The sequence below is a fragment of the Suricata suricatta genome, chromosome 8 (genome assembly GCF_006229205.1).
Source record: "Suricata suricatta isolate VVHF042 chromosome 8, meerkat_22Aug2017_6uvM2_HiC, whole genome shotgun sequence".
Taxonomy (NCBI): domain Eukaryota; kingdom Metazoa; phylum Chordata; class Mammalia; order Carnivora; family Herpestidae; genus Suricata; species Suricata suricatta.
In genome coordinates, this window is record NC_043707.1 from 124,565,203 (window position 1) to 124,626,161 (window position 60,959).

At 49.9% G+C, this 60,959-nt stretch overlaps 5 protein-coding genes across 6 annotated transcripts; 3 read left to right on the top strand and 2 right to left on the bottom strand.

The window, feature by feature from the left end:
* Nucleotides 1–215: 215 nt before the first annotated feature.
* Nucleotides 216–14,220, top strand: FUCA1 (alpha-L-fucosidase 1). The gene is made up of 8 exons (XM_029948975.1): nt 216–648; nt 2,700–2,834; nt 4,925–5,062; nt 7,287–7,392; nt 9,671–9,871; nt 11,368–11,558; nt 13,174–13,273; nt 13,447–14,220. Exons 1-8 carry the CDS (start codon nt 281–283, stop codon nt 13,585–13,587), a joined length of 1,380 nt encoding a protein of 459 aa, XP_029804835.1. The 5' UTR covers nt 216–280; the 3' UTR covers nt 13,588–14,220.
* A 12,812-nt stretch (nt 14,221–27,032) lies between these two features.
* On the top strand, nt 27,033–42,880 carry HMGCL (3-hydroxy-3-methylglutaryl-CoA lyase). Of its 2 annotated transcripts, none has more exons than XM_029946443.1 (9): nt 27,033–27,137; nt 30,534–30,617; nt 32,867–32,974; nt 33,642–33,737; nt 35,485–35,633; nt 37,725–37,788; nt 39,221–39,409; nt 40,827–40,952; nt 42,193–42,880. In XM_029946443.1, the coding sequence occupies exons 1-9, from the start codon at nt 27,078–27,080 to the stop codon at nt 42,292–42,294; spliced, it is 978 nt and encodes a 325-aa protein (XP_029802303.1). In that variant the 5' UTR covers nt 27,033–27,077; the 3' UTR covers nt 42,295–42,880. The 2 variants fall into 2 exon arrangements, with proteins under 2 accessions (XP_029802303.1, XP_029802304.1); XM_029946444.1 differs by lacking the exon at nt 27,033–27,137 and adding an exon at nt 28,829–29,045.
* Nucleotides 42,881–43,654: 774 nt separating this feature from the next.
* Nucleotides 43,655–48,213, top strand: GALE (UDP-galactose-4-epimerase). Its single transcript, XM_029946442.1, has 11 exons — nt 43,655–43,747; nt 45,381–45,506; nt 45,701–45,816; nt 45,898–46,011; nt 46,274–46,450; nt 46,716–46,829; nt 46,926–46,992; nt 47,091–47,176; nt 47,285–47,362; nt 47,618–47,732; nt 47,869–48,213. The coding sequence occupies exons 2-11, from the start codon at nt 45,386–45,388 to the stop codon at nt 47,925–47,927; spliced, it is 1,047 nt and encodes a 348-aa protein (XP_029802302.1). The 5' UTR covers nt 43,655–43,747; nt 45,381–45,385; the 3' UTR covers nt 47,928–48,213.
* A 52-nt stretch (nt 48,214–48,265) lies between these two features.
* Nucleotides 48,266–52,710, bottom strand: LYPLA2 (lysophospholipase 2). The gene is made up of 10 exons (XM_029946445.1): nt 52,602–52,710; nt 51,051–51,154; nt 50,757–50,788; nt 50,564–50,629; nt 50,046–50,093; nt 49,875–49,945; nt 49,664–49,737; nt 49,485–49,586; nt 49,208–49,381; nt 48,266–49,128 (listed from the first exon to the last, which is right to left on the bottom strand). Exons 2-10 carry the CDS (start codon nt 51,126–51,128, stop codon nt 49,078–49,080), a joined length of 696 nt encoding a protein of 231 aa, XP_029802305.1. The 5' UTR covers nt 51,129–51,154; nt 52,602–52,710; the 3' UTR covers nt 48,266–49,077.
* A 2,100-nt stretch (nt 52,711–54,810) lies between these two features.
* On the bottom strand, nt 54,811–60,959 carry PITHD1 (PITH domain containing 1; the record flags this gene model as incomplete). The annotated part of the gene is made up of 6 exons (XM_029945875.1): nt 54,811–55,741; nt 56,255–56,363; nt 57,053–57,157; nt 59,632–59,709; nt 60,075–60,118; nt 60,801–60,959. Coding segments are annotated over 6 exons (597 nt in total), but the record flags the coding sequence as incomplete, so codon positions are not given.

Sequence of the window (60,959 nt, forward strand, 5' to 3'; positions counted from 1 at the left end):
ACCCTCACGACTTAACCCTGCTGTGACTCTTCAAGTACCCTTGCACCCACTGCGGATCTCGGTCAACGACGCTTTGCGTTATTTTCCATTTGAACGCCAGAGGGCGCTGCAGGAACGGCCGCGCCGAAGGGGAAGACAGTCGCCAAGCCCCCTAGGTTGACACGCCCCCTTTCCCTTCCAAGCCAATCATTAGTTAGAGTGAGCGGAACCGGGAGGCCCGCGCCTGCGCGTTAAGAGGCAGAGAGGTGGCTCGGAGGCAGCTGCGGCGCGGTTCTCCGAGATGAAGTCGGGGGCGGTGGGCGCCGGGCTGGTGGTGCTTCTGCTGCTCCGGGGCGAATGTATGCGCGGGGTCCCGCGTCGGCGCCGCTACACCCCAGATTGGGAGAGTCTGGACTCAAGGCCGCTGCCGGAGTGGTTCGACAAGGCCAAGTTCGGGGTGTTCGTGCACTGGGGCGTGTTCTCGGTGCCGGCCTGGGGCAGCGAGTGGTTCTGGTGGCACTGGAAGGGCGAGGGGCTGCCGCAGTACAAGCAGTTCATGAGCGACCACTACCCGCCCGGCTTCAGCTACGCCGACTTCGGGCCGCAGTTCACCGCGCGCTTCTTCCACCCGGACACCTGGGCCGACCTCTTCCTGGCGGCAGGGGCCAAGTGAGTGTCGCCGCGGGGGCCGGCGGAGCTCGCGTTCCCGGCTCGGGCTGACGTTGGGCGGTGGGCCCTGAGCGGGGGCGAGGCGGCTGGCCCCGGGGTCACACAGCTGCCCGGCTGACTTAAGGTACCCCTGGTACCCCTGGGGCCTGTGATTTGCCTCCTGAAGGATGCAGAACTGAAAGTGGCACGTCTGATCACGAGGAGAAGGCGCGTCTGCCGGGGGGTTCGAAGAAAATAAAGCTTTCAGGGAGATGGTGGGCTGGAAAGCCCTCGTGTTGATGAGACGATTGAGCTGTGTGATACCTAATGTCCTTCCAGGTTAACGAGGCAATCAAGATTCCACAATTTTAATCCAGTGGTCTGGAGTTTTGTCACCTCCCTGCAGCCTCCTTCCGTGGTGACACAAAGGGGGTGTATTTAGTTCCTTCCAGCCTTAATATCTCCCAGGAAGAGGGAGGGGGAGGGAGTGCTGGTGTGCAGTCCGTTTGGACAACGGTACCAGTTCCCAGTCACCTGCTCTTCTCAATGCCCTGCGCACAGAAAGTGCTCAGGAAATGTCTGAACTATTTTGACAACTGTTGGGGCCTGGGTACCCTGATTCAGAGAAGTGGGAGTTGGCATGCTGAAATGGGGAAGGGAGAAGCTGTTAAAGGCTGGGGCCAATCCTGAAGGACTAATCCATGAGGGCAGTATGTGAAGTCAGGTGTGATGTCAGGGGATGGTGCCCTTCAGCTTCTAGAAGAATTAGCTTGGCCAGCAGGGAAGCAGGTTGGAAGAGGGTAAGAATGGGGACTGGGAGGGGTCTTCCACCCTTACCTACCTCCTCTGTCATCTTCTGCGTTTTAGTTTGTCTCGGACAAGTTCTTTTGTACCAAGGGAAAATTACAGCTGACATTTAATAGCGTTTGTGAATAAATGTATGGGAATATAAGGCTTGAATAAATGGAGTGGTGGTCGCTGTCTAAAAAGAGCCTTGCAGATCCGTAACTTACAAATGACAAAAAATTAAAACCTGGGAGACATCCTTTGTCCAGACCCCTTTATTTAGTGGCCCAGGTGATTAGCCCAGACAGAGGAAGGAAACCAATGTCCTACATCCAAATCTCATGACTCTAAGGAGAAGGTACTTTCCACCACATTAGGGGTCTGCATACTGTGGCCAAAGAGATGGGTCCTCTGCCTATTTCTGTAAGTCCCAATGAGAGATGAATGAGTTTTACATTGTAAAAGAGTTTTAAAAAGAAAAAGGGGCGCCTGGGTGGCTCAGTTGGTTGAGCGTCTGACTTCAGCTCAGGTCATGATCTCACAGTTTGTGGGTTTGAGACTGGCATCGGGCTCTGTGCTGACAGCTAGCTCAGAGCCTGGAGCCTGCTTCAGATTCTGTGTCTCCCTCTCTCTCTGCTCCTCCCCTGCTTGCACTGGCTCTCTCTGTCTCTCAAAAATAAATAAAAAATAAAAAAAGAAATAAAATGAAAAGAAGAATATGCTACGGAGAGAAATGGGGCCCCAAAGGCCGAAGTACTGTCTGGCCCTTAAAGTCTTGGAGCTCCGTGCCGCGGCCAGCAATAGATGATCACTTGCAGGCTTCCTCTGTTTTTCTACCATTAAAGCAGATGAAATGTTGAGTGATTTGGTTGTTATTTCAACCCTTCACTTTTCTCCCCTGTTCTTTTAGTCTTTGGTCACCTCTGTGAGTGAGAGGCAATGCAGGCGGCCTTTGCCTGTATTTTTCTATCATCTGCTACTTCCGGAACCAGAGAGCTAAGGTGCCCTTCTTTTCCCTCACCTACTCCTGCCTGCCCTCTGGGCCTCCTCCTTGGGTGGGGACTCAAGACTTGTTTTCCTTATGTTTGCTTTCATGCCTAGAACTCCCCAAGGGGAGTTGTGACTGCAGCAACTCCCTGGGTGTCGCTAATGCCGTCAGTCATGTGAGTACATTACCTGTAATCAAGTTCTCCTGACCATTGTAAAACCCTCAGGCAGCCTGGTTAAGTTCATGCCTGCGGTCCGCCACCTGCTTCCCTTTGCTCACGTAGCTTTGATGTCCACAGATACGTAGTCCTGACAACAAAGCATCACGAAGGCTTCACTAACTGGCCGAGTTCTGTGTCTTGGAACTGGAACTCTCAGGACCTGGGTCCCCATCGCGATTTGGTTGGTGAGCTGGGAAACGCTGTCCGCAAGAGGTAAGTATGTATCTACAGATGATGGCTGTTTCATCTCTTTTAATATATCCTTTCTCTCCACTTTGTGCGTAGTCTAAGTTTGCATTAGGGCTCTGGCCTTTGAACTAACCATGCTTGATGCTCAGTACTTTTCATACTAAACTTTTCGTGAGAGAAGTTCACGGCCCTGTATAGGTGAAGGATACCCAGTGAGAGAAGTTCACGGCCTTGTATAGGTGAAGGACACCCAGTGAGAGAAGTTCACGGCCCTGTATAGGTGAAGGACACCCAGTGAGAGAAGTTCACGGCCCTGTATAGGTGAAGGACACCCAGTGAGAGAAGTTCACGGCCCTGTATAGGTGAAGGATACCCAGTGAGAGAAGTTCACGGCCCTGTATAGGTGAAGGATACCCAGTGAGAGAAGTTCACGGCCTTGTATAGGTGAAGGACACCCGGCTAGACCACAATGCCTCCTTTGCATTCTGTGAAGGATTCTCTCTGGAAGTCCTTGGAACCCAAGGCCTATTTTAGTGGCTGATGAAGGACTGGGTCTGTCATCTCTGTGTCCCCTTAGCTGTCAACATAGACCTTTGCAGGCATTCAGAGAAAGTTTGGATGAACAGTAATCAAGACAGAACTAACTGAAAAGGACAGTTAGAGCAGACAAAAAAGTGAGGTAAGGAGCCGCTTGGTTGATTCTAATTAATGTTCCCTAATATTTGTCAACATAATAAGAAGTAACTTTCCCAAGGGGCGCCTGGGTGGCTCAGTCAGTTAAGTGTCAGACTCTTGATTTCAGCTCAGGTCATGAATTCACAGTTTCTGGAATTGAGCCCCGCATCAGACTCTGTGCTGAGAGCTCGGAGCCTGCTTGGGATTTTCTCTCCCTCTCTCTGCCCCTCCCTTGCTGGTGCTCTCTCTAAATAAATAAATAAATAAATAAATAAACATTAAAAAATAAAAAGTAACTTCCCAAGATCAAAGAGCTAGGAAATGGCAGAGGTGGGCTTTGAACCCCATTATCCTGGTTTTGTACGCTACAGTTCTAGGTATGTTTGCCTATAGAGAGGAAAAGTGGTATTTGTACCCTGCCCAATCCTGCCCATTTGTGATTTGGTAATGATGCCCTGTTTAAGGGGCAGGCAGCTGCCTGTTTGTGTAAATAAAGGTTGATTGGAACACAGTTATGCCCACTCATTTATGTGTTCTGTCTGTGGCTGCTTCAAGCTATAATTTCAGAGTTGAGATAGAGACCATGAGGTCCGCAAAGCCTAAAATGCTGTGTGGGCCGTGAAGGAAGTGTTGACCAACTCTGGTCACCTGGTCGGTATTCAGTCTCCCATTGCTGTGCTTGGCTCAGAGTCCTGCTGTATAACTCTGAGATGTAGATTAGATCTGGATTTTACCATCCTTGATTTTGACCTTCTTTGTAACTAGTTAGGCCCCAAGTCATATGATGAAACACTTAACTCTGATTCTTTCTGCCTTATCTGTGCTGTGGCAGTGTTCTTACTTCTTACTGCAGTGTAGCATTTCTGTGACACTCAGCATTTGTAACGCAAAACAAGTTTTATTGTGTATGTACGAAAATAGGTCACTTTGACCCTTTTTCATTTTTGTTAACCTTTCAATGTTAAGAACTATTAGTAAATTTTAGGTAAATGAAACAGTAAACCTATATTCATTAATTTCAACTACATAGAAAATGTTAGTGATTGTTTCAGAGTGATCAGATTTTGGATATTCTTTGTACCTTTTTCTGTTTTCCAGTGTCTGCACAATATGTATTCTTATGGTGGGCAGAGAAATCAGTCTTTAAAAAAGAACTCTGTGTCATTACTGAGATAATGGACATAGATAAAAGAGGGTTTAAATAACATTTGGTGTTAAGACAGTTATATATAAAAAGTAGTCATGTGTATTATCAAAAACCCGATGTCTTGTTTACACTAATGATAAGACATAATTTAAGGAAAAGGTTTGGGATCCCACTGCCAAGCACACCCTCACGGGTGAGTTTCACCGAGATGTAAAATGCTGCCGCTGATTTTTCTTAAACTAAATTATTTTTCTTTGCTTAGTGGACAAGTGCTGTTCTGTTTCTGTTTCAGGAACATGCGTTATGGACTCTATCACTCACTTTTAGAATGGTTCCACCCACTCTACCTACTTGATAAGAAAAATGGCTGCAAAACGCAGCATTTTGTCCGTGCAAAAACAATGCCGGAACTGTATGACCTTGTTTACAGGTAAAAACAAAATGGGGGGTGGGGTGGGGCTTATGACTTTGCTTTGTATTAAGACAATATATTTTTTTCGTCTTCTGCTTCTCAAACCTCCTGTAAGGTGGTCATAATTGCCTTATATACAAAACTTAGGATGGTGGTTGAGTCAAAACTTCCATCCCCCTTCACATGCTGTTTTCTTTGTCGGACCTTGTGGAGGGACAACAGGCCCAAAGGACCCTGCCTTGGACTTGGCATCGGGCAGATTTGCGTTTGAATCCTGCCTCTTGTTCCAAGCCTTACATGACTACCCTTCTGAGCCTCAGATTCTCACTCTAAAGTAGGGAAATAATGCCTTTTATATAGGGCTCCGAATAATATGTGAGAAGTGTCCTGTCACCTTGCCTGTACCAGAATCAGGGTGGCGTCGTCATTATTAGCATTACAATGACACCACTTTCACATCGGGGTTTGTCCCTAGTCTGCAGCATGTTTTTTTTTTTTTAAGTTTCATTTATTTTTTTTAAGAGAGAGAGAAAGACAGAGTGTGAGCAGGGGAGGGTCAGAGAGAGAGGGAGACACAGAATCCGAAGCAGGCTTCAGGCTCTGAGCTGTCAGCACAGAGCTCGATGCGGGGCTCGAACCCACGAACCCTTGATTACCATCTGAGCCAAAGCTGGATGCTCAACCGACTGAGCCACCCAGGCGCCCGAAGCATGTTTTATTTCTAGTTTGCCCTTCTCACACCCCCTGCTATCTTGCAGGGGATGGTGGGCCTTTAAAACCCTACCAGCCATCTCTGTCCAGACTCTCATTTAGACCAAAACCAAAACAAAACTCCTTGCACCCAGATGACTTCCCTAAGGAAATAGTACAGCCGTAAGAGACCCACAGAGGTTTGGAGTCAGACAGAACTGGACCTGAAGTCCAGCTGTTTTTCTTGCTGACTCCATGGCCTTGAACAAATTCCTTAATCTTTCTAGATCTCAGTGTCTTTAGCTGTGAAATGAGGGTAACAGACACTGCAGGATTGTCGTGAAAACTAACAGGCAGTGCGTACAAAGTGCCACGTACCGTCTTCTCGCACACAGTGATACGCAGACCATCTGCATTCAGGCGGTCTTTCTCCTAAAGTCTGCGTGCCGTCCTGCTTACAGAGCACAGCCTGGGATCAGGCGTCGGGGATACCTGCAGTTGAGCTCCAGCTCCCATTACTTACGAGCTTTGCCACCTAAAACACACTGCCCTGCTGAGCGGCAGGAGCTTGCTCTCCAAATGGGAATAATCATGCTTACCTACCAGTGCGTGTGCGCACGCTCACGCCACATGGAGCTCAGAGTGTCAGCATGTGGCTCAAGTGGACCCAGAAGATCCTTTATAGTTGAAGCTATGGTAGTTGTCCAGAACAATGATTTTGGTGGAATAGTTCAGGATTTTTTTTTTTTAACATTTATTCATTTTTGAGAGACAGAGACCAAGTGAGAGTGGGGGAGGGGCAGAGAGAGAGGGAGACCAGAATCCGAAGCAGGCTTCAGGCTCTGAGCTGTCAGCACAGAGCCCGAGGCGGGGCTTGAACTCACGGACCATGAGATCCTGCCCTGAGCTGAAGTCAGACGCTTAACCAACCGAGCCACCCAGGTGCCCTCAAACTCTAAATACATCTTAAAAGCAGATGCCTTAATCCTATAGTTCTAGAGCACCACTCTTTTGATTGGAAGTAGTTGCCAAAAGGAAACCAAACTGTATATGTACTGATTACAACTTTTTTTTTCAGAAGACATTGTAAAAAGATTAGGAGGAAGTATACCAGAATGTTGTGTATTAAACAGCAGTTATGTGCGGCGCCTGGGTGGCTCAGTCGGTTGAGCCTCCGGCTTCGGCTCAGGTCAGATCTCACGTTTGTGGGTTCGAGCCCCGCGTTGGGCTCTGTGCTGACAGCTAGCTCAGAGCCTGGAGCCTGCTTCCGGTTCTGTGTCTCCCTCTCTCTCTGCCCCTCCCCCTCTCATGCTTGCTCTCTCTCTGTATCAAAATAAATAAAACATTAAAAAACCCCAGCAGTTACGTGAGAGAACCCATAACAGTTATAGTTGTTGTTTTGTCTCTAGTTTTCCCCATTCTCTGCACCAGGGAATTTTATGGTACTTTCAAAATGGGAGACATTTTTTAAATGTTTGTTGCAAAATAGATCCGTAAGACCTTACTGTGAACAGATTCAGATGATAAACTTTCCCAATTGTGTATCTTTCAGGTATGAACCTGACTTGATTTGGTCTGACGGAGAGTGGGAATGTCCTGATACTTACTGGAACTCTACAGAGTTTCTTTCTTGGCTCTACAATGATAGCCCGGTCAAGGCATGTGACTGTATGACTTCTCTTTTATTTGTCTGTTATGAGAAAAGAAAGAGTAAGGAGCCAAGATCTGGAGTTGTAACAGTGACAGCAGCAACAATAATAAAGACTAATAGCAGCACGGAGGTGGTAGGGACCAGGGACTTCATGGCTAGTAAAGGTTTCGCCTCCCCTCCCCGTTCCTTAGAGCATAAGCTTTTCTTTTTCTTCTCTAATTCTTGATTTAAAAAAATTTTTTTAATATTTATTTATTTTTGAGAGAGAGAGCATGAGTGGGAGAGGGGCAGAGAGAGAGAGGGAGACACAGAATGCAAAGCAGGCTCCAGGCTCTGGGCTGTCAGCATAGAGCCCGACACGGGGGTCAAACTCATAGACCACGAGATCATGACCTGAGCTGAAGTCGGATGCTCAACAGACGGAGCCACCTTTAATTCTTGATTTTGACAACAGAGGTTTACATCTTGTTAAATTTAAGTAGTAGAACAGAAGCAGTATGTAGAAATCCCAGAGACTTAGAGAAAGTGAAATAAACTAGTAAGCACCCGAACATTATAAATGAAAAAACAGACCCCCCCCCAAATTAATAGACAGAACATACAAAATTAAATGATGGGAATAAGATACATATTTTTATGACTGCACCTAGTCTATGTTGGCCATGTAGTTTAAGTCTCAGGGAAATTTCATTTCCCTTCTATCCAAATTTTTGAGGGAACTTTGCCTCCCTCTCCCCTCCCCCTTGCCCTCCTCCTCTCCCCGCTGGAGTCTTCACTGGACAAAAACGTAATACTTTTACGTATTCTGGATTTGTTGTGGATTTTAAAGAAAAACTCAAGTATAAGACCAGTTTGTACTGAGCTATCTTGGTAGATTCAGAAACCTCTAAGGATCTTACTGGGTAACTGTTAGTAAATTTAGAAAGTAAAAAGGGAAGAACCTGTGTGACAGATACAGATGAAGAGGGGTTTTCTGGGATTTGCCCAACGTGGAGGGACTTAGTGGTGCGGCTTCGCGGGCTTCCCGCAAGGATGCTGGGGCTGGGCCGGCCCAGATGTGCACCCGCGGGCGGGACGCGGCGCAGCCCGTTCTGCGCACTCTTGTTCCACACTTTCTCGTGCATTAGGAAGGAGGGTTATTTCGGAGCTATGCGTATCCTGGGAAAGTACTTTTAGGAGAAATCCCTGTTCCTTACTGTTCCTTCTGTCCGTAATTCCCACGCGGCTCCCTCCTACGCCTCCCCAGTCTTGCCCCAGAGCTCATCTGTTTTGTGCAGCCCTCCTCGTCACCCTCTCTGAAATGGCAGCACGCCCCTGTCTCCCTGCTGGCTCTTTGCCTTAGCACTTACCTGGCTTCACATTTTTCAGATGTCACTGACCTTGTTTCTTAACTGCTTCTCTCACTAAAGGGTCAGCTTTCTGAGGGGAAGGTTTTGGGTCTCTTCATTGCTATATCCCCAACCCCAAGAACGGTACATAACCAGGTAGGCGCATAATAAATATTAGTTAAGTGTTAACTAAATCTGGCTCCTGACAATTTATATTCTTTCCTAGAACTAAGAAACACTCACTCCCGGATCAGTGTTCCCCCTTTAAGTTAGGCAATTAGATCTGCTATGCTGTGTATTGGCCACATATCTGTGTCCTCAGCTAGTCTCTGCTGGATCTCTAAGGACAGGAACTGTTGTGTTCACCTTGGATACGCCAGCACGAGCATCGTGGGGGTACTAATCATCAACGTGGAGATAATCTGCGTAATGACTTCTCAGAGTTCAGCCAAGATTTGAAGGAAGGACAAGAGTATTTGTTAACGTTCCTTTACCTAGGGAAAGGAAGTCCGGGTCACACAGTGGAAAGCGTCTTGGGCTGGGTTCACGTACGTGCTTCCCAATCCCAGCTTCCTGAAACCCTGCCCAGGGCTGTGACCTTGGCAAGTGTGTCCATTTCTCCCTTGTAGAAGAAGCGGTTTCCCAGACGAGCTTCCAGCGCTCCCGGCTCTGACATTGCATCCGGCCCCAGCAGGGTTTCCCCGCCCGGACAGTGTTCTGCTGTGAGCCGGCCGCCCTGTTTGTTGTGAGACGTTTAACAGCAGCCCAGCTCCACCAACTAGGTAGCAGCGGCACCGCCCCAATTGTGGCATCTGTCTCTAGACTTTGCCAGAAGTCTCCAGAGCAAAACAGCCCCCCACTGAGAACCACTGTTCTAGGCCAAGTCTGTTGCTGCTGTCCGAAAACGTACTTAATTTACCAAACTGCACTATGACCCAGCCCTCTTTCTTCCTTTAGGACGAGGTCGTGGTAAATGACCGATGGGGTCAGAACTGTTCCTGTCACCATGGCGGGTACTACAACTGCCAGGATAAATTCAAGCCCGAGAGCTTGCCGGGTCACAAGTGGGAAATGTGCACCTCCATAGACAAGGTCTCCTGGGGCTACCGTCGCGACATGGCGGTGTTTGACGTTGCAGCCGAGCGCGAGATCATTTCGGTAAGAGCACTTACGAGTTAGGCGTGTGCTCCCTGCTCTCGCAGACCTGCCTCCCGACTAAGCGTGGGGGGAGCGCCCTGGATGGACGTGCGGTCGCCCGAACCCGCTGGGTCACTGAACACACCCAAGGACACCTGTCCTCAGGACATCGTTGTAATTACAGAGGGAAAGTTTACGTACAGAGCTGTTCTTCCCAGCGTTATTTGCAGTTGGACATGTGGGTTCTTTTCATTTCTTGCAGCCATAAAGGGACATTTAAGTAGATTTGGGGATTTTCCTTAACCATTAAAATGTTTATGAATGTAATGTTGGGTCAGTGCCTAGGGGTTGCGAGAAAAAATAAGTTATGAATTATCACAGCTATATAAAATATATTTCCACGCATCAGAAAAAGACCAGAAGGGAGTATCAAGAGCTGGTGGTGTCGTATCTTTGAGGTATGTAACAAATTCTTTTTTTTTTAAATTTTATGAGTGTCGGCATAATTTTTCTGGGCCTCCTTGAAATGCACCTGTTTGAGGTCATAGTAAACACACACACACCCACACACACACACACACACACACACACACCCCCACACACACACCCACACCCCCACACCCACACCCACACACACACACCCCCACACCCACACCCACACACACACACCCACACACAACCACACACACACACCCACACACACACACCCACACCCACACACACACACACACACACCCACCCCACTCCAAAAGCCGTGAAGAATATATTTTTTTACCACATGTTGTCCCAAGAGGCAGCATATACATTTATGTAGCCCATTTCTTTTTTCTTATGTTTATTATTTTTTGAGAGTGAAAGAGAGACAGAGCGTGAGCAGGGGAGGAACAAAGAGAGAGGGAGACACAGAATCCGAAGCAGGCTCCAGGCTGTGAGCTGTCAGCACAGAGCCCACCACAGGGCTTGATCCCATGAACTGTGAGATCATCACCTGAGCCGAAGTCGGACACTTAACCCACTGAGCCACCCAGCCTACATAGTCCATTTCATACAGAGTGTCCCTATTTCTGCAGACCTCTTCCATGTCCCCGAAGTGTCCCCCTCAAAGTCTCTCTTGTCTTATCCCCATACTCTCTCTATGAGGCTCCATGTGATCACTTCACAGCCAAGTGCTTTGTCCTCCCCTTCCCTGCAGAACACTTCGTGCTTCTGGCCCATGACCTTCCCACTGCGTACTGCACCGGGGGAAGTGCAGTCTGACCCGGAAGCGGCCATGGTCACTCCCTGGAATCCAAGTTCACCTGTTTCTTCACTTCTTCGTAGCAGGATTTTTTCACTTTCCTCATATAAGCCGGTCCTGCTCTTATAATGACAAAAAACATATAGCATTTTCAAAAGGGTAAAGGATATTCACCAAAGGAGAAAATGTGCCCTAGGTTCTTTTTCTTGTCCTAATGCCCGTGTGCACCACACTGGGCGTGGCGCTCGTAGCTAGGGTCACACTGTTTTCTGCTCTCCAGGAGCTGGTTCAGACAGTAAGCTTGGGAGGCAACTACCTTCTCAACATCGGACCCACCAAAGACGGACTCATCGTTCCCATCTTCCAAGAAAGGCTTCTTGCTGTTGGGAAGTGGCTGAGCATCCACGGGGAGGCCGTCTATTCCTCTAAGCCCTGGAGGGTGCAGCTGGAAAAGAACACGACGTCTGTGTGGTGAGCGTGTCCTCCGCGGCGTGCGGGAGCAGGACTGCGGCCCGGCCCGAGCCGGCGTCTCCCCGGGTCCGCAGGGTTACAAGCCAGGCTGGAAGCCATCTCGATTGAGGAAACCCCAGAGCCATTCTTTTGCTCTTAAGTTTGTCCCCCAATGTGTGTATGACACCACCAGGATATGTGGTGAGAGGCGCGGTGGGCTTGGTGAAAGAGGGAGCTACAAAGCATCTGTTAATATACTTGAACCTGTTACCCCAGCTCCTAAAAATAGTAACAGCCGGTACCTGCACAGCACCTACAGTGTGGAAGGCTCCAAGCCAAGTTCTTCCCAGTCACGTAACGCCTTCCACAGCCCCACCGAGCGGATGCTGTTGTTATCCCCATGTTACACGGGAGAAGGGGGCGCAGGGCAGTTCTATACTTTGCCTCGGATCACAAAGCGAACTAGTGGAGAGGTTGTGATTCAAACTCGGAATTTCAGATCTAGTTACTTGATCTCAGGCCTGTGTTTTTCAAGTGCGAAGTGGGGTGAAGACACTTAACTTCCTGGAGTTGTCGTGGAGGTTAAGTGCGATGACTCATGCAAAGTGCCCAAGAGCGTGCCCCGCGTGTACAGCCAAAGTGTGCCGTGAAAGGTACCTGCAAATGTTACCCCACAGGGCATAGGTCTTTGGATGGGGGAAAACACATTCACCCTTCCATTTTGAGTGAATTTCTATTTAGTGATTCTCATCCTCTTCTCTAAGCCTGGTGACCTCTCCAAACAAATGCATCTTTTTTTTTAATTTGTTTATTTATTATTGAGACAGAAACAGAGCATGAGTAGGGGAGGGGCAGAGAGAGAGGGAGACACAGAATCCCAAGACAAGGCTCCAGGCTCTGAGCTGTCAGCAGAGAGCCCTACGCGGGGCTCGAACCCACAAACGGAGATCATGACCTGAGCTGAAGTTGGACGCTTAACCGACTGAGCCTCCCAAGCGCCCCTGAACAAATGCATTTTGATTGTACATCTTGCCCTTGTTAAATCCTCTGCTATCCTCCCACGGATTTGGGGTTGAAAAAAGATTTGAATGATAAGGGAAATGGCTTCAATGTGAAATAAACTAGTGTAAGTGTTAAAATTATTTGAAGAAAATTTCTAGCCCAGTAGAGCAGGAAAATGGACGAGATCACCAGAAAGTCTTACAAGAGTGCTTTGTTTTCTTCCCGCAGAGCTTAGCTGGTATCCGAGTTAGTAGCGCTTCCAGTGACAGGGACAGACTCAAGGTCTTGTAATCAGTAGATAACTAAAAGGGAGATGTTTGTTGTTGTTGTTTTAATTTTTTTTATGTTTTATTTATTTTTTGAAAGAGAGAGACAGTGCAAGCATGGGAGGGTCAGAGAGAGAGGGAGAGACAGAATCCAAAGACAGGCTCCAGGCTCTGAACTAGCTATAAGCACAGAGCCCGATGTGGGGCTCAAACCCACGAACCGTGAGATCATGACCTGAGCCAAAGTTGGACACTCAACCGACTGAGCCACCCAGGTGCCCCTAAAAGGGAGATGTTTACGGTTACGGGTCAGGGTAACTTTATAAAGCCAGGTATTTCTGACAATGATGTTTCTTTTTTTCCCCCAGGTATACCTCAAGAGAAACAACGGTTTATGCCATTTTCCTGCACTGGCCAGAAAATGGAGTCTTAAGCCTCGTATCCCCTGTAACTACCTCAGCTACACAGGTAAGGGGCCTCTCAGTCAGTCCTTTCTAAGGGATAGCCTTTTTTTAAAGGAGTTGGAGGTCATCTCTATTTCTCCCCTTCTGCCCCAGTTTTCCCCCAGTTCGGCTCCCCCGTTAGCCGGTCTGCCCTGTCCTGGCCCAGTGTAGCTCTCTCCCTTTGACGCTTTTCTGCAGATAACGATGCTGGGGATCCAGAAAGATCTGAAATGGTCTACAAATCCAGAAGGTGGTCTACTTATTTATCTGCCCAACTTACCACTCGGTACTCTCCCAGTTGACTTCGGCTGGACTATAAAGCTGACAGGAGTGAAGTGACCTCAGGAGATTGGGCAAAACTGTCTTCTCTTTGCTGCTTTGATTTTCCTCTTATAGCGCCATCATTGTAATAAACTACTTCTCTACTCAGAGCTGGCTTTTCCCACACATTTTAATCAAAGGAACTGAGTGCCTGTACTGATGTCTCAGTGGATCAGAGATCTGAGATCCCTGGCTAGCATCTCTCTCTCCGATCAGCAGAAGGGACAAACAGGTTAAGTTCTGAGTTCATCTTTCTATTCCTAACTTGGGGAACTTCTCTACCCTGGAAACTTCCCTCCATTCTCTTTTTGAAACCTGTTTTCTTACTCAGTGACTTCAGATAAAGAATAAGCCAGTTACCCTATTGCCTTCGAAGGAAGTGAAACAGATTAAGCAAGCTCAACCACATGCTGTTTTCTTAGCATCTTTTGTCACCTGCGCCCCTGGCAGAGGTGGGGAGCCTGGAAGGGAAGGAAGAGGCTTGCTAGGCTGCTAGTGGTCAGCTCTTTGGAAGTTTCCAGAGCAAACTAGGGGCTCAGAAGTCCAATCTGTTTCCAGTGATATTGTGAAGGAAATGAATGTGATCCTGCCCTGCTTTTAAAAATATGATCAAATAAATAAATTTTTATGTCAAATCATTTCTACCACAAAGCATGTTGTAGTTTTCTTCTCCCAGTTTCTATATGGACTGCTTATAAAAAGCTTTATGTTTCTGTTAAAAAAAAAAAAAGATTTGCCAATTCTCCTTAATGCAGACAGAGAACATAATTCCTTGGTTTTTCTGCTTCTCTAATACCATTCTTTTGAGTTGGCTACCAGTTCAGCCCCTTTCATTATAGATCTAACCAGGTTTTCTATTTTTTTTATTTGATAGCTCTATTTAGAAATCTTAACCCAACTTTCAAGGAATGTTTGTTTTCTTGAGCACATGGAATACTTATAAATATAAATACCAAAGGAATGCTATCATACAGATGGTGTCTGCAACATAATCAAAGGACCATAAAAAAATAACCTGGAGGGAAAAAGCCTGTAGGTTTGGAAATTTTAAAACACACTTTAAAATAACTCACTGATCAAAGAAGGCACCGTTTAGGGAATAGAAAATACTTAGAATAATATTGAGAGCATTGTGTACTGAACCTTGTGAGATGGAATGAAGCCTGTAGAGAGGATGCCGGGAAGATGTCAGAGAGGAGGCACCTGGAATCCATGTCCTGACCTGGACAGCCATTATGCTGGCAGAATTTCATGCAACTTTTGTAGAACTCTGGAGTCTACCAAGGCTCCAACTTCCGGAGGAAGATTGGGTGGCAAATTGTGGTTAAAGTTGTCAATTTCGCTTCCTTCATTGCTGCAAGCCCTTCCTTCTTGGGCTGCAGTGACTTCCAGTGGATTTAAAGGGCTAGTGCCTTCCCCCTCCCCATTCAAATATTGTTCTTTTTGGGAGCCAGACATCAAAAACTAGGATATTCAAAAGCAACTGTATAAATGGTCAGAAAGTGACCATGCATGCCAGGGGAAAGACTCAGAAAAGACCTGAGGAGACCTTAAGTTTATACCTCTGGCTTACCCTCAGCACAGAGACAGCCCGCAACAACCAAATACAAAAACAATAACAACATCAAATCCCCAGCAAACCCTGGGCAGAGAGGGGGGGGAGAGGGGGCCGGGCTAGTAACTGATTTCCAGAGTTACCACATTATTAGATTTCAGTGTGTAGTTTTAAACAAATCACCAGGCATGCAAAGAAACAGGGAAACATGGCCCGTTCCAAAGAAAAAAGTGAATCAACAGAAACTTAAAAACAAGTCTGTGAAAAAGACCTGATTGCAGATAAACTAGACAGATCTTAAAACAGCTGCCTTAAAGATGCTCAAAAAACTAAAGGAAGTTGTGGGGGAAGTTCAAGAAAATGACGTATGAGTCAAATGGGTATGTCAATAGATAGCTAGATAACCTAAGAAACCACCCCCCCCCAATTCTGGAGGTGAAAAGTACAATATCTAAAATGAGAAATTCACCAGAGGGATTCAAAGGCAGATTTGACTAGGCAGAAGAAAGGGATACTGTACTTGAAGAGAAGACAATGGAAATTATTGACTCTGAGGAACTGAAAGAAGAAAGATTGAAGAAAAAACCGTATGTTAGAGATAAACAAAACAGAACTGAAAAACAATAGAGAAGATAAATGAAACGGTTTCTCAAGATGCCTGCGTGGCTCAGCCAGTTGAGCATCTGACTCTTGATTTCACCTCAGGTCATGATCCCAGGCTCATGGGATTGAGCCCTAGGCCAGGCTCTGCACTGAGCATGGAGCGTGCTTAGGATTCACTCTGCCCCTTTCCCCTACTTGCATGCGCGCGCTCTCTCTCTCTCTCTCTCTCTCTCTCTCTCTCTCTCTCTCTCTCTCTCAAAAATTTTTTAAAAGTTCATTTTTCAAAAAGATCAGCAAAATTACAAACCTGTAGCTATGATGCACTAAGAAAAAGAAGATTCAAATTACTGAAATGAAAATGAAAATTATAAAAAAGAAACACAAAACCTACCAAGACTAAATCACAAAGAAATAGAAAACCTGAACAGACTTATAAATGGTAAAGAGATTGAATCAGTAATTTTAAAATCTCCATCAAAGAAAAGCCCAGACCCAACAGCTTCTTTACAAATTCTACCATTTAAAAAAGAACTAACTTTTCCAAAAAATTAAAGAGAGAAAACTTCCTAACTTATTCTACAAGACCAGCATTAACCTTGTACCATACCCAGACAAAGATACTACCAGAAGACTACAGAACAATATCCCTATGGTAAGTGACACAGAACTCTTCAACAAAATACTAGCAAACCAAAATCAGCAAAATATTCAAAGTATTACACACCATCACCAAGTGGAATTTATTCATGGAATGCAAGGGCGATTCAAGATTCAGAGATCAGGGCGCCTGGGTGGCTCAGTCGGTTAAGCCTCTGGCTTCGGCTCAGGTCAGATCTCACGTTCGTGGGTTTGAACCCCGCGTCAGGCTCTGTGCTGACAGCTAGCTCAGAGCCTGGAGCCTGCTTCCAGTTCTGTGTCTCCTTCTCTCTCTGCCCCTCCCCCTCTCATGCTCTGTCTCTCTCTGTATCAAAAATAAATAAAACATTAAAAAAAATTTTAAAAAAGATTCAGAGATCAATCATAATATACCACATTAATGAGGGGCGCCTGAGTGGCTCAGTCGGTTGAGCCTCCAACTTCGGCTCAGGTCAGATCTCACGTTCGTGGGTTCGAGCCCCGCGTTGGGCTCTGTGCTAACAGCTAGCTCAGAGCCTGGAGCCTGTTTCCTGTCTTGTGTCTCCTTCTCTCTCTCTGTCCCTCCCCCTCTCATGCTGTGTGTCTCTCTGTATCAAAAATAAATAAAATATTTAAAAAAAGTTTTAATATACCACATTAATTAAATGAAGGGGAAAAAACCACGATCATCTCAATTGACAAAAGAAAGCATTTGATAAAATTCAACACCTTTTTGTGAAAAATGCACTCAATAAACTAGGACTAAAAGAAAACTACCTCAACATAATAAAAGTCATATAAAAAACCTATAGCAAACATCATACTCAATGGTGAGAGACTGAAAGCTTTTCCTCTAAGACCAGGAACAAGACATGGATTCCTGTTTTTACCACTCCTATTTTGAAGTTGTAGCCAAAGCAGCTAGTCAAGAAAAAGAAATAAAAGGTAACCAAATTAAAAAGGAATAAGTAAAATAATCTTTTTGCAAATGATATAATCTGGTATATGGAAAACCCTAAAGATTACACACACACACACACACACACACACTAAGTAAACAACATGGTTGGTACTGGCATAAAGCAGACATAAAGTAGATAAATGGAATAGAATAGAGAGACACAAAATAAATCCTTGCACATGTGATCAAATTATTTTGATGTCACCAGACATTCACTGGAGGGGGGGAAACAATCTACTCAACAAATGGTGCTGGGGAACTAGATGTCAATATGCAAAACAATGAAGTTAGACCCTTAAAAAAATTTTTTTACATTTATTTATTTTTGAGAAACAGAGCTAGAGTGTAAACAGGGGAGGGGCAGAGAGAGAGGGAGACACAGAATCTGAAACAGGCTCCAGGCTCCAAGCCGTTAGCACAGATCTCGATGCAGGGCTTGAACCCACAAACCGTGAGATCATGACCTGAGCCAAAGTCTCAACCAGCTGAGCTACCCAGGCGCCCCTGAAGTTGACCTTTATCTGATATTCTATAAAAGTTAACTTGAAATGGATCAAAGACCTACATGTAAGACCCTGAAACCATAAAACTCTTAGACGATGAGTAGGACAAGAGTTCATGATACTGGATTTGGTAGTGATTTTGTGGATATACCAAAGGCACAGAAAGCAAAAAGAAAAATAGACAAATGGACTTAATGAAAATTTTAAAAAGATGTACATCAAAAGGCACTATCAACAGAATTTACAGAGCAAACTTCAGTTAAGAACAAGAAAGCAAACCTCAGAATGGGAGAAAATATTTGCAAATGCTATATCTGATAATGGGATTAAAATCCATAATATAAAGTAGTAGACTCCTAAAACTCAACTAACAAAGGACAATCCAGTTTAAAAATGGAAAAGGACTTCAATACGTATTTCTCCAAAGAAAATAAACAAACGGTCAATAAGACCTAAAAAGATGATCAGAATCACTGATTGCTAGGGAAATGGAAATCAGAACCCCGAGATACCACTTCACAACCCTTAGCACGGCTTTATCAAAAAAACAAAAAGACAAGCCAGAAAATACGTTTTGGCAGGGATGGGGAGAAATTGGAACCCTGTGCATTGCTGGTGGGAATATAAAATGGTGTGACTGTTGTGGAATACAATGTAGCACTTCTTGAAAAAATTAGACCTAGAATTGCCATATGGTCCAGCAATTCCACATTGGGATATACCCCCAGAGAACTGAAAGCAGAGTCTCAAAAAGAGTATTTGTACACCCATGTTTATGGCAGTGTAGATCACAATCATTGAAACCCAGTGTCTGTTGACAGATGAATGGATAAGCAAACTGAAATACACATACATATCTGTTTGCCTTTTGTTTATTTCACCTATATATGGCACAGTTTTGCTTAATCACATATGTTACTCAATGTCAAAAAGGGAGGAAATTTTGCAACAAATTTTGATACAACATGGGTAACACTTGAGAACACTAAATGAAATGAGCCAGTCACAAACAACGCCACTTCTATGAGGTACTCAGCACAGTCCAAATCATAGAGAATTTCAGTTTTACAAGATGAAATCAGTTATGGTGATGGATGGCAATGATGGTTGTACATTATGAATGTATTCAATACCACCGACTGTACGCTTAAAATGATTAATATGATAAATTGTATGTTATATGTATTTTACCATGATAAGAAAAATTGAAAAAATTGGAAAAATAGACTTGAAGGAAATGTATAGCCTTAAATATTTCTATTAGGAAAAATGAAAGGCTGAGATTTAATAAGTTAAAAAAATCAGGAAGCAGGGTTGGGAGGTGGAACCAGAGTACCAATCCAAAGAAAATAATATTTAAGGGATGAAATTAAAAGCAGAAACTCAAGAAGCAGAATACAATAATGATCCACAGGGCTGATAGTTTATTCTTTGAAATACTAAGAAAATAAACAAACAGAAAAGGCACAAATAAACAATTTTAGGAATGAAAAATAACACACTACACAGCAAGATTAAAAAGAGAATAGGGGCACCTGGGTGGCTCAGTCACTAAGTAAGCAACTCTTGATTTCAGCTCCAGTCATGATCTCAGGATTTGCGGGTTCGAGCCTGAGTCGGGCTCCTCGCTGACAGCATGGAGCCTGCTTGAGATTCTCTCCATCCTCTCTCTCTTAAAAATAAAAAAAATAATTCTTTAAAGAGAATAATATGGATGATTTAAAATTTGAAGCAAGTAAAATGAAAAACATTCCTAGAAAATATCACAAAGCCAAATAACTTAAGGAGAAGTAGAAAACCTGAAAGTCCTCTAACATTTAAAGAAACTCAATCAGTAGTGCACAATCCTCCCATAAAGAAAACACCAGACCCATGTGGTTTTACATTTGAGTCACACAAAACCTCCGAAGAGGTTAGAAGTCTTACCATTTTCCAGACAATGGAAAAAGGGAACACACCTCATCTCATTCATAATACTACCATAATTTGGACACAATAATTAGAGGAAAATAGTAAAATAGAAGGACTGCTTTATCCACTCATAGACAAAGATCAAAAAAACTCTCTAAAATTTTTTTTACATTTTTTTAAATTTTTGAGACAGAGGAAGCATGAGCTGGGGAGGGGCAGAGAGCGAGCGAGACAGGAACCAAAGCAGGCTCTGCACTGACAGAGCTGTGAGATCATGACCTGAGCAGAAGTCAGATGCTTAACGGGCTAAATGACTCAGATGTCCCCCAAAAATTCTTTAAAAATTTTTTTGTTTATTTATTTTGAGAGAGAGAGAGCAAGGGCATGTGGAGGAGGGGAGAGGCATAGAGAGAATCCCAAGCAGGCTCTGCCTTGTTCATTGCAGAACCTGACTTGGGGCTCATTCACATGAACCGTGAGATCATGATCTAAGCTGAAATCAAGAGTCACTCAGCCGACTGAGCCACCCAGGTGCCCCCAAAGATGCAAAAAATTCTAAACAAAAAATCACAAACTGAATCCAGGTAACAGTCATAAAAGTATAACAACACTTGTTGACATTGGTTATAGAGCAGGAATTTAAGTTTGCCTTTAATATCAGGAAAAAAATGCCAGTGAATTCAACAGATTAAAGGAGTAAAGCTAGATGATCTCAATATTTTCAGAAATATCTATTGATAAGTCACATCTGTTTTTTTTGTGGGGAGTTTTTTGGTAATTTTTTTAAGTAGGCTCCACACCCAACATTGAGCTTGAATCCATGACCTTGGGACCAAGAGTTGAATGTTCGACCAACTGAGCCAGCCAGATGCTCCTGATACATCGCATCTGTAATTCAGTATAACAACAACGACAAACCTACGTGAAAAGCAGGACCAGAAGCGGGTATATGCTAACAGTTACAGCGAACATTATACCTACAAGCAGGATGTTGAGAAGCAAGCCTTTTTAAGCAGGAGTGAGCTGGGGTGCCCAGTACCACTGTGCTAAGTGCTGTTTGGGAGGTCCTAACCCACACAGTAAAACAGGTAGAAGAAATAAAGGACATCAGAATTCACAAGGATGAAACCAACCTGTCACTGTTCTCAGGTGATGTGATTGTCCACATCCAAAACCTCAAGGAATGTACAAATGAATTATTAGAATTAACAAGATATGTTCGCAGGTTGTTGGATCAGTAGATAAAAATCAATTGCAATTCTAGAGTCCAGAAACTAGAAAACAATGAAAAACTTCCACCTTCTGTGACAATAAAAGGTAAAAGGTAGGTACCTAAAACAAATTGAGCAAAAGTTGTGCCAGAGACTCAACAGTTGCCACTCCCATGGCCCTAACCGCCCATCCCACCGGAAGGAGATGCGGCAGACAACGTGGCCCACACGGAAAGCGTCCCAGATGGGTTAGAAGCTTTCGCACCTGAGCCTCCCTGATGGTATGAAAGGTCCCCAGTAAATCCTGCTGGTCGAGTCTGCCTACAGACCCAGCTCCTGGCAAAATCTTGGCCCCAAGTGTGTCCTCAGCTCTCCAGTCTTTCAGAAGATGCCGAACTGGAGTGCTTCCAGGATGGTCCTCAAGGAGAAGAGTAGTTTCACCTCCTTAAAAGTTTAATCCCAAAGTGTGGCCCCAACTTTAAGACTTCGGCCAATTTCTGCAGTAAATCGGTGCTGTTGGTCATTATTGGAGAACAGCTGCTATGAAAACCAGCAGGTCCAACTTCTTATAAAGTTGAGTTGTCCCTAATTCTTAAGTCTTCAATCTTGCGTCAAGTGTCTACAGTATGGGGCGCCTGGGTGGCTCAGTAGGTTAAGCAGCCAACTTCGTCTCAAGTCACGATCTTGTAGTTCCTGGGTTCGAGCCCAGTGTCAGTGTCAGATAACAGCTTAGAGCCTGGAGCCTGCTTTTCAGATTCTGTGTCTCCCTCTCTCTCTGCCCCTCCCTTCTCACACTGGCTCTGTCTCTCTCGATCACTCTCAAAAATAAACATTAAAAACATTCAAATGTCTGCAGTAAATCCATGCTGTTGAGTTTGATTCCAGATGATGGTTATGATGGGAATAAGTAGATCCAACTTCTTACGAAACGGAGGTCTGGGGTCTGTCATTTGCTTTCAGCCTCCCTGCTCACGGGGAGGGTCACAGGCTCAGAATGGTTTGCTCTTGGGTCATAGATGGAACACTTTACAAAATGTTGGCTCAAGGTATGTCCCAGGATCTTCCTCACTGGAGACAAGCAAATCGAACACCTTGTAAGGTTTGCCCTCAACTCAAATGTTTCAAGTAATTTCATGTTGGAATTACTAGCCCAGGGGAGGATAGTTTGTGGTGAAGGCTTGATTGAACTCCTTACAAAACTGAAGCCTAAGTTTCTGGACTCTTCAGCTAGGGACCTCGGCAGGCCACTTCCTCTCATCTGCCAGCAAATCCTAAACTGACAAATTATTTTTTCACTGTGGTTATCTTAGGAAACTGACAAATGCGACTCTCATAGTCTATTTATGGGCTGTGACTTTCCTGAAGGTAGACAATACCACCACAGTGGCCCCCCAGGGACATGGGTTGCAAAAGAGAAGATCTTGAGCAGGCCCAAGACACTATACTTGTGGGGCTACCTTGGGCTATAGACCTAGATGGCCAACCTTGAATGGGTGGAAAGGGGGGCCTGGGGGCAAAGACTCCATTGTCCGTCATCTCAGAGACTTTCCCTCCCTTTATTTATTATGTTTTTGCCATTTTAAAAACCTGCTTTATGGAGCTGTAATTCACATTATACAACTCATACATTTAAAATGGACAACTCAGTGGTTTTTAGTATATTTGCGGAATTGCCTAACAGTCACTACAATCCATTTTAGAACATTTTTATCACCCCTGAAAGAAACTCCACACCTATTTTTTTTAATATTTTTATTTTATTTTTGAGAGACACAGTGAGACAGGGCCAGCAGGGGAGGTTCAGAGAGAGAGGGAGGTACAGAATCCGAAGCAGGCTCCAGGCTCTGAGCTAGGTGTCAGCACAGAGCCCGACGCGGGGCTCAACCCACGAACCGTGAGATCATGAGAGAGAATTCCAACCAGGCTCCTTGCTGTCAACGCAGAGCCCAATGTGGGCCTCATGACCTGAGCCCAAATCAAGTCAAATACTCAACCGACCGAGCCACTCAGGTGCCCTGGTCCCTGGTTATCTCTAATATTTCAGTCTCTGAATTTCCTAGATATTTCGTATAAGTAGAATCATATTTATCTTTTGTTACTGGCTTATTTTACTTGGCATAGTATTTCAAGGTTTATTCATAGTACTGCCTGTATCAAAATTTCATTCCTTCTTATGGTTGAAAAATGTTCCATTGTACATTATACCACATTTTTTTTATCCATTTGCCGGTTGATGGACATTTGGATTGCTTAGACCTTTTGACTATAGTGAATAATGCTGCTATGAACATTGGCCTGCAAGTTATCTCTTTAAGTTCCTGCGTTTCATTTATTTTGGGTGTGTAACTAGGAGTGGAATTTCTAGATCATATAGTAATTCTGTGTTTATCTTTTTGAGGAATGGACAAACTGTTTTCCACAGTGCCTGCCCCGTTCTGCATTCGCATGAGCCATCTGTGACGGTTCCAATTTCTTCACATCCTCGCCACCACTTGCTATTATCTTTTTTTCCTTGTCTTTTTGATTGTAGACATTCTAGTGGATATGAAGATGCTTTTAAAAAAATGTTTATTTTTGAGAGAGAGAGAGAAGCAGGTTCCAGGCTCTGAGCTGTCAGCACTGAACCTGACTTGGTGCTTGAACCCATGAACCGTGAGATCATGACCTAAGCCAAAGTCAGACGTTCAACCAACTGAGCCACTCAGGCGCCCCTAAGATGCTCCTATTTTTGAGCCACTTTGTAAAGTTATAATTTTCTAGGAAATCTATTTCAACCAAGTTTTCAGTGCAGTATCTTTAATTCTGTCCTCTTGTTTTATTTGTGTTTTTTAAAAATTGGGGCGCCTGGGGGGCTCAGTTGGTTAAGTGTCTGACTTTGGCTCAGGTCATGATCTCATGGTTTGTGAGTTTGAGTCCCACGTCGGGCTCTGTGCTGACAGCTCAGAGCCTGGAGCCTGCTTCAGATTCTGTCTCCCTCTCTCTCTGCAGCTCCCCGACTCACACACACACTCTCTCAAAAATAAATCAACATTAAAAAAATTTTTTAAAAGAACTCTCTATTAAAAAAAAATCTATGTGGTTACATAATGTTGACAATGTTTTTAGTCTCAAAGAGCCAGTTTCCTTTTTTTCTTAATTTGATGATCTCTCAGTTGTAATTTTTCCCCTCTTTCATTCAAATGTCCGCCTTTTATTTTATTCTTCATTCTACTTACTTGGAGTTTTTTCAGTTTTTTTTTTACCCCCTCTCACATTTGAGTTAAAATAGATTCCAACCGAGACTGACCCTGAGCAGATGCAAGTACATTTGCTAGTATTACTCATTCAGTAAATATTTAGTACCAGCCACATACCTGATATTGTGGACACCACAGGCAACCATCAGTTAAAGTCTCTGCCTTTTAGGCATTCACCTCAGAGCTGGGCTTGTAACTAATTTATATGCGCAGAATTTACCAACAAGTGCTTTTAGGACGGAGACAGGGAATGAGTGAATCAGACCATCTGTGATCTAATTAGAAGGGGTGAGGACAGGAACTGGTAAGGGCATGCTTTTACCTAAGAACAGTCATCCTTTGCTGAGCGTGTGCGCGCTTTTTTATTAAGGTAAAATGTATACAACATAAAATTTACTATTTTAACCCTTTTTGAGTATACAATTCAGCGCTCTTAAGAACAGCCACGTTATTGGGCAGCCATCTCCACTCTTCATCTTCAGAATGTTTTATCTTCTCAAAATGGGACTCCGTTCCCATTAAACAATGTCTCAAACCCTTCTCCCCACAGCCCCTGGTAACCACTCTACTTTGGCAACCACCATCTTCCTAGGAGAAATGCCTTTTCACATTTTTGCCATTTTTGACATGCTTATTTGTTACTGAATTTTAGGAGTCTTTATCTGTCTTTCCTTTTGTTACCTATGATTTTGGTATCATATTCAAGAAATCATGGCCAACTCAAACATCAGGAAGAGTTCCCTCTATATTTTCTTCAAAGAGTTTTATAATTTTAGCTCTTACATGTAGGTCTTTGATCCATTTTGAGTTAATATTTGTATATGGTGTGAGGTAACAGTCCAATTTCATTCTTTCAGGTGTGGATATCCAATTTTCCCAGCATAATTTATTGAAAAGACTGTCCTAAGACTGTCCTTTTCCCCATTGAATGATCTTGGCATCCTTGTTGAAAATTATATGACAATGTATGCAAGGGTTTATTTCTTGGTTCTCTATTCTGTTCTACCAATCTCTATGTCTTTCTTGATGTCAGGACCACACTGTTTTTATTAATATATTAAGTTTTGAAATCAGAAAGTGTCAGTCCTCCAACTTTGTGCTTTATTCAAGATTGTTTTGGCTATTCAGGCCCCCTTGAGGTCCCACATGAATTTTAGGATGAATGTTTCTATTTCTTCAAAACACATCATTGGGATTTTAAGAGGGATTGCACTGAATCTATAGGTCACTTTGAATATTATTGACATCTTAACAATATTGTCTTCGAATTCATGTACATGAGATACCTTTCCATCTATTTCTGTCTTCTCTAATTTCAGGAATTGTTTATAGTTTGTTTACAGTTTTCAGTGCACAATTCCTGAAAGTCAAAAATAAATATGCCATAATAGTCATGAAAATCATAAAATTAAAAAAATAAATTTTAACATTTATTTGTTTTTGAGAGACAGAGACAGTGTGATCAGGGGAGGGGCAGAGAGGGAAAGAAGGAGACACAGAATCTGAAGCAGGCTCCAGGCTCTGAGCTGTCAGCACAGAGCCCACTGTGGGCTTGAACCCATGAACCATGAGATCATGACCTGAGCCGAAGTCAGACGCTTAATTGAGTGAGCCACCCAGGTGCCTCAATCATAAATATTTTTAAATAAATTAAATGCCATGCTAGTATTTTTAGGTCAGATTCTGTCCTTTAGCTGCAGGTTTGAGAATTCTGGGAGTAGTTTTTGATGCCGAGGAAATTTTGGGTACCATGGGACAGAATACATATTGGGTCATGTTCTTTCCCTGAGTCCTCTGATGGCAGGGACAGTGCCTTCTCTGCTCCTAGGAATACCAGTCAGTGCACATACCAGCTGGATACCACCCACCCAGTAGCCACAGTGACTATTCATGAAATACAAATTTGATCATCTTTCTCAGCTTAAAACCCATCAAATGCATTGTTATTAGGATAGTTGTTAATGTGTTCTCGAAAGCCAGTGGTATCGTCCCTGTCAATGTCACCCATCTTAGTAGGGAGTCCCATTCCTGCCCTGCGGCCATTCTGTCGGTCTCATCTTTCTAAAACGATGTTTTTCAAACATTTCTAATTACAGCCTACAGTAAGACATTTATTTTACACTGCAACCTAGTAGACATGTATAACAACAAACAAAAGATTTGCAAAGCAGTACTTAGCTTTACTACTTATTTTCTCCAATTTTTTCTTTCTTTTTTTTTTTTTTTTTAAGTTGGCACCTGCTAGAATAACGTTATGACCCATTAATGGGGCACAGCATGCGTTTTGAAAAACACTGCTCTAAGCATTCAATTTCTTTGCCTCGGGATCTATGCATATGCTTTGCTCTCTGAAAAGTTTTTCTTGTGTCCTCTTTACCTGGATAAATCTTACTCATTCCCAAGGTATGACATCAAAGGATGCTTCACACTAGCGCGCGCTCTCTTTAGTCGACTGTCTGGATTTGAATCCTGGATATCGTGATGAAAGAGTTAATACGTGCAAAGAGCTCAGAAGAAGCGCATGGCAAATAGTAATGCTTCATCTTATTACCTTCCACTCGGAACTGGAAGGGTATACGTGATTACTGCAAAAGATAATAATTATACAACTATTTATGTGATTATTAATGTCTTCCCACAGCCACCAGACTCGAAATCCCTTGATTAATTTTTGTTCATCTTTCTAGTCCTAGCCTCATTTCGCCAAGGCAAGTAGAAGGCACTCAGCAAACGTAATGGGTAAGGAAGAACGGGCAAGAAGGGAAAAAAAAACCATTGAAACTGGAAACAGAGCCCGTTTATGGTGCCTTCCCGACGCTCTCGAAGCCCCGCCCCAAAGGCGAAGGCACGCCCACCTGGCGCTCGGCGGTCACGTGAGACTCAGCGGAGGGTAGCGGGGGAAGCTGGGCCAAGATGGCGACCGTGCGGAATATGCTGTCTCAGAGGCTGATGGTTTTGGCGTCTCTCCGGGCTGTAAGTGCCCCGGCCCGCCGAGTGGGTGGCCCTGTAGGCACCGTGACGGTCGGGTTCGGGGCCCTGGCCCGTGGCGGCTGCTCTTAGAGAGCCGGAGCCGGACAGCTCTTCAGGCCACAGTTCCGATGGAGGGCCTTTTGAGTCCTGGATCCTCTGTCCCTCCCAGATCCCTTGAGGGGCACAGGGAAGCGGAGGCCCAGAGATGGGGGACGATCTGGGGCTCTTCCCGGCGACCCTCCGAGCTTCCGAGCTTGCCAAGCTCCTCGGTAGTGAAAATCACGAATACCCTTCCACTGCCGAGTGGAAAAAGCAAGGCCCTCCCCCTCCCTCCGCCTGCGTTGCCCGCTCTTGTTGCATTTGGGGACGCTTGGAGAGCTGTCCTAGCGTGCCAAGTAGGACTGGGATCGCGTAGGACTGTGCGTGATTCCCTTGGAATTGTACTGTGGGCACGTTCGAGCCTGATGTTTCCCGCTCAGTGAGTGGAGGGAAAGTGTGGGAGACCTAGCTGAATAAGCGGTCGAATAAATTGTTTTGGTTAAAGCTCTGGTGCCCAGTGGTTCTACCGCTAAGTTGAGTGATAATTGTTTACTCTCTAAACCTCCGTTTACTCATCTATAACTTGTGTAAACGTTACCTCAAGGTTCTTTGGAGATGAAGGAAAATGTAGATAAAAGCAGTTGACATTGTTTTAGGTCATAGGAAGTGATAAATCAGTTGTGTTACTTTTGCCTTAGAGAGTTGAGAAGGAGTTACAAGTATAAAGTGGGAACACTTACACTATCTTGGCAGTGGGCCCCTCAGAAAACCACTCTAATGTCTACTAGGCCACCCGTCCCTAACAGTTATTAACGTCTAAAGATGGTAGTTGCAACTTGAGAAATTAAGAAAATTAAATGAGAAAAAAAAATTCCTGGTGTAATGACATTGTCACAGGCCCTTCGTGAGGTTACTGGCATACGGGTGGTATCAGAAGCAGATGGTTCGAGGCCAGACTTCTTCGCTTGCTAGCTGTGTGATTTTGGCTAGTCTGAGGCTGCTTCTTCCTGTAGAGAGTTGAGATCATGATAGTCCCTGCCGTGTAGGTACTAAATGAGGTACTGATCCTGAAGTTAGCTCTGGGCTTTAGTTGGTATGAACTGTTGGTACAGGCATGGCATCATTCAGGACTTCTGTGGTTAGAGGAGATCATCTCTGGGCAGGGCTGTACAGAAGGAATGAACTGGGTGATTGACCAAACCAAGAGAAGACCTGGGGGTGCGGTGGGGGCGGGGCAGGGAGACAGAAAAGTGGCAAAGAGGCAATGTGGCCTAGGGGCGAAGAGCAAGCATTGTAGGTCTACATCACCAGGTTCAGATATTGACTTGGTGTGGGTCAGCTAACCATGTGACCTTGGGAGAGTTGCTTTACCTCTGGGCTTCACATTTTTCACAGTAAAAAGGAGATTGTAATAGGCCCTACCTAATAAGGTTGTTGGGAGGTTGATATGGGTTAATATGTAAAAGGCTCTGATGAGTGCCTGGCAAATATCAAATGCTTAACAAATGTGAATTCTTATTTTATTATGTGAAGAGTTGTTATGGGGAAGGAAGTGGAATTGAGTTTATTCTTTTCTAGTAAAAGGAAATTGGAAGCGGGTTTTGCATGCTTTCGACAACATCCACACTTATTTATCAAGTCCCTAAATGTCCCAGGGCCTTGGAAATACAGCAATGGATAAAACAAACTCCCTACCCACCTCATGCGGCCTACGTTCCAGTGGGATCAGGTTAGGGCAATTGACCAGCACAGGCTGAACATCCCTGTTGTAGAGACATTCGACTTGCAGAGACCTTCCAACCTAGCCTATTGGCTTCATGAAACTCAGTGGCTCATCGCCTGAGTCTCTGACCAAAAGCAAGGCCAGTTCAGGTGAGTTGTTCAAATTCCAGCTGATTCCCAGCAGGGAATGTTTCCTTCCTTAAGGGTTTCAGGAGTTTGGGGTCCTCAGCAGGTTATCCAAAGCTCCTCTCCACCTGCCTCATTGCAGTATGTTCATTCAGATTAAATCTGGTAAAACGCAAGTTAATTTGAAGAGTTGTAGTACTAAGAACAGAGGAAAGAGGCAAGAGAAGCCTCATATTACTTGGTGGTAAGGAGGGGAAGATTTGGGGCAGACTTTAAGTGGAGGAGACTCAAGCCGTTTTTTAATGTCTTTGTCTGTTGGTGTCCGCTCCCCTCAGCCCCCTTCCGTGTCCTCACCCAGCCTATGACTAACAGGACAAGTTCTCCATGTGCCAGCCCCCTTCGTGCATTTATTTGTGGTCTCAGAAACTTTTTAATGAGTGCCTGCTTCGTGCCAAGCACAGTCCCAAACACAAGGGATGGAGTGAGGTCGAGACTGAGCCTCATAGATCTTATATATATTCTTACTGGCAGAAACACTGAGTAGGCATTATTTGCAGTGGTCTGAAGGAATTATAGTTTTGAAATGGAAAATGATGAGGGTGGGGGCCTGGCAACTTTACAAAGAGTGGTCAGAAGAGGCTTATCTGGGAGAAAGGTGAGAAGGAGCAGATGTGGAAGAGCCAGGGGAAGAGCATTCTGGGCAGAGGGAACAGTAGCCCTTGAGGCCCTGCTGTGGGAGGAAGGCCATGGGGGCTGCAATATAGTTTCCCCCCCACCCCTGGGGAAAGCAGGGCAGTGGAAACAAGTAATGAGTTCACTGGGATCAGCAGGAGCCAAACGATAACCTTCTAGCCCGAGGCGAGTGGGGTCATGGGATGCGTCTAGGTTCTGGCTTAAGCAATAGATTGTATGTGATGTTTTTTACTGAGAAAGCATCAAGTCACATGGGGCTTTAGGAGAATTTAAGCAGTTCTGACTTAGGACTTCTAAGTTTAGGACAAATAGGTTTGTGTAAGAAAACCTAAATGCAGGGACACCTGGGTGGCTCAGTTGGTTAAGCGGCCGACTTGGGACTCAGGTCATGATCTCAAGATTCATGAGTTTGAGCCCTGCGTCAGGCTCTGTGCTGACAGCTTGGAGCTTGGAGCCTGCTTCAGATTCTGTGTGTGTGTCTCTCTTTCTGCCCCTCCCCTGCTCATGCTCTGTCTCTCTGTAGAGAGAAAATAAAATGTTAAAATTTTTTTCAAGAAACAACCTAACTGCTCTACTGACAAACAGTTGGCAATGAGCCTGTACTAGGAGCATGAACCTCTTGCCCGTTCCTCAGTGAAACACTTTTGTTCTTTTTGCTCTCAATTCTAAAATGAACCAACTGTGAGAAATATCTCCTGTTTACAGTGAGAAATACTGCTTCTTGTCTCAGTGAAGGTGGATCCTTTCTTTTAGATTTGTCCCTGGGGGACTTGGGACAATCTCTTCTGGTTACTTTTTGTTTTCTCTTTTAAACCAAAGGTCAGCACCTCTTGTGCAGACACTTTCCCAAAGCAAGTGAAAATTGTGGAAGTTGGGGCCCGAGACGGACTACAAAATGAAAAGGTAAGGATGGAAATCAACCAAAAGATGTTTTTCGGGCAGTAAGAGTTCCCTGTGGTGGGCACGGCCTGGACGGACAGAGCTCTGCAAGATACGCTTGTCCCTCCCAACCTAGAGCAAAGTCCACGAGACTGGGCAGGCGCCTGTAACAGTAAAGCAATCTAAGTCAGTGGAGCAACAGGTATGGTTTCCCTGGGGGGCCGGGGGCATCTCAAGGCCCCGTAAGGCAGGGCGAATGGTAAAGACGCAGGAGAGAACAGTGAAGGTGAGAGCATGCCTTTTATCTGGCAACTCCATGTAAGGCGATTTCTCCAAAGGAAGTCACGAAGGCCACATGCAAAGATTTAGCCTTTGAGATGTTCCTTCCAACCCCCTTGTAACAACGGTTGGAAACCACCTACATGCTCCATGTGGGGGATGTTAGAGCAGATACTTAAGTGACTTCATAAGGTGGGTTATGGAGCTGTTACTAATTCAGGAGTATATTAAGTGACTAAAGCAGGTGGTAAAATAATATATTTTTTTAATCTTACACTTTTGTGTAAGAAACAAAAAAAATTAATGTACGTACAGGAACATCTACCTAGAGAAGAATCTAGAAGAGTGCTGTCCAGTACAAGTTTTGTGAAGATGGATATGTTGTAGATGTGAGCTTCCTGGACATGTGGCTGTCGATCACTTGAAATGTGGCTAATGTGGGGCACCGTGGTGGCACAGTCAGTTAAGCATCCAGCTTCGGCTCAGGTCGTGATCTCATGGTTCATGAGCTCAAGCCCCAAATCGGGCTATCTGCTGTCAGCCCAGAGCTTGCTTTGGATCCCCTGTCCCTCACTCTCTGCCCCTCCCTTGCTCACACATATGCCCCCCACTCTCTCAAAAATAAGTAAACATTTAAAAAAATGTGACTAGTGTGGCTGGGGAAGTGAAATTTTGGTTTTATATAATTTAAAATACACGTATAGCTAGTGTCTAATGTATTGGACTACACACATCTAGAAAGCTACATTATCAGCGTGTTACTGTTGTTACCTCTGGGAGATTTTAAGGATGGTTTTCTTCTGGTTTTGGCATTTTTTGGGAAATAATTGTGTATTATTTTTTCAATCAGAGAAGCCTTTTCTTTCTTTTTTCTTTTTTAAATGTCTTTTTATTTATTTTTGAGAGACAGAGAGAGTGTGAGCAGGGGAGGGTCAGAGAAAGAGGGAGACACAGAATATGAAGCAGGCTCCAGGCTCTGAGCTGTCAGCACAGAGCCTGACGCGGGGCTTGAACCCACGAACTGTGAGATCATGACCTGAGCTGAAGGTGGTTGCTTAACTGATTGAGCCACTCAGGTGCCCCTCTTTCTTTTCTTTTTTTTTTGAAAAGCCAAACTTTAATAGGGCTTATTTCTGACAATAAACTGTAAGCTCTGTAAGGGAAGAATCGTTTCTGTTCTGCTCTCTGCTGTATCCCTAGCACCTAGCACAATCCTCGGAACATGGAGGGCTCTCAAAAGTTACTTACAGAATGAATTAAGGTAAAACAATGGGACATAAATTAAGGGAGGGCCTCGTGAGAAGGATTTGGAGTTCTCGAATTTCTGACCTAAACTCTTAAGTACTAGGGAGTCATAGAAGGCTTTTGAGCAGGAGAGTGGAACAATAGAGACTGTTTTAGAAGAATTCCTGTTTGGGATGAATTGGTAGAGGGAGACCATGCCATAATATACAGGGGAGAAGAATAGTGGCTTTGGAAAGAGGGATCCATAGAATCTAGGGGTGCAACTAGGCATGGTGGGGGAGGGAAAGAAAGAAGCAGTAGGTTGACCATGTGAGGATGAGGCCCTGAGCCAGTTGGGAGGTGGCAGAGGGAGCAGTGTGATAGCTCTTGGAGCCTCAGCTCATAGGACGCAGAGGGTTAATCATCTCTGCCCTTTCGGGCCATCGCACATTGCTCTCAATTTGTTTATGATGGGCTCATATATTAACGGTTAAGAAAAAGCCTTTAAGGCAGAAAAATATCATTTCCGTGTAAATATTCACACCTTTTCAGGTGAGAAGTTGCCTGCACTGCAAAATGCTATCTGTCGAGCTTGAAGATGGACCCCGCCTACTGGCGAGGGTTACGTGTGAATTCATGGTCACACTTGGAAGTTGAGACTGAAGTACCTGCTACAGCAAAGCTTTGACCTCGCCGCCACTGTGCTCTGAGGCCCCCGTACACCCGCCTTTGCTCACCTGTCTCCTCTGGTGTTTCTGTCTCCACTGCAGACCATTGTGCCGACTCCTATAAAAATCAAGCTGATAGACATGCTTTCCGAAGCAGGACTGCCTGTTATCGAAGCCACCAGCTTTGTGTCCCCCAAGTGGGTTCCCCAGGTGAGCTCCAGCCCTCAGTAACAGGCATGTCTCAGATGAGAGAGAAGTCAAGTTTTGCACTTGCCCTGGAAGTAGGTAGAAGGTGGGAACAGAGGTCTCCAGATCTCTGGCTTGGTCCCTGGTGACTTCTGGGAGCGTGGTGGGGCACAAGAGCATAAGGAGGAGGCTTGCCCCTGCCTGGCTTGGGGACCTTGGGGAGGCCTTCCTCTCTCCAGGTTGAGGGGGATTCTCAGGCCTCTTCTGGCCCTGGAAGTCTAGCATCTCTAGACCAATCTAGAGATGTAGTGTCTGTGTTTGTAAAAGGGAAAGACAGACAACTCCTGCTTCACAGAAACAATCAAGTGGGAAGAAAGATCATGTTTGCCTGAATGGTAAGTAACTCAGAGTCCGTTCTCAGTAAGTGGCTGGTAGTGTCCTTACTGCTTTCCTGACTGCGTAAAGCTGACGGGACTAGCCGTGTGGGGAGACCGGGGAGATTACCTGCACCGAGGAGCCTCCTGGCCCATCAGCGGCCAAATAGTAAAGCACCGGGAAGACACGGCTCTGCTAAAGGACTTCTTTTCTGAGGGTTCTGGACAGCAAAGGTCTTGTGACAAAAACGTTTTCTGTACCTGAACTCTCTGCCTGCTTTTGGCAGTGACCTGGCATTGTCTCCTTTGGCCTCCAGATGGCTGACAACGCTGAAGTCTTGAAGGGCATCCGGAAATTTCCTGGCATCAGCTACCCAGTCCTGACCCCAAATATCAAAGGCTTCCAAGCAGCGGTAAGAGCCTAGCTTGATGGCAGAGGCCTCTGAAATGAGATTGATGGCATCGGTCCCTGTCACGTCCCCAAGCCTCGGTTCCTATTGTGGGATGTCCCTCTGAAGGGCTTTCTCCAGTGATGATGAGCACGGTCAGACAGACCCGGGCCCTGCCACCCCCAGCTCTCTGAGCCTCAGACTCTGCCTGTAACATAGCGCTAATCCTCGTTACCTGATGCAGGGGGAGTTCAGAGGATAGGATGTGCCTGTATTGCTTAGCAAGAGTCTGGTAGAAGGTAAGTGCTTACTAAATGTTAGCTCCTCTTGTTATTACACATTTCCTCACTAGAGAAGGAAATCATGCTCCCCACAGAGATTGCTAGTATCTGGTAACTTTCTTACAGTTTAGGACCAAAGCACCATTGGGGGTGTTGATTCTGCATTTAGGCAGAAACTATTTTTTTTTTAACTATTTTCTTTTTTTTTTTCTTTTTTTTTTAATTTATTTTTGATAGACAGAGACAGTCTGAGCAGGGGAGGGTCAGAGAGAGAGGGGGAGATACAGAATCTGAAGCAGGCTCCAGGCTCTGAGCTGTCAGCACAGAGCCCGACGCAGGGCTCGAACCCACAAACTGTGAAATCATGACTTGAGCCGAAGTCAGGCACTCAACCGACTGAGCTACCCAGGCGCCCCAGAAACTGTTCTTAAGGGTGACTTGCAGGGGGTGATGGCAGTAGCAGTGTTGGCCCTTGGGGGAAGGCCACGGGTGGTGGTGGGGGTTTTTTAAGTTTTTAATGATCTATTTTTGAGGAAGAGGGAGTAAAAGCAGGAGAGGAGCAGAGAGGGGGAGAATCTCAAGCCTGATGCGGGGCTCGAATTCACAAAACTGCCGAGACCATGACCTGAGCCCAAATCAAGAGTCAGAAGCTTAACCGACTGAGCCACTTCCATTTTTTAAACAAAGATGTGAATCACTGTGTCAGTTTCCTAGGGCTGCCATGAGAGAATACCAAAAGCTAGGGAGCTTAAAACAGCAGAAATGTATTCTCTCACAGCTCTGGAAGCCAAAAGGGCAAGATCAAGGTGATAGGGTTAGTGCCTTTTGAGGCCAGAGAGGACAGATCTATTCCAGGGCTGTCCTAGCTACTGGAGGAGACTGGCAGTCCTTGGCATTTCTTGGCTCACAGATGCCTCCTTCCGGTCTCCGCCCCCATCTTCACCGGCCTGTTCCTCTGCGTGTCTTCACATGGGCTCCGTCTTAGAAGCACACCCGTCCCATTGTAGTAGGGACCAGTATGACCTCATTTTAACTAATGACTTCTACCCCCATCCTGGTCCCAAGTAAGGCCACCTTCTGGGATACTAGGGATTAGGACTTCCATAGATATTTTGGGGGGAGGGGGGACACATTTCAACCTATTTTTCTTTCTTTTTTTATTTAAAGCATTAATATTTTTAAATGTTTGTTTATTTTGAGAGAGAGAGTGTGTGCGAGCATGCATACAAATGGGGCAGAGAGAGAGGGAGACACAGAGTTGGAAGCAGGTTCCAGAGGCTCTGAGGGGTCAGCGCAGAGCCAGACACGGGGCTCGAACTCGGGGACCAAGAGATCATGCCCTGAGCCGAAGTTGGACGTTCAACCCACTGAGCCACCCAGGCGCCCCCATATTTTCAAGTATTATAAAATCCCCTGTAAGACCAGAGTTTTTGTCACGTGGGGGTTCCTCGAGAGCACGAGGCTGAAGGGAGCTCACCCGCTCGTGGCAGGTTGCCGCTGGAGCCGAGGAAGTGAGCGTGTTTGGAGCTGCCTCAGAGCAATTCACCAGGAAGAACACCAACTGCTCCATCGACGAGAGTTTGCAGCGCTCCGACGAAATCTTGAGGGCGGCTCGGGCTGCCGGGATCCCTGTGCGCGGGTGAGTGAGACCCCACGGGGCCCACCTCTGACTCCAGCCACCCTCCTCCCCACGAGCACCTTATCCTGGGCGCAGGCAGCCCGCGCTCCACAGAGGGCCATCTTTCCTCAAATAGATGTGTCAGAAGAAATCCCGGCAGGTGCTTCCTTCAAACCCGGTTTTGAGGTCGGTTCACCAGGGGAGTCCCGCACACAGGACGCTAACCGGGGTTTGTGGAGGCCGGGTCAGTCCTGGCTCCACCACCTTCTCTTCTCACGTGTCTCACGAATCCCCTCGGCCTCTAAGTTTCTAACCTCATATTTTTAAGTTTATTTATTTTGAAGGATGGGGGAGGAGAGCGTAAATGGAGGGACAGAGAGCAGGAAAGAGACAGTCCTAGTCCACCATCAGTGCAGAGCCCGACGTGGGGCTTGAACTCACGAACCATGAGGTCATGACCTGAGCTGAAGTCAGACGTTTAACCAACTGAGCCACCCAGGGGCCCCTCCAACATCACTTCTTTAATCAGGAGTGGCAGGCACTGTCCATGTGTTATCTGTGACCTCACAGTCACCTAGCAAGGAAGACTGTCCCCACACATGACAGAACTGGCTCAGGAAGGCTGTGAAGTAATCGCCTCACTCCCTGGCTTTCCGTAGACTCTGAACTCTTGCTGCTACGTCCTCACTCTTGTTCGTCCTTCAGCTCCCCTCTGGGAGGCCGTTTTCTCTGGGAAGCTTTCTCTGTCCCTCCCTGGAGTCGGTGCCCCTCATCCAGGCTCGCCTGCCCCCCCCAGACATCCTGGGCCATAACGTTTAGCTGCGTGTTAGCTTCTCCCTGCCTCCTACCCCCGCTAGCCTGTGCTCCCCGTGAGGGCAGAGCCCACATCCTGAAGTCCCTGGAGCCAGCGCTCGGGGCGCTCAGGAAGGAAAGGGTAGATGGGGAGGCAGGGGCTCTGGGGTCTGCCTGACTCCCAAGCCTGTGCTCTCTCCCCAGCGTGTCCTCTCTCCTCTTGCTTGGCAATGTTTGGAGAACAAGGTGGGGGGGGGCATGAAATTAGGAAAATGCACTGAGATCTTTGAGGCTGAAATTATCTATCCAGCAAACATTTGTTACGCCTCTAACACGCAGGAAAGTGTGCTAGAATCTAAGAGGTTTTGGTGGAGCCTTAGCTCCACCAGGGCAGGTGGGAACGGAAACCCACAACCCACCAAGATCCAGAGACCCAGCCTCCTTCTCGCAGCTGGCAGGTCGCCGTGGTCAGGCCCGTGCCCACCTCTCGGGCCATAGGCTGTCCTTTGCCCCTTGCTCTCGGAGCCCCGGCTTGAACACACCCATTCTTCCACCTGGAGCCTCGGCACTGCTCTTCTCTCAGTCTGGAATGCCCTTCCAGCAGCTCTCCTACCCCACCCCGAGCCCCCATGTCCCGGCCTCAGAGGTGCCCCCCAGGCTACCGGGGATGCCTGAAGCTGCTCCTGGCACTTGCCCTGTTCTTCCCCTCGCGGCACGCCAGTCCGAACTGATCTCATCCGCTCCTCGGGCTGCGCTTTAGTTGGCTCTCTCCCTACCTGGAAACAAACTCCGTGAGGGTAGGGACCTTGTCCGTCTTGTTCGGCACATGACCCAGTGCCTGGCACTTAGTGGGCAACTCAGTAAATATCAGTTGAATAAATGAGCGTATGAATCCTCAGGCAGCTCCCCGGAGCCGCTGATCCCTGGCCTTCACGCCAGCCCAGCCCTTGTGTTCCTGCTTGGCTTTCATCCGCCCTTGGCCCCCTCCTGTGAGTAGGGGCCACACACCCTGTGGCATATGTTCCGCTGTACCTCACTGCCCTGTGGCTCGGGGGGCCTGCTCCTACTGCCCTCTCTGGCTTCTCTCCTCAGGCCTGTGCAACCTCAGCTTCCTGAACTAGCGCCCCCTAGTCCCCTCCCTGCCCTGGCTGTCCTCTGCCCCCTCCTGGCACGACACGGCATGACCTTCATTCTGGCTCCAGACGTCTGACCTGCCCCAGGTCAGGGATGTATGTCAAACAGCAGCCCTGGAGCCCGCGTCAGCGCTGCTGGCCAGGGGGCTCGGGGGCACTCACACCACCCTCCCCTGCCCTCCCACAGGTACGTGTCCTGTGTGCTTGGATGCCCCTATGAAGGGAAGATCTCCCCGGCTAAAGTAGCTGAGGTGTGTGTGCATTGGGGCGGGGGTCTTCCGTGGGTCGCCTCCCTTGCCTGCCCCCGCGGTTCCCCTCACTACCCTTTCCTGGTGGGTCGCTGATGTCATTCGCTCACCCAGCTCCTTCCTTCGTTCCCTCTGGGAGCACAGCCCAGCACCTCCTCCTGGAGGCCCACCTCCCGGCACAGCTTGGAGTCCCTGAAGCCCCCACCTTCTGCCACAGTCTGAAAGTGCTGATTAACTTTCCAGTCTGGTTGGTGGACATGGGGTAATTGAGGTGATCTGTGGAGAGGCCCCCACCCAGGGTCCCTGCGGTTCCGTGCCCCCGGAGTCCTCTGAGCAGTGACCGAGTCGGCACTGAGAAGAGCACAGGGTGGGAACTGAGTTTGAGCAGCCCATGAGCTCACACCCCTTAGCCCTCAGAGTCAGCCCGCAGATCTGGTGGTGGTATTCTTACTCCATTTCTCAGGCGAGGAAACGAGACTAAATGACCCGCCACCCAGGTTGCAGATGGTGAGGCTAGGGCCCGGCCCCCACCCTGTGGCCCTTCGGTCCCGGCTGCCGCTCCCCCACGCGGGCGGTGGGGCGTGGGTGGTGGCTGCTTGCTGGGGCCACGCTCCATGCACCGCTGGCCCGCTGTCCTCGCCGCAGCCCCACGAAGGCCCCTCGCTGCTTCTCAGAAGCGGAAATGGAAGCTCGGAGACACTCAGCCCTTTGCCGGTACCCCCAGCCAGGCAGCAGGTGAACGGGGACCAGTGTCTGTCACCCCGAGCCTGCTCCTTCCCTGCAGCCTCTGCCCCCACGGGCTGTCCCCAGCCTGCTGCCTGAGCAGCCGGGGGCTCGCTGTTCCGCCCATCTGGCACACCTCTTCGGAGTGTCCTCTGCGTCCCCGGCTCTGTCACACCTCCCTCTTTTCCGGTAGCACAGGGTGGGGCAGCGTCACAAGTGGGGCACATGCTGCCCTGGCTTTTCAGGGGTTTTAGGGGTTTGCAGATGGTCTTCTAAAAGTTCAAACAATTAGGTACTTCTGTTGACAGTATATAACTGGCACCTCAGACCCACGATGTGACAGCTCTTACTGAGGATAAAGTTAAGTGACAGGAACCCATGGTGCTGGCTCCAGTGTTTGGCTCTGACACAGGGCGTGGAGGTCGGAAGTGAAAGGCTGAAGTCTGCGGCACTGCCGAGGGGGGAAGGCGCAGGGTCGCAGCCCCGGGGTAGCTCCAGGGGCCGGCCCTGCTCCCTCACATCTCCCCTCCCTCATGAGTAGACCGGGGATTATCACTGCCATCCGGAAAGTTGTAAGGAGCCTATGATGTGACAGGAATTTAGTGTTTCGGACGTGGAGATGTTCTGCGTAGGCCAAGGACCCCTGCGTCTGAGGTCTTGGGCCCGTCACCTCAAGAATCCGGTGTCCTCCAAGTACTGCCTGCTTCCCCAGGTCGCCAAGAAGATGTACTCCATGGGCTGCTACGAGATCTCCCTGGGGGACACCATCGGCGTGGGCACCCCTGGGGTCATGAAGGACATGCTGTCTGCTGTCATGCGCGAGGTGCCCGTGGCTGCCCTGGCTGTCCACTGCCATGACACCTATGGCCAGGCCCTGGCCAACACCCTGATGGCCCTGCAGGTCAGCTCCCGGGGCGCGTCCTAAAGGGCATCGTGGCAGGCCAGCTAGGTTCGTGCATCCTGTCCGCAAGCCCTCACGATAACCTGTGCGCCAGGCCCTTGGCGGCCACCGTGGACACAGACGTGACCCTGGCCTAAAAGGGTCTTAGAGGAGACAGTCAAGGGAGTTTTGTGATAGTCCTCATGCATTATGACAGATCACATGAAGGGAGGAAGCACAGGGCAGAGGAAGGCCACCATCCCAGCTCGGAAGGCTAGAGAGGATGTGCCAGGAGAGGCTGGAAGGAGGCTTGGAGGAAGTGAAGAGGTTGAGCAGGGAAAAGGGAAGTGAAAAGCTGGCCAGGCAGCCCTGCGCTGTAGGGCGGAGGCGGGGTTCTGGGAGGATGCATGCGCTGGCCCAGCGAGTGTGCCCAGGGCCAGGGGAGCAGATGAGGAGACCGGAAATAGGGTAGGCGAAGGTCCCTCTGCTAGAGCCTTTCTTGCTCTTCCCCGAAGATTGACCCGAGGCTTCAGGCTGGGTTTTCCTTGAGGTTTTCTTGTGGGCAGGCCCAGGGTTCCCGGGACCGGCCAGCCCTAGAAGGAGAGTCTGAGCGTCTGACTGCAGGCCACCTTGCTTTCACCTTGGTCAAGGTCTGACCTGCTGTCTTTATGTTTGCTTTATATCTTATGTCTTTATGGAGCATTTTTGTTTGGGTTTCCCCCCCCACTTTGTTTCTTCTGTCTCTCTCTTCTTTTCTTTCTTCCTTTCCTTCCTCCCTTCCTCTCTTTCTTTCTTTCTTTCCTTCTTTCTCTTTCTTTCTTCCTTTCTTCCTTTCCCTTCCTGCCTGCCTTCCTCCCTCCCTCCCTCCCTCCCTTCCTTCCATCCATCCATCTCCTAGAAGCTCACATGTCTAAGCCACACGATTCTGTAACTTTCTGGGTCTGTTTTCTCCACTGTGGCTGTCCAGGTTAAGGTCTGTGGAAGGTTTGAGGGGAGAGGAGGAGGGGCAAGTGGGCAGCACTGATCCACAGGCTTCCTGGGCTTAGAGGTTCAGCTTGAAGTGCGAGCAGCCTTGGGTGGGGCAGGTGGGGCGGACAAATGACTCACAGTAAACAATCGGGGTCTGAAATCTCAGCAGTGGGAGCCACTTCCTTTAGGTCTGTGTCCAGGAAGAGCCTGAGGAGACCTTTCAGGGTGAGGGGGAGTCCGGCATGAAAGGAACAAGGGAAAATACTCCTGGTAGAGGAGACAGTGTCCACAAAAAAGATTCATGCTGTTCCATGAACTAGGAGGGGGAACAGTAACAATTCTTAGCCAAAGGAAAGAATAACTCTCAGTAGAATTTCAGCCAGCAGTTGATTGGAAGGTTTGCAAGGTCTGGCTTTGTAAGCCCTGGTCCCCACAGTGACAGCCATGCTTCAACCCCTTGTGTTTCCAGATGGGAGTGAGCGTTGTGGACTCCTCTGTGGCAGGACTTGGAGGCTGTCCGTACGCACAGGGGGCGTCAGGAAACTTGGCCACTGAGGACCTTGTCTACATGCTGTCTGGCTTGGGCATTCACACGGTGAGCACGCCTGCCCCCTGGTGGTGAGGCCCCAAACTGACTAGAGCCCTCCCTGAAGCTCGAGGACAGATGCTGATAGTGTTCTTTAGGGTGTTTGGTTTGGTTTGGTTTTGGTTTGTTTGGGTTTTTGTTTTGGTGATAGGGCGGGCAGTTAAGAGAGGAAGGCTGTCAGGGATGTTTTCTTGTACTTTTTTTTTTAAGTTTTATTTATTTTGAGAGTATGCATGAGCGGGGGTGGGGCAGAAAGAGAGGGAGAGACAGAATCCCAAGCCAGCTGTGTTGTCAGCACGGAGGCCAATGTGGGGCCTGAACCCACGAACCATGAGATCATGACCTGAGCCAAAACCAAGAGTCGGAAGCTTAACCGACTGAGCCACCCAGGAGCCCCTATCGTATGTTTGAGGAAGGAGAGTGTGGTTGATCGAGGCCACAAGGCCAGGCTCTCGGTTGGACACAGGTCCGTTGGAGGAGGCACCCGTGTAGGGGAAGGGCGGTGAAAGGAGCCACATCCACTACGTGAGTCAGTTGCCCCCAGGCCTTTGTTTTGCTCTGTGTAGAATGAGGGCAGAAGTAGCCAGCCCTCCTCAGGGCTCCGTCAGTGGGTGGGGCCCTCCGTGGTGGGTTGGAAGCAGTATCGCATCTGGGCTCTGGGACCAGAGGGAACTCTAAAACCTAGTCCTGTCCACTCTGGCTGTGTGGCCTGACACTCGCCTCACCTCCCTGGGCCTGGGAAATGGCGGTGGTAACACCTATCTCACAGGGCTGGTGGGAGGGTCCGGTGGGAACATGGAGAATGCGTAGGCCAGAGCTGAGCGCAGAGACTGCATCAGTAAATACGAGCTACTGTGAAGAGTAGAGGTTTTCAGAGTGGCCCTTGGGCTGGTGTTTTTGTCCTAGTGCCCTCTGCCAGGCGGTCTTTATTACTGCAATATGGAGTTTTTGACCACGGCAGGCCAGGCCGGGTGCTGGGTGCTGGAGATGGGGTACTGAACAAGACTGACGAGGGCCCTGCCCCGGTGGCCGCACTGGAAACCATTTCCACATACTAGGGGAGTCGTGGGGTAACCCCCGATGGCACAGGGATACAGCCTTGCAGGCGGTTGGCGTCCCACCAAAAGAGGAACAGACCCTGTCTGTCTTCACCTTTACTTTCTGTGTCAGCTTTCTGTCCAGTCTGATGTTTTCCTGGGTATTGAAGGCAGGTCATGACTTAGTGCATCCTCTCACTTGTTTTTCCAAGGGTGTGAACCTCCAGAAGCTCCTGGAAGCTGGGGCCTTTATCTGCCAAGCCCTGAACAGAAAAACCTGCTCCAAAGTGGCTCAGGCCACCTGTAAACTCTGAGCCCTTTTGCTGCCCAAAGCCTTGGGGACCATGTGGGGAAGAGGGACACACGGGAGTGATTCGGGACAGGGTACCTGGAAATGGGAATGAAATTCACAGCAGGCCCCTCCCTGCTGGCTCTGCACATAGGTCTCCTGCAGAAGGGAGGCCTCCCTGCCAGACCTGGGTGTGAGTGACAAGCCAGGACCCCTGGGCCCTGGCCCCCTAGCCCAAGAGCTTAATGCCGAAGGGCCCCCTGGAACCCAGTTCCCTGGTGCTGCAGCCTCATCTCCAGGTGTAACCTGTCAGCTAGCCACACTACACAGCTTGATGGTGCCATGGCCCTGGGGCCATCGCTGGCTCTGTACAGCAAGGGGGCATGGAGGCGTTTTCCCGCAAGCTGGCAGAGGGCGTCTGCAGAAGGGACGAGATGGCCACTGCCAACTCCAGCATCTCTGGAAAATCTCCACGCTGCACATGATGTTTGGAAAGAACTTCTGTAATTAAAGGCTGAATGACACAGAAGCATCCAGGCATTCTGTCGTGAGGTGTGTAAGCATGGGGGAGACTGGTGAGGAATAAACACCTTTACAACGCGGCATCCTAAGAGGAAAATGGAGACTGAACTGGTTTACTGATCTCTGGATTTCCTCCGTTTCCCCACCCGGACCCCAAATTCATAATGGCTGGAAATCAGTGGCTCTGGCTCGCTCCGTTGTGGCCAGAGCCTCGCGGGGAGGTGGTTTCTGAGGCTCTTGGGCCTGTGAGCAGGGAGGCACGGGTCCGGGCGCTGCCGCCATCAGTCGTCCTTGCTGGACTCCAGGCGCAGGGCATTCCGGTCTGGGCACGGCTTGTTGGCTCAGGTCGTCATGACTTAGCGCGCACGGTTCCCCAGTCCTGCCCCTACTTTCAGCAGAAGCACGACACTGTCTTCTAGGCCACTGTGGCAGGCACAGTACGGACAGGCCGTCCCCAGAAGTCCGTGGGGTGAGCTGAGCGGAGCCAGCGCTGTGGCGTCTGCCCGATTGATTGTCCTCCAGCTCTCTGGGTGGTTCTCGAACCACACTTCCCTGAACCCGCAGCCTCTAGGCGACCCCCCCATCCCCGCTAGGGCCGGGGCTGCACGCCGTCGCTAATTTCCCGCCAGGCTGGCTCGGAAGAAGAGGCGGGGCACGTGCTGAGAGACTGGACCCGGGGCTCCCGCTGCGGGCACCCGGGGCACTCTGCCGCCCGGGACCCGACTCCCGGAGCCAAGCCGCGCCTCCCCAATGCCTTCCGGCACCGGAGCGCGCCGCGCAGGCGCCTAGAAGCCGCGGCGCCCGGTAGTGCACGCTCCCCGGTGACACGTTTCCTTGGGGGCGTGGAGGGGGCGTGGCCAGGCGGGCCTTCTGCTCTTAAAGGGACCCGGGCGCGGGGCGCGGAGCTCGGGAGGCGGTGCCGCAGGAAGCAGCTCAGGGCGCCAGGTTCCGAACAGGTTCGAGAGGCGAATTGGGGGCCTAGCGGGCTCGCGAGGGGCCGGGTGGTCTGCGGGGAGCGAGGGAGGGTTTCAGGGGTCCGGCTGCCTCCCGGGCGGAGTCCCGCTAGGGCGGGCCCGTGCCGCTCCCAGCTCCCGCTGCCTTGGCCGGGGCGCCCCGGCTTCATTCATTCCCGACACCGGGACTCCGAGCTCGGTCCCCTCAGAGCCACGGCCCACAACCCAGCACGGCGTCCACCGCCTCCTCCCCTCCATTTTGCAGACTGGGAAAACCGAGAAGGCGATAGCCGACCGAGGTCACTCCGTCGGTCCGGGGCGAGTTCGACCTCCCCACACTCTTCCTGCGACCCGGGGCCCCTCCGCGACCACTTGTCGGGCTTCCGCTAGGCGGGGTGGGGTCCGGGGGCGGTCTCGGCGTCAGGAGCAGAGTCCAGCGGGAAGCCATGGGGGCAAGGGTGAAGTGCTTGGCGGGAGGTTGGCTGGCTGCAAACTTGGACATCCGGAATCTAACGCCGTTTTCGTAGCTGTGTGTCCTCAGGCAAATCACTTGACCTCTCTGACCTTAGCATTCTCGGTAGAGTGCCAGCAGTAACACTTGCCTCTTCAGGATGTTGGGGCGAATACAGGAAAGTAATGCAGAAGTGCTCGGTACAAAGCCTGGCACTCAGCAGGCGCTCAGTCAAGTGGGTGGGAGTGGATAAGCCCAGAGGGGGACTGAGGCAGCCAAAAGGAAGGCGGCTGCGGGCCAGGCCACACCGAATAAAAGACCTCAGTGTCTGGGGCTTCCTACCCACGCCCTCTCTCTGCCCACAGAGTTTGTTAAAGGCGGAGATGCACACCTGGCAGTGGAGACGGGACCAGGGCCACGTCTACAGTGCCCCACTCAGTGCCGCCTAAAGTTGGGTGGGATTCTGAGTTCCAAGAGGGCAGTGACCCAGCTGGCCCTGGCGTGCACTGGTAGAGGCTGAGCCAGCCTGACTGACCTGGGGCAGGGTGGAGTGGGGCAGGGCCCACTCCAGGACCTGGTGCTGCAGCCTGAGTTGGGCTCAGTGGGCCTGGCAAAGGACCCCACCCTGTGGCCGTTTGGTATATTTCCTGCTTCCTCCCAGCTGACCTTCGAGGGAGAGGGAGTCAGGGGAGCTGCCTAGAGCAGGTGTTCATCACTGGGCCACCTTACACCTTGATGGCAGAGGGACTGGGACGGCCTGAATTTGAGCAGACAGAACCTCCTCCTGGGCTCTTGGGAGTCCGGGTGCTGCTGGCCGTGGGTCCTTCGGGCCAGGACTGTCTAGTCCCCAGACACCTCACAGGCCTTAGGTTTCATCTCATTCACAGGTGACTCAAGACCAGAAATTGTGGTGCCAGTGCATCAGTCTCCCCACCTGTGCCACAGGGAAGGCCTTTCAGGTCACTCACGGAAGCCTCACGCTATGGCATCATGTTTGTAGTTATAAGCTCCATCTTCTAAAGAGGGAAACTGAGGCTGAGAGGATGAGTGATTTCCAAGGCCTAAGGCCAGAAAAGGATGATGTCCAAACTTGGATGAGGGCTAATTCCAGAGCCACCTTATTAAGTAGGACAAGGCCCCTGAGTGGGACGTCTCAGCCACCTCTGACACTGTGTTCTGGGCCAGGCGCGATGGCAGAGAAGGTGCTGGTGACAGGCGGCGCTGGCTACATCGGCAGCCACACGGTGCTGGAACTGCTGGAGGCCGGCTATTTGCCCGTGGTCATTGACAACTTCCATAATGCCATCCGTGGTGAGCACAGGGGTGGGGGACAAGGGCTTCGGGCGGGGAAGGAAGGAGAACCTTGTGTTCCACCTCTACCTACCTGCCTGTCTGCTTGCCTGCACGCGCACACACACACACACACACACACACACACACACACACACACACGCTAGTCCCTTGGGAACATATTCTCCTTTGATGGTCTCCACGTGTCCAACCAGGCGGGGGCTCCATGCCTGAGAGCCTGCAGCGGGTTCAGGAGCTGACAGGCCGCTCTCTGGAGTTTGAGGAGATGGACATCTTGGACCAGGCAGCCTTACAGCGTCTCTTCAAGAAGGTGGGTACTTGGCAGGCAGGCGGGGGCCCTGCCAAAGGCCAGAGCCTGTAAAGCGCTCTGACTGTGGCTTTGCACCTGCAGCATAACTTTATGGCAGTCATCCACTTTGCGGGCCTCAAGGCTGTGGGAGAGTCCGTGCAGAAGCCTCTGGATTATTACAGAGTTAACCTGACCGGAACCATCCAGCTTCTGGAGGTGAGACGTGGGGCGGGGACACAGACAGGGGGAGGCCCCAGCCAGGCAGGCCGTGCCAGACACAGGTGAGGCCCTGAAGGGCCGAGGCAGGCAGAGCCCAAGCTGTACCATCTTGGACACGAGTCTCTTTTTAGCTCTCTGCCTCAGTCTCCCCATCTGTAAATGGGAGTGCCCACACCTCAGTCCTCTCACCTGTGAAGGAGTAGGACGGCGGGAATAAGGTGTGAGGCAGGGGCCCCTGACGCCTCCCCTCCGTGACCAGATCATGAGGGCCCATGGGGTGAAGAACCTGGTGTTCAGCAGCTCGGCTACCGTGTACGGGAACCCCCAGTACCTGCCCCTGGATGAGGCCCACCCCACGGGTGGCTGTACCAACCCCTATGGCAAGTCCAAGTTCTTCATCGAGGAGATGATCCGGGACGTGTGCCGGGCAGACAAGGTGAGGGCTCCCCCTTCTCCCCCCCACACTTGCCCTAGCCCTGGCTCCACTCACGGACTCAAGGTCTCCCGTGAACACCTACAGCGAGAACTCGGGAAGCTGCAGTGATTAACCCAAAGTCACAGCACTGAGGGGGGCACCTGACCCCCTGCTACTTTCCAGGGATAGAGACTAGGCATGGGGGAGCGGGTGGGCAGGTCAAGAGCTCGAGATTCGGCCGGGGCACAGCCTGCACCTCCCTCCCCATCTGAGTGCTGTCGCACAGGCCTGGAACGCAGTGCTGCTGCGATACTTCAACCCCATAGGCGCCCATGCCTCGGGCTGCATCGGTGAGGACCCCCAGGGCATCCCCAACAACCTCATGCCCTATGTCTCCCAGGTAAGGGAGAAAGGGAAGGTCAGGGGGTGGCCCTGGGATTGAAGGGTACAACTGGTGCCAAAGGCCTGGAAAGAGCTGACCTGACCTTCACCCCAGGTGGCAATTGGGCGACGGGAGGCCTTGAATGTCTTTGGCAATGACTATGACACAGAGGATGGCACAGGTGAGCCCAGGACCAGGAGGACCCAGGAGTGGGAGCCAGGGCGAGGAGGTCAGCCAGAGGCGGTACTGAACCCCCACACCCAACCACCTCCTCGGCAGGTGTCCGGGATTACATCCATGTCGTGGATCTGGCCAAGGGCCACATCGCGGCCTTGAGGAAGCTGAAGGAGCAGTGTGGCTGTCGGGTAGGGAAAGAAGGGAGAAGCGAGTTTGGTGAGGGACATGGAGGGACATGGGGGTCCATGGGGGTGGCTAGATCAGCTCCCTCCACACCCGCTTTCCTCCCCGGTTAGATCTATAACCTGGGCACAGGCACAGGCTACTCGGTGCTACAGATGGTCCGGGCCATGGAAAAGGCTTCTGGGCAGAAGGTAAGCCAGCTGTCCACCCAGTGCCTGCCCCCACCCCACCACTGCCCCAAACTTAGCAATGACCTGGGCCCCTCCACCCCCACCCCCTTCACAGTGACCTGGGCCCCTCCCACGAGCCTCCCTGATGGGCGTCCCCGTGCTGCCTGGCTCCTCTGCCTGCCTTCATGCTGGGCACCTGCACCTGCGTCTCCGAGCCTGGGCGGCAGCTGGGTGGCAAAGGCCGGGGCCGGCTCAGCTAAGCCCCCTCTCTTGCAGATCCCTTACAAGGTGGTGGCACGGCGGGAAGGGGACGTGGCTGCCTGTTATGCCGACCCCAGCCTGGCCCTCAAGGAGCTGGGCTGGACAGCATCCTTAGGGCTGGACAGGATGTGTGAGTTTTGGCCCTGACCCCTGACCCGAGAGGGAGTTAGGGGCTAGGAAGGGGCTGACTGGGTCTGGGCATGCCCACCTAGTGGGGGGCCCTGCATTCCAATGTGGACCAGGCCGTCCCCATCCCCCCACCACAGGTGAGGATCTGTGGCGCTGGCAGAAGCAGAATCCTTCAGGCTTTGGCGTGCAGGCCTGAGACCCTCCCCCGCCTCGCACCGGTGAAGGAAGAAGCCCTGCTTGTTCTCGGCCTCCCCTACCTCAGACCCCATATGGGCCTGCTCCGCCCACCAGGCAGGGTGCCAAGGGTGCTACTGACCAGGAGTTGGGGGGGGTGTCTCTCTTTTTTTTTCCTTGAACCCGTCAGGACCACCAGAAGCAAGTGGGTGAACGAGGGCCCTGACACAGTCACTAATTTATACTCTGCTCAGAGAGAGTTCCAGAGATTTCCAGAGTATTTAAAATAAAAGTTTTCTAACACTGGGGCAGATGCTTGCACACGCTCGCTCTCTACCCCTTGGACAGAATCATCCAGCCTGAGAGGTGAAGCAATTTAATTTTATCGGAATCCAGGACACAACAAGAAAAACACCCAAAACCACATGGAGACAGAAGACGAGACACAACTCCCCACCTCTCCCCGGCCCTAGAGTGGGGACAACGTGGGAGTGGGACAGCTGGGGGAGACCTTGAGCCTCAGTCCAGCCCTGCAGGCTCCAGGCCTACGGACAGGGAACAGGGCAGGGGCGGGGGGGGCCAAGGCCCAGCCCCCACGTTTTGGGGGGGGCTAAGGGAAGGCCCCCCCCAAAGGACTCTGCCCCCTCACCAACACCCCTGCCCAGGGGCAGGCAGCCCACAGCAGCATGGGGGCCGGGCCACGGACACATTCATGATTGAGAAGCAGCTGGAGGGAAGGAGGAGAGACACACGATTATCTGGGCAGAATCACTTGGGGGTGGAGTGGTAGGTGGGGCCTGGGAGGGCCCCATGGGCCAAACCCTGAGGTCACAGGAGGGGGCCCAAAGCGGGGCTAGTGAGTGAGGTCCTGAGTGAGTGGGTCAGCGGCTGGGCCCCTTTCTCCCGCTGCCTACAGCCCCTCCAATACTGTTGCCAGGGGGGCCCACCTCCAGGGGAATGGGAGAGGAGGGCGGCCCACCCCCTGCTGCAGACAGCCAGGTGGCTGAGGCCAGAAAGGGAGGCCTGGGCCAGCCTGCCCCAGAGGCCTATGGGAAGAGGACAGGTCAGGGATGGTGGGGACAGGGGCTCGACCGGCTCAGATCCCAGATGGTGCTGCGCGTGCTGGGTCCCCCAGGAGCTGGGGGGCCTGCGCTGGGGGCCAGCGACTCCGGTTAGACAGGAGGCAGCAGCTTCTCAAGAAACTCCTTGACAGCCGCCATCTCCTAGGGGTGAGGAGGGACTGTGAGAGCTCCCTGCTGGAGGGAGGAGGGGGGCACGGGAGGTGGTTCCCCCATCACTGACCTGAGGGCAGGAGCTGTGCATGACACCTGGGTAAGTCTTGAACTGGACCCTGGCGGGCGTGACAACGGACCGGAGCTTCTCAGCCGTCAGGGCCCCAAACCGCACTGGGACCATGGGGTCCAGCTCCCCGTGGCACTGAAGGATGGCCAGGTCCTTGGCGCTGCCATTGGCTGCCTGTGGGCCAGACAGGGCTCCGAGGGCAAAGCCAGTGCTTGGGCACAATCCCCAGGCCACGAGGAGACCCCGGGGGAAGGAGGGGACCTCTGGAGACACTCACCTGGGGGAAGGCCCGATGCAGAGGCAGCCAGCAGCTCAATGCCACAATGCCAGCCAGAGGGTGGGGACAGGTAAGGGCCGTATAGAGGGACAGGGCCCCACCCTGGAGGGAGGAGAGAACGAGGGGTCATGAAGGCACAGCTCTGCTGCCACCCCCCCACCCCCTCCCTCTCCCCTCACCTGTGAAAAGCCTCCCAGGACGATTCGATTGGCAGGGATCCCATTCTTCATCTCGTGCTCAATCAAGGCCTTGACTGGGGGGAGGGGGCATGACTGGGTGGGGGCACAGCTGCTGGGGGGCCCAGGGAAGGGAGCCAGATGCTGCCCAACGCTCTCCTGGGGGGGCTGGCGGGGGAGGAGGGGGGGTACTGAGGAGGGACTGGGGCCTTACTGTTCTCTGCTGCCTTCTTGATGCCAGCCTCATCCTCTGGGGCATCTGGACTGAGCCCCATCAGGTCAAACCTAAGGGAGGAGCGGTGTTGGCAGCTGCTGGAAGACCCAGGCCAGCCCCCCCCCGGCCCCCCCGCAGCTCTCAGCAGCCATCCCTGCCCCTGCCACTCACCAGGAGGGCATCACCATCTTCATGTTGAGTGTCACGGGGATCCGGGGTCTAGGGAGGGGCAGGAAGAAGGGCCATCATGCTCAGAAGGGGCGAGGGAGCCTCAGCAGAGAGCCAGGAGGGGGCAGAGTAGTCCCTAGGGGCCCCTCCCAGCAGGCAAGGCCTGTGTTTAAGGTGTTGCCAGGCAACCTGCCACGTGGGGCTGGAGGCTGTGGTTGGGGCATCAGCAGACAAGCAGAGCCCAACACAGCGGGTGACGGGGTTCCGGCTCGGTGGGTGAGTACATGGGGAAGGGGCATGGGAGGTCCCTGGGTCCAGGAGGCCTTAGGGCTGGGGGGCTGGGGCTGTGGGCTCCGCTGGAGTGAAGGCTGAAAACGGCACTTCCCGCCACCCTGGGTGCAGGCCGCGGGATGCAGCTGGCAGGAGAGAACAGGCCTGGGACCACAGAACATCCTACCCCCCCCCCCCCCGCCCCAGCTTATCCCCATCCTCAGCCCCTCCCTTGCTGGGGTGACACTCACGCATGGGGACAGATGTACTTGACGTGAGGGAGCCGGATGGTGGAGAGGGCGTCAGCCCAGCTGTGCCTGTAGGAAGGAAGGGAAAAAAGGCACCGATGTGGGGAGGGAGAAAGGAGGGCGCGGGCCTCTCTAATCCTGCCCGCTGGGCCCTTCCCCGCCTTCCCAGTGAACACCCCCTCTCCAGCTCACTTACCCTGTGTCTCCGAGTCCATGTAAAAAAATAACCTAGAAGAGGGCGAGACGTGGGGATGTGGAAAGAGGGCAGTCACCACCCTGCTCTCATTCCCCCTCTGTCCTCCAACTTCTGACCCCCTTCTCACCCCCAAGGACCTAGGAGGAGGTACAGTAGCAGCCAAAAGGGAATTAACGCGCTGCCTCCGGGCTTCAGGCTTCTCAACACTGCACCTTCGTTTCTCCTACACCCCCTCCGGCCAGTTACCCGGCGGCAGCTGGCCTGGGGGCTGCTGAGGGCAGGAGGGGACCTTACCGCAGCCGTTTCCCGCTCAGCTCCAGACACAGTGGCAGCATCGGTGAGCAGGGGCACAGACATGGTGTTACCGCACATACACTGCAGGGCTCCACGGCTGGGGCCTGGGCAAATTCGGGGGGAGTGGTCAAGAGCTCGAGCAGGCAGGGGACAGACTCCTGACACAGGGCAGGAGCCTCAAACCCTGGGCCCACTCAGGCCGTCAACCCCCCAGAGCACCCGGGTTCTGCCCTGGCCACAAAGAAAAGCAGGCAAGAAGTCCCAGGCCAGAGGTGGCAGGAAGTTTGCCTCTGAGATTGCAGGGCTGAAAAGCAGAGACAGCGACCCTAGTGTCCCCGGTTCTGGCCCACCCCCTAGCCTCAGCTTGCTGAAGAGGGGAGGGGGAAGGAGTAGGGCTTAGGAACAGTGGGGGAAGGGAAGCCAGGGCACCCCCAGCTGTCGACCCCCCCCAACTGCCTCCTCCCTGCTCTCCAAACATCAAGAGCCCCTGGTCCCCTCCTCCCCAACTCCCAGCCCTCCTGGGAAAGGAAGGGGGGAAAATGCCAGAAAAATATGCTTTCGGCCCCTACCCCCAACCGCCCCACACATTTTCTCCAACCTCTCTCCCATCCAGCCCCCACCCAGCCTTCACAAGCAGTTTCTGGCTCAGCCATTCCCAGAGCCCCAGGGAGCTGCCCTTGTCTCCAGAAGGCCCACGAACCCATGTTCCACCAGCCGTACCCGGCGCCCCACACCCCGCTGAATGCAGCTACCTGCTGCTGCTACTGCTCTCGGAATCCAACCCGGTCCCCCAGTCTGGCGTGCTCTGGGACTCCCGAACACAAAAGAATGGGAGGCTGGCTGGCTCCTCCCCATCCTTAGCGTCCTCCAAAGTCCCCAGAAGCTTGTGCAACCTGTCCCTAAGCCCCTACCCTTCCCAGCGGCGCCCACCCTCCCCGCTGGCTTCAACCTTCCGTCTCTGACCCTGAGTGCGCCTCTCCACGTGAGATCCCTCACCTCTGACCCTGGGGTCCCTCTTCCCACACGGGGATGCACTTTTCGCCCTAAGCTGGGATTCCCTTCCTTCCTCACTGGGAGACTTCCACCCCTCGCCCCAGGGTCCCCCCTCTCAAAGTTAATGCCCTACCTGCTGACCAGGGAAGGGAGCTCCTCACAGTTAACAACTTCCACTCTAAGCCAGGGTCTCCCACTCCCTACACCGGGAATGTCTGTTCTGACCGAGGATCGCCCCCTTCCCGCAGTGACATTTTCTACCCTGACCCAGGACGCTCTCTTGTCCACAAAGGATTGTTCTACTTTTGACCCTGTGGAGCCCCCGCCCCACAATGAGATCTTCCACTTCCGACCCTAAGTCCCTCCCGTCAGAACCGGGCCGCCTTCTTGCCCCTCTCTAGCCCCAAAGTCCCCAGGACTAGCTAGCGCCTCTTCGCACCTCACTCCCCACCCCCATCCCTCACAACTGCGGTCCCCTCCCCACTCTCCGGGACCCCCGCGATGGTCCGATCTGCCCCCAGTACCCTCCCTCCGCCGGCTGGCCCCGGACGAGGGTACCTCCACTCCCTGGGGGGTTTCGAGACCTCTCGGGCGATTCTCCTCTTTCTCCTGCACAGACACACTCTCTTCCCCCTCGGCCGCCCCCGCCGGAACTTCCGTTCGAGTCCCGGGAACCCAGCCATCGCGCTGCCGGAAGTAGCCTGGCCAGCGGTACGGAACCCGGAAGTGGGCGTCGGCGATCCGCCAGATAGGAGCTGCCATGTTGGATACGGTGGGGCCACTCCCCGTAAGGAAGGCACGGAGTCACCTGCAGAATCTAGACGGCGCGTAGGGAATTCCCGCTTGCTGCCAGCACCCGTGCGCCTCCTGGAGGAAAGCCCTCCGGAAGGGGAGGCACGCGTCTCCTTGCATAGTTTCCCATCTTCCCGTCTACGTGCGTGGCACTTCGCTGTGGGCTCGGATATCCACTACTGGCCTTAATGCCCAGTTTCTGGATGGACTCGTAATCCAGGACGTCCCATACATTGGAGGAATGGAATCATGCACTTAGAGAACATCTAGTCCTCCAGTCTCACTCAGGAGATTGGAACTCACGCCCGGGGCGGGGAAGGAAACGGCAACCTCAGGACACCACCTTACTGCTGCCTCCCGGCACCTGCTTCATGAGCTATAAAACTCGGTGATAACCACTACCCTGCCTCCTTCACAGCTTTGCTGTTAGGCTCAAATGAGGCCGTGTGGAAATGCCTTGTACGCTGTAAAATTACAGTGTGAGGGCGTGATGACTAAAAAGGACCCTGGGAAAAAAACACAGGTCACATCAGGACAGCTGGACAGGCACTTGCAGTGCTGTCTTAGCTCTGCCCTCCACAAGCAATGCCACGCAGATGGTGTGCAAGATACCATCAACGAGCCCCAGTTGTTAAGAACAGAAGGGGCTTCATTTTGTCCCCATTTTGCCCCCTGCTGCACTGATAAAGTGGAAATGGGTTCAGGGTCCACAGAAAGGCTGGAAAGGGAGGGAAACTGGGTTGAAGGGCCACATCCCTAAGAGAAAACTTGGGCGTCTGCAAACAGGAAATGAGTGACAGAGGTCCCTCAGCAGCTTAGGCCTCATTTTCCTAGCATAACCTACTGCAAGAACGCCGTCAGCTTGGGAACCCAAAGCACCCTTCCCAGGCTGAGGGGTAGTTTGGTCTTACGTGTTCAATGGGCCACAAAGAGCCTAAAGTACCAGGATTCGGAGCAGGAAATCTTTGGAGTCCAGAGGACTGCAACAAGCAGACCAGATGTCACAGAGAGACAAGTGCACGGAGACCATGTAACTGCCCCCCACAGGAGCCCTGCTAGGGCTGCTTATGGAAGAGTAAGCAATTCCTCCTGCACCCCAGTCACCTGGGGTCTTGGGACACTCCGTCACATTCTTGAACAAATTCTTCAGAGTGAAACTTCAAATTCAGAAGCCCAATCCCAGGGGCCACCTGTGACGAGGCTTTAATTTATGGAATTAATGAAGGGATCGTCTGCTCTAAGATTTCTAACTTTATTCTTCCCCCCTACTCAAAAATAAAGGCTATGTCTTTAAATTTGATCTCCAAAACGGTCCAACCGAAGTAAAGAGGCCATGGCTGAGAAGCAGGTCCCTTAGTGCATCGAGAATTGTGGTTTGTGCTCTGGGTGATTTCAGGATGCGTTTTAGAAATCCTGAGGCTTGACAGAACGGCGGCGGCAGCTCACCGTTGGACCAACGCTTTCAGGAGAATTCTCTCAAGAGGATCAAATTCAACACTACTTCCCATTGTCCACTGTTTCTAATTTCTGGAGAGAATACTGCCCGTCTCAGATCTCACATTAGATATTTAAAATTCTCTCCAGTTGCTGTCTTGACTTCCAAAATTTAAATCTAAAGTCCTGAGTCTGCCATGTGCTGCTCACTCACTCTCCTGGCTCTCCTTTCTTCCGGTGAGTTCCAGAATCTCTTCTCCCTTGTTTTTGTAAATGTCACTCCACAAGTTACTTCCTCTCATGAGAAATGGGACGTCGGTTTGTAACCTCACGTTCCTCTCTACAAAGTGTGGGTGGGTGGGGGTAGGAGTATTTTTAGTCCGCTGTACCTTTCCTGGAGAAATCATCTAGTATTGAATATCACCATGGCACTTATGACCTACCTAGTACAAAATAACAACACAAAATTTCAAAGTCCCATACAGATCCTGTAAAGCAAAAGTTTCATCAGTACTACCAGGAAATCAAGAATATACAAACATGAAGTCTGGCAAAGATTTATTAGGAAGCTTATTAGTTACGGTGAATAAAAAGCCATGAACAAAAAAACTGAGATCTCCAATTTCTGGCACTGCGCTTATGACACTAGTTAGAAGCTAATGACCATTAAGGATGACCCAAGGGGAATCTTACCGAAGTCCCAATCTCATCCAACCCGGGCGGCTCACGAACACAGAAATGATACCCACGCTCTCCCGGACTGCTCACCTAGGCAGCAGGGACAAAGACCTTCCCCTCAAGCTATTAAGCATCGCCAGGACATTCCTGCTCTCCTAGCTTTAACCACGGGACACCAGTACATGACAGACAACTCCAAGCTGGGCAACTTGACAAGAACGCTGACAGGAAGAAGGAGCAAGCAGGGACAAGTATTTCTAGTTGGAGACCGTCCTGATGGCTAATAGAAACACAATGCTGAGGCTTCAGAAAGTTTACTGCAGCCCAGGAAATAGTTTGCATTAAAAAAAAAAAAGTCACACAAAATTCCTGCCACAAAGCAACAAGACACTTGGGACCCCACGGCCACACTGACTGGAGAGGCAGGCATCATCCAATGACTGCCAGATGCTGACCAGTCCCAGACTCAATTTCTAGGCCCTAGAGAACCACGACTGTCCCTCGGCACCCACACACCCCTGCCCGGTGGTGCGGTATCTTCCACAGGCCAGGGCTCTGCAGCAGCCCCCAAAGACAAAGCCTGGCAGAGGCCGTGGCCCCAGCTCTCTCCGGAACCCCATCTCCTTGTTCTCCCCGACAGGATGCTGCACATCTTCACCGACACAGTGCCTCTGTGGGAGCCTTGGGCAGCCTTAGGAAATGAAGTGTGTCTGTGGGGTAACCTGATGGACCCTGTGGTCTGTCGGGTTGGCCGAGGCTTCGTAATTGCAGATGGTCACCTCGTGCCGGCGAAGCTGCAAGAAAAGGGAGAGGCTGGGTCAGCTGGCTGTTTCCCAGACCACATCTTTACTCAGGTTCGTTTCTGGAAGCCATCTCTTCCCCCTTCTGACACATTTATCCTAGGAAGACTGCAAAGACCATTTTCAGTGATTCACCCCCTAACTCAGAAGACCATTCCCCCACTATGCTGGTGCCACCATGAGAAGAGGACCTTGTCTGTCATCTTATCTCTGGCTCCTGAAACAAGAAAGGTCATCAAACATGTCGAATGAAGAAAAGAATCTTAAAGTGAAGAAAATGAATTGATATCAACTGTATCATTTCAAAATATTCCCTTCAAAATACCGAGAGCCCGTCAAAGGAGAGGGACAGTGTAGAGTAACGAAACCAAGAAAAATTATAAGCAGACTGAGAGCAGGCTGAGTCCCCCCTGCTCTCCTTCCTTTCCCGAAAGGGCCCGTGGGGCAGCACACAGCTACATGCACACACGCCACACCCTGGGGGTCACGAGTCCTGCCCCTTCTTACCTCAGTCCACTCTCCTCTCAGGCCAATATACAAGATCTTGGTGGTGTCAGCTCCAAAGTTTTTTGAAATATGAATTGAAAGATGATAGACATTTGAAAAACGAGCAATTCTAGAGAATGAAAGGGGTGGGGAGAGAAAACACAGGTTAGAGCTCAATGAGTATCTCACCACCAGGTCAGAAACAACTCTAGTTCCAACTTGTAAAATCTGGGCAAATGTCAGAGAAAACTCTGGGCTCTTAGGGTCTCATTCTTCCCTTCTGGATAAGCAATGGATTCAGCAGACCCAGCCTGGGAATCTGCCAGATCCTGCCCAAGGCAGTAAGAATAGAAAAATGAGTCAACGCCGCCCTGCTCTCATGGAGCAGGAATGAGAAATGCTGTCCGGCCAAGCAGCGACCCCGCCGCAAGCTCAGTGTTGATCTCCCCGACCTCACCACCAGGAAAGAGAGAGCCAGCGAAGGGCTAAGGTGATCAACTTGGCCTGTTGTAAGCCCACTATGCAGAGAGGACTTCTGAAAACATCTCTCCTAAGACCACGCCAGGAGCTCACTCAGACCTGTCAGCTGCTTACAAGCTGAAGAGGCCTCAGCTTGCACCGCATCTCTGCCAAAAATTGACCGAGCGGAGGATCAAGCTTCCCTCCGCTGTTTTAACTAGTTTCTGCCGCAAAGAAAGCAGGAGATGGGCCAAAATTAAACTGCAAGCTCAGTAAGTGCTAATGCACATGTACGTTCACTGCCAATGAGCGTCTGCTATTCCTCAGAAGCCAGAGAATGGAGACAGGTTCCGTGCTTACTTCGTAGCGTACTCTAATTCTCCGGTGAGATCCCGATTCAGACTAAAGGTCTGATCTGGCTCCCTGTCTGTATCATCAAAGGACATCTGTGGAATGTTTTTGTACCTGAGAAAGGAAAGGGAAGAAAAAAAAAAAATCAAGAAATGTGCATTATCGTACTTTTCAGTTTTTCAAAACTGCCTATTGACTCAACTGCCTTCAGTTCTATCAAAAGAAGATCAAATCTTAGGAATGGCATTTTACTGGCATTTATACACACAAGTATCTTTAAACCAGCAAGAAAAGAGCTGAGAACTGCAACATAAGCCAGAGGCGTCTTTGAGTGGGTTAAGATCACACGAGAAGCAATATACAAAGAGAAGGCTCAGACCAGGTCACGTGCAGCAAATGCATGGAGAAAACCAGCAACTCAGCACATTCAGACCACGCTGAGGAGGTTTAGCAAAACAGCTTACTCACGGGGGAAATACTTCAGCAGAAACACATTGAACACAGTTAAGAGATAAGAGCAGGTCAGTTAACACTGAAGAGTTAATTTAAGTGTTAATCTTTGTGTTCAAAATTACCCTATACATTGAATCATCTTGCAGTTCTTTAAAAACATAGTATCTGGGGGTTTCCATTTTGAAAAAGAGCACAATGGGCTTTGGAAAGTCAAGTAAAATTGCTCAGGAAGAAAAAAATTTCCAAAGAAATATCTAAGAAACAGCTGTCTCCTCTATAACTCTCAGATTCTAAAGGCCTGAGCCACACCCCCACCGTCTCGAGAGTGCTTTATTAACACACCCACATGGATATGAGCGGCAGGAAAATGCATGTGATTTAATAAAGCAAATGTTTGCTTCAAAGTGTTCCTAAGAGTGATGCACAGAGTAATCACAGTGAACATTTATGAGTAGCATTATGAGAGGCAGTGTAGCACTGTAGTTAAAAGCAGGGGCTCTGGAGCCAGACTTCCTAGGCTTAACGCCTGGCTCTGTCACTTACCAGCTGTATAATTTTGGGAAAGTTGTTTAATCTCTCTGTATCTGTCTCCTCATTTATAAACTGTGATAGTTACAGTACATATCCGATACAGTGTTGAGATTAAAGTGAATCAATTCTAAGATACATATACTTAAAAAACTTTCCTATGGGAAATTTCAAGTTATAAGAAGCAGAGAGAAAAATACAATTACTCTATCTCCATTTGTCACTCAGCTTCAATAATGAACATTATGCCTATTTTCTATCACCCCCCTTTTGTTTGTGCTTGATATTTTAAAGCGATCCCAAACATTTCACTTCACTCATACTTTGGTATTTCTAAAAAGTAAAGACTTCTTAAAAAGTCACTGTTGAAAAAGTGGTATCATTTTACAAAAAATACCAATTCCTTGTCATCGAACACCTGGTCTGTGTTCAAGTCCTATTAAGTACCGATTTAACCTTTCCAGATGTGTCCGTGGCATGTCACGGAGGCAATGATTTTTCTGTATTAATGGTGTGTAAGGTAATTACATCAACATCTTAGATTCAATAAAGTGTAATGTATGTAAAGTGCTTAGATGTGATGTCTTACATATTTGTACCTGCTGTCCCCAAACGGGGCATTTGTTAAGTTCCAGACTTATTCTAAGTCCTTTACATGTTATAGATCATTTAATCCTCTCTACAGTCTCACAGGGTTCCTACTATGACTGCTGTCATTTTACATACGAGGGCCCCGAGACAGAGAGAAGGTAAGTAATGGCCCGAGGTCGCGCAGCCAGCAAGTGGTCCAGACAGAATCGGAGCCCACTCTTAACCAGAACGCGACACGGATCTCTAGTTTTCTCGAGCCGATCCATCTCCCCAGTAAACAAGTCTCCAAAAGCATCAACCCGAATATACCGTTTCCTTAAAATGATTAAATATGCGGGTCTGCGTTCATATTCATGTTTCTAACATTCAAAAAGTGTCAATTTCTTAAATTTCTCAGTTAAATGTGTTCAGAGGACATTTTTTAAAGTGAGAAGTTCTTCTGGGGTTTGTTTCTCCAGCACTCAAAAGTTGCGCCCTTCTTTCGGGAGGGCCATGCTGGAACGAGGCAGGCTGACAACCAGGGGGCCCGACAGCCCCGGTGGCCACAGGCTCCTGCAAACTCTGCTCGCTAGAGGGCGTGCACGCTCAGAGGGAGGAATGCTGTGTAAACGAAACACACGCAAAGAGTTTTCACCGGGTGAAAGAACCAGGGTACATCTGGAACCTAACCCCAGTAGAAACTGTAAAGAGCGTTTGCGATCTGCAGCTGGGTTACTAAGGAAACTGCAGACTCATCAACAACTGGCATTTATACGATGCTCTCTGGGCGAATGGCTGGCACAGCAAGGACTTTGAAAAGACACAAGCTGTTGGCCTTAAAGACACTTAATCTAAAAAGGTCGTTAATTTAGGAAGAGAGAAGTGTATCCTGATGCAGAACAAGACCAAGACTTTTAGGAGGGGGAGGACGGATAGTTAACCCAGTAGAAAAGAAAAAGGTATATTATTCTGGAATAAAGCGCTAGCAGAGAAAAGAGAACTCAGGCTTCTTGAAGGCCTAAGCCCTTGCCACTTACAGTCTCATCTCAGAGGGGTGTGAGTCATCGTCCTCTCCCATTATAATGATGCCTTTGAGCTTGACATTGCCTGTAAATCTGACAGAATGCAAAAGAAGCTGTCAATCTGGGTTTGAACTTCTGCTTAGCTGTGTGACCCCGGACAAGACCCTTGCCCTTTCTGGGCTTCTGTTTACTTATGTGGCCGGGTAAGTGTGCCAGAAAATTTCTAGGATCCTGTCTGCCTCGGGCAATCCGCAGTTCTAAGAAATGTACCATGACTTCTCCCTTCTCTCTCAACCAATACATCTTTATATTTCTCCTCCTCACACCCACCACACTGTAACCTCCCCCACCGTTTCTAGAGACAGATGTGTGCTCTGGACACAAGCAGTGAATGAAGCCTGATAGGGAGCCTGGGTACAGCCTATCTAGCCTGAGGCAAACAGCAAGGAGATACTTACGGAATATTAAACAGAAGCTCTTCATCTGCGTCACTTTCAACAAACTGGAGGGGGCGGGGGGGGGGGGAGGAGAAAGCAACAAATATTTGCTGAGAGCCTCCAGTTTTAGGCCTCTTCCACCCAGCTCTACACACACCTGGGAGTTCAATGCAAACAGTCGACCTCCCTCGGCTTTTCAGCACTTACTAACCTGATGCTAACAAGTTAATGGTCTACAGACCACCTCTCAGAGGGTCCTCAAATGGGGAGCCCGCGGACGGGCCTCCAGGCGCCACTAGCCTGAAATTGTGTGCAAAACTGTGCGCCCACGGGGTCCACGGCTTTCGAGGGGCTCTGTGACCCCACCACGGTAAATGCTCTGGACAGGGTACACGCGCCGTCGCCTAGCCTGCCTTCATCAGCTGATGGGATCGGGCAGCCCGTGGGACTAGTCAAACAGGAGGGAAAACGCCCTCACGGCCATCCTCCCGAAAGCCCTGGAAGAGAATGTCGGCTGCGTAAAGCCAAAGCGCTCCTCGCCCCCTCCGGGCCTCAGTTCCTCTACCTGCAAAATGGGGAGACTGGAGGCTGTTTCCCTCCCAAGGGGCGGGCAGGGTGACAGGCACGGGAAAGCGCTTGGCAAGCGGGCTGTCGTTATTTTTAACAGCAGGACTGAGGCCGACAGAGCAGACGGGAGGCCCGAGGCCCCGCGCGGGTCCCGCCCGCCCCAGGCCCCGAGAGGCCCACCTTGGAGCGGTCGGTGCGCTCCTCCCACGGCTTGAAGACGCCGCGGCCGCTGCCCTCGCGACTCTCGTTGAGGCACTGCAGCCGCTCCAGGTCGATGCGCAGGTACAGGCCGTAGGCCAGGCCGCGCTGTTCGGGCGGCTCCTCCCGCTCGGCGGCGCA

Coding starts and splice junctions, on each gene's coding strand:
- FUCA1 (XM_029948975.1), top strand. CDS start 281: ATGAAGTCGGGGGCGGTGGGCGCCGGGCTGGTGGTGCTTCTGCTGCTC. Junction 7,393..9,670: donor ACAATGATAGCCCGGTCAAG/GCATGTGACTGT, acceptor TTCTTCCTTTAG/GACGAGGTCGTGGTAAATGA. Junction 9,872..11,367: donor CCGAGCGCGAGATCATTTCG/GTAAGAGCACTT, acceptor TCTGCTCTCCAG/GAGCTGGTTCAGACAGTAAG.
- HMGCL (XM_029946443.1), top strand. CDS start 27,078: ATGGCGACCGTGCGGAATATGCTGTCTCAGAGGCTGATGGTTTTGGCG. Junction 32,975..33,641: donor CCCCCAAGTGGGTTCCCCAG/GTGAGCTCCAGC, acceptor TTTGGCCTCCAG/ATGGCTGACAACGCTGAAGT. Junction 40,953..42,192: donor CTGGCTTGGGCATTCACACG/GTGAGCACGCCT, acceptor TGTTTTTCCAAG/GGTGTGAACCTCCAGAAGCT.
- GALE (XM_029946442.1), top strand. CDS start 45,386: ATGGCAGAGAAGGTGCTGGTGACAGGCGGCGCTGGCTACATCGGCAGC. Junction 45,507..45,700: donor CTTCCATAATGCCATCCGTG/GTGAGCACAGGG, acceptor GTGTCCAACCAG/GCGGGGGCTCCATGCCTGAG. Junction 47,733..47,868: donor CTTAGGGCTGGACAGGATGT/GTGAGTTTTGGC, acceptor CCCCCACCACAG/GTGAGGATCTGTGGCGCTGG.
- LYPLA2 (XM_029946445.1), bottom strand. CDS start 51,128: ATGTGCGGTAACACCATGTCTGTGCCCCTGCTCACCGATGCTGCCACT. Junction 49,587..49,663: donor TCCTGGGAGGCTTTTCACAG/GTGAGGGGAGAG, acceptor TCCTCCCTCCAG/GGTGGGGCCCTGTCCCTCTA. Junction 49,129..49,207: donor TGCACAGCTCCTGCCCTCAG/GTCAGTGATGGG, acceptor CCTCACCCCTAG/GAGATGGCGGCTGTCAAGGA.